Raw genomic sequence first — 61,691 nt, forward strand, 5'->3', positions numbered from 1 at the left:
GGTTCTTTTAAGAATTGCTTATGCATTCGGTTCTTTCTTAATGACTTGCTCAGTTGCTTGACTGAGGTATCAGTATTAGCAGAGGCTATAAAGCCCGTTTGGTTAATTGATGCGAGACTCGTATTGTAGGTTTTTTCTTGCCTGAATTTTGACTCTGATATTGAACTAATGCCTGTATAGGATGAACTAAGGGATGTAGTGCTGCTTGTATTTGCAAACAAACAAGATCTTCCAAATGATATGAGTGCTGCTGAGATTACTGACAAGCTTGGACTTCACTCCCTCCGTCAATGGCATTGGTCTCTCTCTCTCATAACTATTTAAAAAATACGAGAAGTTTATGGCAACTTGATCTGCATATACATCCACATGGTTTATTTCAATTTTCAACTACTGAGGCCCGAAGGCTACCCTTTCTCACTGTTATATCCAGAGCACGCGTGCAACTTCAGGGGAGGGGCTTTATGAGGGTCTAGACTGGCTTTCCAACAACATTGCTAACAAGGTAGGCCAGTCGGATTTCCCTGAAAGAGCTTATTCCGTTAGCTTAGTTCTTATTAAGCTGATTGCTAGCCTTTATGATCTATTTTTTCCCCCTAATGCAGGCCTAAGCAAGGCATTTTCTCCAGTGATTTTGATAGCCAAATCCTTGTTTGAAGTGGAAATTCTTTCCCGTTCTGAGGGCTTTGTGTCATTTTCATCTTGCTTTACTAGAGCAATCTGCTTTCTGTGCTTAATTTTGCTTCTCATAGAGATCGCCATTATCGTGAAGTAGATTTGTATGGACTCCTGTAATATCTGTTCCCTGTTTATGCTATAATACCAGCACTTTTCTTTGTTCTTTTTCGATGTTAATACCTTTTACCTGGCTTGGTGTATAAATTGGAGATTGACAAATAGAAAATATTGATATTGTTGGCTTGCTTAATCCAAGATCACCATAATGGTGGCTAAGGTGACATTTTTTAGTGAGTGATGCTATGCTTACAAAGTAGATTTACAAAAAAGGTTGACAAAGTGTTTGTTGGCAAAATCAAGACCACTCAATTCAAAAACAATTTTTGAAAGCAACAAAATCCATTGGTCTTGATCTTGTCAACACACACTTTGTCAGCTATTTTTGTCAAACTACTTTATACAAGTAGTTTAATTGTTTTTTTGAGTACATACAAAGAGTTGTCTTATCACGAGGACACTTCAGAATGGGCTCCCTTGGAAGCCTTGTTTTCGAATAGCAGTTACTTCATTGGTATCTTCAACAATAGAAGCACCTAGAGATGTAAGAGCTTTCTTGGCTCGCAAGATTCTTTTTTAGGTATCTTGGCACGGTCTAATTAAGGGGGCCAAGTGTTGAGCTTTTAGAGGGCTGGAATGCTCCGACCTGGATGGTCTAGCTTATTTTGATGTCCCTATTCATCTATTGGACTTGAGTTTTATCGTCTTAGTCATGTTAAGTTACACCGTCTGATTTAGATTCGTATGCCACCACCTATTTTGAAGAGATTTGATTGGATGGAGGGTTCAATTGCAATGAATCATCGTGATACCTTAAGACCATCATAACTTTTTTCTTGATTGACCACAGTGGATGGTGCTGCCACTCAAGGAGAACACTTTTTTTAGTCATATCATAATGATGTATTCAATGATGTCTCATGGTGGTCAAAATATCGATATGGAGTCTTGAATTGACCACATGTACTAACCTATTTAGTCTCAGATAAAAAGGCTAGTTTGACCAAGTCATGGTGAACCCTCAAATGATTCGATGTGAATTTTCGGATAGGGTCAAACAAAATCAATTGCTTAATAGTTTAAAGCAAAATGTTGGCAAAGCAATTAAAAAGAACCAAATGCTTATGAGTATTATCTAAGGGTGTGTTTGATTACATTTATGTTTTATGAAAAATATTAGTTTTCCACCTAAATTTCTACTTAAGGTGTTTGATAGCTATTTTTTTTCATGAAAAACTTCCAACTTTTGAAAATATACCTAATTTTCCTTATTTTTAAGGAAAATATTTTCCTTCTTGGGTGGAGATGGTTTTTGTTTTCCTCAAAAGAAGGAAAATATTTTCCTTGGGTGGAGATGATTTTTGTTTTCCTCAAAAGAAGGAAAATAATTTTTTTTCTAAGTAATATTTTTCATACCAATCAAACACACTCTAGGAATTGCACTTACTGAAAACCATCTGCCGAATGCTTTTATATCTCTACAAAATTGCAAAAGAAAACTCCAAATCACCACTTATAATGATCTAAATGAAAGTAGCATTTCTCAAAGACTCTCAATGCAGTTTTCGTCTTCCTCCGGCTATCTGTACACACATTCAAGTAAATGCTGATTGTATGGTAGAAGAGAACCTAGAAGCAAGGGTCTGGGTGGCAAATGCTTGAAGCTGTTTCTTAGCATCTGGAATCAACGGAATGAAAAATATTAGTGCTCAAGGAGATACATATACACACATAAATATATATCTAGGAGTCTGTAAACTTACTCCACGTACACATTTTTCAATGACAAAATTGCCACGAGGCTGAGGTGTAATATAATGGCATGATAAATAAATAAAGCTCAGGAACTTGGAAAAATTCTTAATTCCCACTAGTAGTTAGAGCGTCACCAAAAATTTTGTATGAACACATTTTGCATTCATCGATTTACTCAAATTTTCCACTAGAAGAGAGACTTGGCATCTTTCCACAGAAAGAGTTCGACTTTTGTGCCAATGCGTTCTTGTGCAATACAATGAAGATAGAAAGACGACTGTAATGGAAGAAAAGAGAAAAACAAGTACACAGATTGTGCCGTGAAATCTGCAATCTGCCTACTAAATGGCTTGATTCCATCACAAGATTACAAATGTTATGGTGGGCGCCATGCCGTGTGAATCAATAACAATTTGTTAGCTCCAATCTTAACTAATATTAAAGTTCTACACCTCTCATTAATTCATAGATAAGAAAAAATGACGTTGAGTATTTTACTATTTATTCACAATGCATATGGTGATTCTGTGGCAGGTGAGAGAGCAGATAGATTGATGAAAATGTTACCGGTGCTAGGCTGGCCAACTGGGGTTTGGTCAGCCAAGATGTTGGGTTTCATAGCCTAGACTTAACTTGAACCACAACAGAAAAAAATGATCGATATCACAGAGAAAAAAATGATCGATATCACAGGTTGATTATTAGAAAACTTAACCCCTGACGAGAGATAGATGTCCAATGAAGAGTGCAGATGCCTAGTAGGATATAGAAAGATTCCTTTCTTACTATATTAACTCCCTCAACGATGCTCTGTAAGGTACTAAGATAAGTTTAACCAGAGGCAAAATATGTCAGGCAAAATCAGTAACTTGCTAACTTACTCCTCACTAGAGTAAGTCAAGAATATATAAACACGCATGCGCATATATACGCGTGCGCGCGCATGCTCGTATGATCTCCTTATAATTTGAAGTCAAAGTCAACCATTAATTTACTAACCACTTAATACAATAATACTCACATTTCATAGGGCCCATCACTCCTCTTCATTATAGTAAACCCAAAAATTCTCTTAAATGTATTTACAGGTTTGAAACCTACCCAGGAATCCCTTCTTGCATGAATAGAAAGATAAATGGACCAAATATGCAGTAGCAGCAGTGGGTGTCAAAATGTGATTGGGTGCTATTGATGGAACTGACAAGCCATAATTTGCAGCCATCGCTATATAACTCCTCAAATGGTCACAAGTATATGAAAAATTATGTCTGGAAGAAACATGTCAAAAACTGATGAAATTTAAAGGTTTAGATCATTAAGTCTACATACCTTTTCGGCATTTAGTAAAGCCAACAATATTTGCAATGCTGAGGGTCAAACAAACACCAACAACAAGAAGATAGTCAGCTTGAAACCTTATGAGGGAAAATATCCCAAGAAAGAGCCACAATACAGCCTACAAGCACAAGCAAGATCATTTAGCTATGATAGAGAATATATAAAACATTTCTCAAATTCATCTTTACAGAAACAACTGGGTTTAGTCTATCTGTATTGAAACCACAAGATATGATAACGTAGGGTCCAAATCTAAGAAATGCTTTAACCAAATCTGAGATAGCCATATGCTAGTCATAGAAGCTACTTCTCTAGTTGACAAAGATGACTATCAGGCAAGCATCTTTCCAGAGAAATTGCACATCTATAACGTGCATTGGCATAACATTTTTTAAAATTTCTACGAATTAATTATGGGGTCCTATGATATGCTTTCATACAGATCTATACTTACAGTAAGGTATAAGGTCCACCAGAACAGCCACGAATCCTTCTTATTAATCCGAGCCAATGACTGAACAGGGGAGAGCAGGAAATTGGGTAAAATATACATCAGAAGATTCAGAACAAGTCAAATTAGCAACATCTGAATTCATGATGTAGAGACTGAAAATATCTACAACATTCAAATATATTGAAGGCATCACCAAAATTAAATATGCAAATTAAGGTAGTGGGAGACATGATTACCCACCTCTTGATCAAGACATTCAAATTTCCACACACTCTCACCCTCTTCGTTTATTTCATTCCACCATCTTAATCCTACCAAGATGCGTCCACTCACATTCTTGACTACCCAAAAATCAAGAGCAGCTAGAAGCACGGTAACGACAAAAATAATGACAAAGCTATCAAAAAATAGAGCTGAAAGTATGTAAAATGCCAAAGCTGCAGCCTGCCAAATGGAAGAATTTAATGTTATCCAGTAATAAAATTTGCATATAGAAATAACATCACAAAATAAGATATAAATGACCTTGAAAAGCACATGGAAGAAACATATGTTTGGATGAGCATAATTCTCCCCTGCAGGCTGAGAACAGAAAGAGAGAAACTTATGATGAGCAATCAAGCAATGTTACTATTCATTTATTTTCAGGGTGTTGGGAAGATAAACCACTAGTGGGTCTATTAGATAATGTGACAGTATTTCCTCAACCAGATGCAACAGAAAATCCAGAGTTCTGATTTTTAGCCATATTGTACATTCCAAATAATAGAACTCCATAATTCTAATTCTTTATTAGCCTCTTCTTCTACCTACACTTATGTTTTCCTACCTATCTCGTGATTATCTAATTATTTGTTTATTTTATGCATGGCAAAAGGGGGCAGTTGAAAGTTTTCTTCAAGCAAATATAGAGTTCAGAAAATGACAATTTTATATATAAACCAGTTCTAATGATTTCTGCTTGTAATGTCGAAGTGGTAAAACTAAGTATGTATAAGTTACTATCTATGCATTCTTTTTCCTGCGGTACTCCCCCAGCCTACAATAGGTTTCATTTTATTTAGTGGTGGGAGTAATTGGTCGCACTTCTCAGCATAATGACCCAAAGCATCCTATGGCTGGTAGCACCGGTATTTACCATAATGAACCAGAAAACTAAACCAAAAATAGGTTGTGACAAAGATACCAACAAATTGGTAAGGACAGGTCCAGTGTTACCAATATTAGTTAAGTACATCAAGATATATCAAAAAAAATCCACAACTCATGGAGCAGGTTTGAAGGTTGTAACAACCTAGGTCTCTGTACCCAAACCGTTAACTTACGTACTGTTCACTTTGGATGGGCTTTGCGCCCACTTACCCATAACGGCTTTCTGTCGCGTCCCCCAAAATTCGAACTCATAGCATTTCCCTTAAGTAAAACTTAAGTTGAATCCTGGTACCAATTAGGTACAGAGACCTAAGTCGTTACAAAAAAACGCGCAGAGACCCGGGTCGCTACAAAAAAATGCCAGTTGTTAATTTAAAATTTATGAATCATATGTGGTTTCTAATAAATTTGGTAGTGACTTAAATTATGAAGATTTGGGTCGTTACAATTTGGTATCAGAGCGTAGGTTTATTTTCCTGTAGACCCACATGTAAGTTGATAGTATGAGTATAAAAAATTTAAAGTTGGAAAAATATATATATATTTGAAGAAGTAAACAGTGCCGCACTGTTCACATGAACAATTAAAATAATAATAATAATAATAAATAAATAAAAATGAAATGAGTATAGTATGTGAAAATTTTTTCCAGCCTCCATTATATGGAACCTTTAAATTGCGAAATTGCAAAGTAGTCCTTTAGCTTTGTACGTGTATGTATACATGCACATATATAACTTTTAGAAATGTCCTTATATATATATTAAAATGAAATGAAATAAATAAAATAAAAAATTCGATGATATATATATATATATATAAACATTGGACTTTACATGTTTTAAATGTTACATATAATAAAATGTTTAATTGTTTACCAGTTTCTTTGTGTAATGTTTGTTAAAGGTTAATATTATTCTAAAGGTTTATGAATTTAAAGATAAAGTCAATTTAAAGTTATTAAATATGTGAATGATCTTTGGCACTCAACGATCACTAATCGGCCACCCTCCGACAACCCTAAGGTATGTAAAGGAGTAAGAAGATAAATGTACTTAGACATTTTGCATAATTTTAAATATTTTAAATTACATATCTTTAAATTTTTAAGGCTATTTTTCTCGTTAAATTTATGATATACATACGATAAAATAAGTATAACTTATTAGACTTAGTACTTGAATGTGACTAGTAACTTCAAATTAAATTTTAGGAAATGGCACCACCTACTCACACGAACTTGATGCGCAATTTATTACGAGCGGTACAAGAATTGAGCAGATAGAGCTAAGCACCGCTGCCACAAAATGCACCTCCATTTGTCCCGGGAGCCGTCTCAGTGGTTGAGCACTTTTGTAGGTACAAGCCTCCGACTTTTGACGGTGGTTCCGACCCATTGGCTGTTGAGGAGTGGATAAGAGGTCTTGAGCGCATCTTTCGACACATCGCTTGAACGGATGCACAGAAAGTACTATGCGCAGAATTCATGTTTGTTAGAGCAGCTAGCCACTGGTGGGAATCCGTCTCACGCACTAAGACGGAAGAGCAGCAACATAACTTGACTTGGGAGCAGTTTAAGGATGAAGTAATGGCAAAATATTTTCCACAGGCTTTGAGAGACTTCAAGGAATCAGAGTTTCTGCAGCTCAGGCGGAGAGACCTATCGCTTATTGATTACGAGAGGCAGTTTGAGCAGCTCTCAAGATATGCTTCACATTTGGTGGACACTGAAGTTAAGAAGATTAGGAGGTTCGAAAATGGACTGCGCCCAGAAATCGGCATGATCATTATGTCCCATCGTTTCACCTCATATCGTGAGATGTTGAAGAGAGCCCATGCAATTTTATACCAGAGAACCACATTTGGACAGTATGCCTAGCAGAGCAAGGAGTCGTTGGGAAAAAGAAAGTGGAGTGATCAAAACAAGAACGGACGTAACTAGCAAAATAAAAGGCCAAACACAAGAATTCGTATTGGTGGGACGAGTAGAAGTATTACATCATGTCCTAAGTGTAATAAACTCCACAGGAGTGAATGTTTACTTAGGAAGAACATGTGTTTTCGGTGTGGTAAGCCGGAACACATTGCCCTCAATTGCACGGAACCTCCAAGGAAGAAGAATGATGATCAAGATAAGAATAAGAAAGCAAAGACTCGAATCAGAAAATATGTCTATGATCCCAATTATGTGGTAAGTTACCAAACTTTAGAGGTACAAAAAGACTTGTCGTATGAAGAAATCTCGACAATGATTTTGGACAGAAAAGTGCATCAACTCAAAAACAGGGAAGTTCCCCTAGTCAAGGTCCAATGGCAAAATCATGGACTTGATGAGTCAACTTGGGAGAAAGAAGAGAAGCTTAAAACCAAATATCCAAAGCTCTTCGATTAACCAAGGTAAATTTTCGAGGACGAAAATATATTAAGGAAGGGAGATTGTAATATCCCGAAATTTCATAGAACAGAATTTAATTCTTGTATGCTATATTTTAATATTTTGAAAGTTTAGGGACTAAAGTGCATAAAAAGTAAATTTTAATTTAATTCGAGTTAAAAGGTAGATATTGACGGAGTGATAATAAGTATATGAATATTGGCCTCGTTGGATAGATCGTAATTAAAGATGCATATTAGGCTCAAGAAAAAGTTAATTTGGACTAGCGGAGCCCAAGTTATCGAGGTTGAAAGATATAGCCTTAAATTATTATTGTTGTTGTTATTACTCTTATTATTATTTTATTGAGTATGTATTGAATTGGAAAGTTTCACACGTACGATACTAAGATTCTTGGTAGGTGGTAGGTTAGTAATTGATTTGTTTATTAAATATATAAAGAAAAATAGGGAGAAAAGAAAGAGATATAGAGAAAGATATGGGGAGCCGCAACAACTTAGTAGTTGTTGAGAAACAAATTTTTATTATTATTTAATTAGAACTTTGAATTAAATGGCTGCCACCACGTGTACGGTAATGGGTTGCTTTTGGGTGATTGGTTTGTTGACAAGTACGTGATCCAATATTGATAAGGATTGGTCTCCTATTTTCTTTCAAAACAGTTTCCTCAACTTTATCTAAATACCCACTATCTCCCACACGTTTTTCTATGAATATTACTGCATATGTGTATGGAATGAACCGCATGAGAATCGAGACACAAAAATATATTGGTGCACGCACACATTGTCAATAGAGACAGAAAAAAGAAAGGAGAAAAGAACGTGATTTTTCATTTGTCTTCATATTAAAGCAATTTAACAATGTAGGATATGAGGTTCAGTGTTTTTATATCTCGTTTAATTATTTTTTTCAAATATTGATGAATTTTATACTCATGAAAGTTAAAGTTATGATATAAAATGTTATGATATGAATGATATGGCCATTCCGGTACAATGAAATAATATGATATGATGTGAGCTCTTATCGAATTTTAAAGATATGCGACGATATGATATTCTGACACATGTTTCTAAATTATTATTCGGGATCGCAACATTAAAATCTGATATCCTATCGAGTATTTCCATGTACTCACCCTTTCCCTACACGTTACAGGTTAGATCGGGTCGTGTCGGAGCGTGATAGTTCGATGGTGTAGTTGTGCCTTATATGGCTGGACGAAGATCTAAAAATAACACGTAATTTATTTCTTTTAAGTTAATTGCTGTAGACATTTATTTATAATGACTTGATCCGTAGAGTCTTAAATTCTTGTGAAAAACTAATCTTTGCCTTTATATTAGACAAGTTTCGTTTAGTGAATAAAGCAACCTTGAAAATTTTGATTTATAGTTCCCATGCAAGCGTAATTAATGCAATCTACATAAAAAATAATTATAATAAAAGTGGGATATGTCCTTTCTGCCAATTCATGTTAAATAATAATTGTTTGACTGGAAGCATAATGAGACGTAAAATGGGTTTGGATGTCTTAATAAAAAGGAGCTTTTGTTAGTATTCTTGTCTTTTGACTCCTACCAGGTTCACTTATTTTATTTAAATGTTTAGTTAGCGGTTGAACATGTTGAAATGCACTTATTTATTTCTAGTGAATTATATTTCAAGAAAAAAAAATGCGCCAGTTGTTAATTTAAAATTTATGAATCATATGTGGTTTCTAATAAATTTGACCATTTAATAAATAAATTTGGTAGCGACTTAAATTATGAAGATTTGGATCGTTACAGTTTGGTATCAGAGCGTAGGTTTATTTTCTGTAGACCCACATTTAAGTTGATAGTATGAGTATAAAAAATGTAAGTTGTGAAAAAGAATAATTAAACGAGACATAAAAACACTGCACCTCATATCCTACCTTTTTAAACTGCTTTAATATGAAGACAAAAGAAAAATCACATTCCTTTCTCCTTTCTTTTTCTGCCTCTATTAACAATGTGTGCGTGCACCAATATATTTTTGTGTCTCAATTCTCGTGCGGTTCATTCCATACACATGCAGTAATATTCATAGTAAAACGTGTGGGAGATAGTGGGTATTTAGATAAAGTTGAGAAAACTGTTTTGAAACAAAATAGGAGACCAAGCCTTATCAATATTGGATCACGTACTTGTCAACTAACCAATCACCCAAAAGCAACCCTAGTACACGTGGTGGCAGCCATTTAATTCAAAGTTCTAATTAAATAATAATAAAAATTTGTTTCTCAACAACTACTCACGTGGTTGCTGCTCCCCATATCTTTCTCTATCTCTCTTTCATTTCTCTTCTCTTTTTTTTTTTTTTTATTTAATAAACAAATCAATCACTAACCTACCACCTACCAAGAATCTCCAATTGGTACCAGGATTCAATTTAAAGCTTATTTAAGGGAAATTTTATGAGTTCGAATTCTGAGGGACGCGACAGAAAGTATTGAAGAGTAAGTAGGCACAAGACCCACCCAAAGCGGATAATACGTAAGCTAACGGTTTGAGTACAGATACCCGGATCGTGACAAAGGCACTATTCGTGATTATGTATCACAGGATCTTGATAGCATTGTATTCTTCCAGCTGTACCCATAAAGCAAAAACAAGATTCTACTTCTCACTTTACAAAATTTTGAATATTACAATAGAGAACCATTAAAGCAAGTTATGAATCAGAAATTGAGGTTATGGTGAATAATTACATAATTTGCATTAGTATTGGCAATTTTTTTTCCATTGCAAGTAATCCAATAGGCTACTTTATTTAAAATGCACAACTACAAGGCATGTAACAAGTGAACAATTACGTGTGCATTCTGACAAAATGTTACATCAAAGAACTGCAGTCCAGTATACACGTATAGAAAGATTATGACATTTCATAATATGATCCTGCACAGATTTGGCGTTTCCAGCAACATTTTGAAATTATACTCTCAATGAGTTCTCGCAATCAATTAAGTAAAATCAGTGGTTGAGCCTACTGGTACATAGGAGATAGTGATGCTGGACCTTTTAAATTTCCATACTATGTGATTTAGCTGCAAAAGATTGAGGAAATAATACAGAAACTGGTGTACTTAAAAGGGAAGACTTTATGGTGCATTGACAAAAATTTATTAGTTGAAAAAGAGAATATTAGAAAGTGTCTGGCTTACAGGGCTGAATAAGAGTCCAAAACAAAATACAAGCAGAGGCTAATTATATGCAGGAAACAGAACCATGGAAGAGTAAACTAGGGGACAAAAAACTAGGTAGCACACCTGGGATTTTACCAAAAGAAAAGAAAAAGTGTTAACAGGGATCAAAAATCAAACAAGAAACCTGGAAATACCTTGTATTGCATATGCTACTGCTTCTTATCCAAGTGAAGAATAGCCTTAAACTCAAGTGATTTAGCTTGGGTCAATAAAAATTGAATTATAATAGCAACCACTGGCATAAACCCAACCTATCCTCAACCTAGGACAACACTGATTGCGTGCCTTTCCAACTCTCAAGTTAATCTCCCTCGACACGAAGAACCTCAAACCCATATGGTTTCCCTTCATAAATATTTTCAACCATCATAAATAACCTTTTTCCAGTTTTGAACCCCCACCTCAGAAAAATTAAAGAAGTCTACTATGTTCTTAATCATAATAGATTTCCACCTCAAACTATAATTTTACAGTCCAATGTTCATATAAATCGTGTTAACTCGTAAAGACAGAGACGGGTAAGTTTCAAGAAGAAAACTAAAGAATCGCCTTAAAAATGAAAGCAAGACTTCAGTAAGACTAAAACCAATTGCTCGTGACTGATTTGTAAATTTTGTTCTTGGATAACTTATCCTCAGCACAATGTCATCAATATAACTATGTGTTTTTCTTTTAGCAATTTCAGTGAATGCTTTTGATTGAATATGAGCACCATATTATCGAATGATCCCAAAAAATAAATTTATGGCTAAGTCCATTGAACCAAAGTACTTATCGAGATTGTGAACCCACACCATGTCATTATTTTTACCCCCATATCACCCCAAGAATAAGAAATAAATGGAGGGAAAAAGTCTTGATCTTCTGAACAAATACACAGGTATATGAAGCACGAGATTTTCTCCTAGTAAGCATTAAAATCACCTCGAATCTAATTGCTTAAACAGATATTCACTCAAATGTCTTCCAATCCCACTATTCAAATACCATAATAGGAGAAAATTTGCGCATCAGAATCTCAGCAACTTCATATCTTCACAAATCGGAATTCTTAGCCATGAACCCAATAACTCCAACCTTTTATTAATTCTGAATTCGAAACCTAAGAATATGAAGTACCCAAGAACTATTCGCGTCCAGAAATTAGATTTAATATCTAAAAATTGATTCAAATAACAGATCTACGACATGAACCCAAGTAAATGACATTCTATACTACGTTTCAAAGTGATTATAATGATTGATGAGTTTTAACATGCTGGTAGATATAAAGAAACCATTGTACTATGAATTTTATCTTGAAAATCTGTTCCGTGAGTATCAGTGGAGAAAGCAATGAATGCTGAAACTTACAGGGTTCAGATCCATTTCTGGAAATTTACGCTGCCACTCTCTTTTTCCAGCTCTCTATGTATGTATTGTCTCAAGTTCTACGCAGAGGACCATTTCAACAAACCGGTTATATATAGATTATTGAACCGTGTAGATCGCGTTTGGTTGTCCATTTGTCCTTAAAAATAATTTTACAGTCAATAGTACAAAACATTTTTATCTTTTTGATGATATTGTGCATAATATTCATACTTTTTATTTTTTAACATTTTCACCTTTATTTTCATATTTTATAGTGCAAGAGATTATATTCGTCCAATTTTTGAATAAAAAGACGATTTTATCCTCTTATTCAAATAAAACAACATAAAAAGAGAAAAGATAAATAGCTAATTGCAACAATAATCCCAAATTTTCAAAAAATTACAAATTAATCATAAATATATAATTAAAAAACAAAAATCATTGCAGAGCTCTCGTTTCAGAGAGAAGAATTTCCCTTCTGGTATCTGGTTATCGTCGAATCCTCCAAACTTAGACCTGCGTTTGAAGGATATGCTTTTTTGGATAATAATGGAGCTCAAACCGGCCCTTAATCTTTACAATTTGTTACTAATCCACGGTCAATCATCCTTATTATTATTATTTTTTTATTATTATTATTATATTTTTTAGGTCAGGCATCATTGTCCTTTTGGTTTAATTACAAAATTCGTCTTTCCATCCACTTTTTGCCATTAAATCTACTTAAAATGATGAAGATTAAGGATGTTTGATTCTATACAAAATTAAAGATAATTAGTAAAAAAGTACAAAAGTTGGAGATTGAAAGTGCAAAATTTTCTAAATAATATTTGTAACATATATTTCTAACTAATGAAATTAACGTTAGGGTTTGGACATCCAGCAATTATTATATTATGACGCTCCATATGCCTCGTTATAACCTTAATAGAAAAGTCTCGAAAAAATTATAATTAATAAAAATGTACATTATTCTTTCAGGTATGCAATGATAGTTACCTTATTAAAAACGTTGTAAGAAAATTTAAATGGGACAAAATTTCAACAAAGGAAAAATGGATACATTGCATAGTTGCTGTCGTAGGACATTTTCTATACAAAAGCAATGAAACAACAATTCTAAGTAGTTTGATACCTCTTCATGAGTTTCAATAATTTTTAGAGTTATTAACATAAACGGTAGGTATTGCAATCGGGCTCGTCGGTTCGATAGAACTCGGGCCAAGTCTGTGTGACTCGGCTCGCGAGCCTTTATATTTATAAAAAATTAATAATAATAATAATAAAGGCAGTAACTTGTTGCCTATATATTATTTATAATAATAATAATAATTGAGCTTATCTGATTTGGCTTGATAAGGATTGAGCCGAAAGTTGGGAGCAAGTCTTATTTTTTGGTCGAGCAAAAGCTCGGATCATTTTACTCGAACCGAACCCAAGCCTAGAATTTCAGTTCACAAGTGGCTCGACTCGTCGACACTGATAAACATCAATGATTGAAATTCATATCCCACAAAAAAAAAAAATATTCTTGTACCATTTTTTAACCAAATATTTACAAATGTAATCATATCACGTGTGCAGTTTGCAGTCTATATACATTGATCCAATAAGTTCTCTGAAAATTTAAATTACATGCTTTAAAGATATTTACGTATCATTGTTAAACACCATATTAAAAAGTTATAACTATATCTATTAGACATATATTAAGAATACTATTCAAGACTCATTTTCTCTCCAATTAAAGGGAATCAAACAGGTGCTTAATGTTACAATTCATCCTAATCAGTTAAAAAATAAAAATAAAAATAAAAATAAAAATAAAAAAATCAAATCAAAAGTTGACTTGTCAAAATCAAAGTCAAAGTCAAATATGGACAAATTGAAGTAAATCATTCTATTGGGGCTCATTTTATTATGAAAAATATTTTGAGGGTTTAAGATGGATAAAATTTAAAGTTTGGATTTATTTTTCTAATTTGGAATTTAAGGATTTAATGTGGTTTTATATGAAATTGGAGGGCTTCCTTTGGAATTATTCGCAAGTGGTATACAAGTGACACATGTTTAACCATTCTTTTCATTTTGAATTAATCTACTCAGTGAGGAAATGGAACAAGAAAAATTGACAGGGATGATATGGTAGATTCTGATCTGTCTATTTTTTTTTTTAATAAAAAAAATTCAATCTTCCAATGAATGAATGACAAGTGTTGTTGGTCACTAAACTCTGTCAACTTTCCCTGTCAATGTAGCATGGTTGTTTTCATTTTTCATGAACATATACACTGGGAGGAAACTGAGGGCAGAAGCGGGCAGAGAGAAAGAAAGAAAAACTGGGAAAGAAAGGAAGAAAAAGAAAAGAAGATGAAAAGAAAGAGGAAAGCAAGTTTTCAAGTTTGGGTTCTTTGTTCTCCAATATCTTCTTGAAGGTAAGGAAAATATTTATTTATTAGCAGATGATATTTGATTTTAGAGATTGTGAACAATTTCCTATGGTGGCAAAAATCAAAGGTTGTTAAGATGTATTTGAGGTATTTAAAAACATTATTGCAAAAGGAAATGTCTATTGGAAGATTCTTGTTGAAATCAATGAATATGAAATGAGTTTGTAAATTATAGCTTCAATCTTTAAAATTGTTGTAGTTACATGATATCAATTACTTGATTAAGGATTTGAGGTTTAATTTCTCTATTATTTAAAAAAATTTAGGCTATTTTCGAGCAAGGTAATGCATTGGTGCTACTTTCGAAATTTTGCCCAGAAGGTGATATTTTTGTCATTGGGTGACACTTGTCAATATAGAGAAAATGGTGCCAATAGTCTGGAAATATGGTGTTGTTTTTGGTAATCTTTTGATTCTCTTGTTTTATACCAATTTAAACTATGAAATTTTGGGGATTATGTGTTAAAATAACTTATATAAATGTGGATATGTTGTTAGTGACCCTAATTGGGATTATGACATTACATTGAAAATAAAAGACTTCGGGTTCTTATTGGTAAATTATCATTTCTAATTATAGGAAAAATGTTTAAAGCATCTTAGTGATGAGATATGATTTATTGGGACGAGTGAAAAATGTCATACTTGGTATTTAAATGTGAAGAGGTGACGAGAAGATTGAAGTCACAATCAATTTACAATTTGGTGAGTGAAAAAGCTTATTTTTCAGAAATAAGTATTTATTAAATTTATATTATATTAGAAAGTTAATTATTTTATATAGTTGTTTTGACAACATGATTTTCAAAATAAATGGATCTTATTGTCAGTTCTTTTTAAGTTAAATTCAGAACAATTAAATCAAATTTTTAGCATGTTATATTCGCATTACATATTTTAGTTTATTTAAAGTTATTTTTAAAAGCACCAGAAAGTTTTCAGACGATTTTACCTTAGTCTGCACTGGTGTGAATGCGTTTCCACAGTATATGATCACATATAGTTATTTTACCAACTCTGCATTGGTGTGAATGTGTTTCCACAGTGTATGACCAATTATGATGATTTTACTTGTGTTTGCACTATTGTGAATATACTTCCATAGTGTTGGATCAGATTATAGCATTTGGGCAGCTTTGCGCGCATATGACCATAATTTCAAAATCTCAGAACTACATAATTTCAGAATTAAATAACTTTGTCATGTACATTGTGATTAATCGATACATGAGTATGATTATTTCGGGTACCTTTTTTATGTGATTTTTCAGTATTATACAACTTATCAGATTACAAAATTTAGCTTATTTAATTTAGAGAATAAATATTTCAGCCTATAGTACTGTAAAATGATATTTTTCCTTATATTATGGATGTCGGATTTATTACAATTGTTATACCTTACAGTGATTTATTCAGAATGAATAGTAAAGAATTTTACGATTCCAAAATATTTTAATCTTAATAGTATTATTAGATTTTAGACTTCCTTAAATTTTTAATAGCATAAGTATTTAAAAAAAAATGTATAAAATAGAAAAAGTATACTTATTTGTAAAATATCCACTTACTGAGTTACAAGTTTATATATTTTGTCATCCATTTTCTTGTCAGACAGTAGCTGAGTTGAGTAGCGTTGGAGTCTGTTGATCTACCAAATTGAGCCATACATTATCATTAGCTGTATAACTTGTTTTGTTAGGTTATATAGTTCATATATTGGAATATATATTTCTCTTGTCAAAAAATATATCCATATCATGGGATTGTTACATTTATGTAAATGTTGTGCATTTAGAGTCTGTTTGATTACAAAGATGAAATTTGGGTGGAAAGAAAACGAATTGAAAGGAATTGAATTGTCTAGAATTTGTTTTAATGAGAATTGCCAATTAGTAGTTTTATTGATTTGTTAATTTTTCACATGAAAAATGTTAAAATAAAAGTGTCTTTTAGTGTTCGTTTGATTTTATTTTTCATGAAAATTGTCAATTTTAGAGATATTCACTTCTACAATTGTTCCTAAAATTTGTTTCCATTGCAAAAAAGAAAAAAAAAGAAAAGATCCCAAAATCATCTATATTTTGGTTTTTGTTTGATTTTATTTTACATAAAAATTGTCAATTTAAGAGATATTTTCTTTTACAATTTTTCCTAAAATTTGTTCCCATTGCCCAAAAAAATAAAAAAAGGTGAAAATTGATTTTCCACCAAAATAAGGAAATGGCGCATGTGTGAGGAAAACAAAGAAAATGAATTCCATTTAAAAGAAATGCAATCAAACACAAAAAAAGTTTTAAAAAAATAGGACATGAAATTCAACCCCCATCAAACAAGGCCTTAGAGTCTTTTGACTTGTAAATGAACTTAAATTTGATTCCAATATATTTTATTTTGAATAGTTATATTTCGAGGGGCCAGTGTACCCTATTTTAAATTATATGTACGGATTGATTATTGTTTAAGTGGTTTTAGTCTATATTTCAAAAAGAATTCTCTCAAAATTATTTTAAAAATATGTCACAATCAAAGTTGCGTTGATGGTGTGTCCAACACTGAGCTGGTATCTATCATGGACGCAGACACGTATCGAATCCATTAGGGTGATTCAGGATGGGTCGTGTCACTTGGCCCCCGTTTGGCCTCATTTCTTTCAAATTTTAATATTTAAAATAGTGTTTTTTTAGAGAATGTGTGGTTAAAAAAGAAGAAAAAAATTTCAATTTACGTGTACTATTATCTTATAGAAAATTGTGTGATTTAGAGTAAGAGTGAGAAGAAAAAAGTGGCCAAATGGGAGCTTAATGTTAAGAAGGTTACTATGTTAGGAACAATTTTTTCTTGGCTTAAAAGTACTGATTTTCTTTTGAGCACTGGTGTCATGGCGCCGTACAAAATTCTTTGCTGAGTAACTTAAGTAACTAATGTTGCGTAGTCAGTAAGCTTAATTTTCAGCTCTTTTTGCAGTTAAAACCTTTCTCAAGTTAGTGGTAACATGAAATAAAGTAAGCTTGTTAAGTATTTATCTAAAGTTGTGAGTTTTCTTTCCTGTCCCTCTATTTTTTTGATACTTTAAAATCCTACGAGATGTTATATAAGGTCAATTATAATAGATTACACAAGATTTGGTGAAATTGTGGTTCTCCCTTCAATCGAGCCTGTCGCATCGGGTTTGTCTAGTATGATTTATCTGGTTGGCATGGTTTGTAAGCTATTGTGTCAGCCCGAAGGTTTACCCAATGTGCACCCGAAGGGTAGCGGCTGTAGATTCCTCCGTCATAAAAAAATATAAAATCCAATATTCTTCTAACCTTGCTCCATAAAGTTTACATATAGATTACGACAAGTGATGAGGTTGATAATCAAGGGAAAGAGGGTAATGTAGATATTACATTTCTTCAATTGCAAGAGATTTTCACTTCATTGTTCTCTTCAACTCTCTTAGCCGCTTCGTTTACATCTTTCACCTCTTCAATCTCAAAAGCCGACTTTTAGCTGCTTCGTTTACATCTTTCACCTCTTCAATCTCAAAAGCCGACTCTTAGCTGCCTCGTCTACATCTTCGCGTAGTTTTATAGTACCAAAGACTAACAATGCATTCCGAATGCTTCAGGGTCCTACCTAGAAGCCATTCGCCCAATTATGAGATAAACAATAATATGACATTTTGAAATAAAACGTGCAACTTCACCCATCGTTCATGACTTCAAATCCAATTCGTGAATTTGTCGGTGCGAGAACTCAAGATAAGATGATCGAATTGACTTTTTTTCAACTTCGATAAATATTAGTTGATTATATATTTACTAATGTTCTATGATCCATAGTATCCTTTCCTATTTGATTCATTTAAATTCTTGAACGAACAATTATTTAGATTACGAGCTATATATTTTATATTTTGCCTTTATTTAGTTTAGTTAAAAATCATACTTTTATTAAATTTTGATAAATTGATGGAATGGGTGGTCAAAGGTGGCCAGGGGCGGACCCACATGGGGTCATGTGGGGTCAAATGACCCCACAGTTTTTTTTTCTTCTGAAACGGTTATTTGGGTTTGGGGTTTCAAATTCCAATTAATTATCCACTCCAATCCATTAATCCTATGAATTTATTTTCGTTAATGATATGTTGTTCGAAAAAAATTTCATTTTTGACCCCACGGTCCGAAGTCTCTGGGTCCGCCCCTGAAGGTGACAATGGACCGAGCCGACTCATCACTTACAACCACAAGCTCGGCTTATGCCCAAAGCTCGTGAGCTTAACGAGCCAAGTGGAGTTTTCGATGAGTTGGGCTCGATTTAAAAAAAAAAAATTTAACAAAACACATTCAAAAACAAGCATTTTTAAAAATATATATATAGCCCCTGTTTGAGCCCCATTTTTACCTCATTAAAATGAAAAATATAACCGTTATCCATCACATCAAACCACTATTTTTGAATTTCTATCTCTGGTATGGGGCCCATAACGATTCTATTTTCTCATTCTTATTCTCATTCTCATTATAATGTGGCTCAAACGACCTCTATATAAAAAAAAAATGTTCGAAAATGAGATATAAAACGAGTTGGCTCATAAAAAATAATTTGAGCTCAGTTTGGAACATTGCCCGTCTCAAAACGAGTTCGAGCCACGTATGAGTCAAATCGCTCGACTCAATTGTCACTCATATGTGTAGTTGAGAAGTTGATAAAAATTGTGAATTTCATAAAATAATAGTTAAAAATGAGTTCGTGAAAAATGAATTTTATAAAGTGGGGGCGGACGTCATATGTGTGATTCGTAATGTCACATTGTTTCCTGAATGTTATATTGTTTGTTTTCATGTTATTTGGCTACATATCCATATAAAGGTATTTGATTTTTTAAATATAAAAAATTATGCATATTCTTTTTTAGAGTTAGATAGATGTTACTTTTAAAAAATAAATTACTTATAGTGTAGGGTTTAGGGTTATTTGTACAAAATAATAATTAATATATGAACTAAATATTGAAATAATGTTTATTAAATATAAAAATAATAATCATAATATAAGGCTTTGAGTTATCCCTCTTATTAAAGTTAACATTTTAAGACTTGTTTGGGCCACATTATTTTCAAAAAAAAATACATTATTCAACAGTGATTTGACATAATTTCAATCACACATTTTTCAATAAAATAATATTACATGTAAATCTAAATTTTTTTCTTATTTTTTAATTACACGTTTCTCATTGATTTGATATGAATAATGCATTTTTTCCATAGAATGTGGCTCAAATATGGGCTTAATATGCTACTTCAAAACTCAGCCCTTGTTTGATTTTCATTACCTTAAAAATACATTTTTCTTTTTTATTCTTAACAACGTATTTTTAAGTAAAATAATATTACAATCAAACTCAAAACTTTTTCCTATATTTTTACAACACATTCTGAATCAACCTACTATTCGTAAATGCATTTTTAGAAAATAATTGGGTTCAAACAAGTCCTTAGTATATTATGTGTGTCAAAAACCTTAAACAAGTAATTTGATCCTTCTAAAAATCCGAAAAAAGTAATTTAGATTCTAATGATGATGTTTTCAAATGAGCAACTATCTAATATAGGCACCATAAGTGTAAAATCTATTATTTGGTATTCATTAAGCGAGCCCATTAAATGTAAACCCCCCCTCCCCCCCTACACCATTGTTTTAAATATAAAAGCAATAATGAACGCATAAGTGTTTAAATTGCTCTTTTGAGAACTAGTTTGCAACTTCCAGAAAGTATAGGGACCAATATGTACCATAGTTCAGGAATGAATCCACATCAAACAGAAAGAACATGGACTAAAATATTTTGAAACTTTAGGGACAAATTAGTGCAATCCGAAATATTTAGGGGCATAGTTGCAATTTATTAGAAATGTAGGGGCCAATGTGCGAATTGCTTAAAATCCAGAGATTGTTCCTCAATTGTAGATAAGAAGTCGTGTTTGGCAACTGGGACAAAGTCTCAATTAAACGGGGAATCATCTGTTGGAAATTATGTTGGTGGAATGATACCGAATTTACGGGTACTGTATATGCATTTTAGATATCAAAATTGCACTTACCATATATGCACAGATTGTATACCGAATTTGCACAAACTTGATTTTACGCATATAATAAGATTAAATACCGAATTTTCTCATACCGGTTTATAATATTAATTAATTACACAATAAATTAAATTATCATAAACCACAATATATTAATCTAATTTAGAACTAAATTATATTAAGTTATGTAAAACACGTTAATTTAATAAATATAAACGGGAAAGCTGAAAATTAACAGAAATTTCAGAGAAAAAAATTAACGACGTGCTTATAACTTCATATAAACTTTTAACCCGAGGTCTGTGTAAACACAGTGTCCTTAAAACAGATTCGCTCTCTCACCATACGTGCTTGAGTTTTAATCCGAGCGTCTGTTTCCCAGAATACAACGGTATATAGTAGAATCTGAGTACCGCAGATACTATTCTAGCGAACTGATCTAGTATCCGAATAATATCACCACAAGAACAAGACATTACTGGACAAGGAATGCAGAAAAGAAGAAACTGTGTATGCAGGAACGTATGTGAGATTTTCGAGTGTGTTAGATTGCTGGAGAATGAGCCTTTTTATAGGCATACTGCCCATTAACATTGTGACCATTGTGAGTCCATTGGAGTTACTGCCCATTAACACTGTGATCATTGGGAGTCCATTGGAATTTTTGCAGTTTCAGAAACTCAAAAGTTATTGGAGAAAACAAAAAAATTTGCAAAAGATGGGCTCTCCGAAGGACTGAATTTTGCCTTGTTCGGTTCGACATTCGTGTGCACATGTCGCATCTGCACCCAAATTCAAGGTCCGAAAGTTATTTCGGTTCGAGATTTGCACCCCCCTGCGCGCGCATGAAGAGAGCCTCTATGCTACACATGATTACACCATTTCAAAGTGTAGGCATATATAAAGTGGTTTGTGCTTTCTTCATTTTCCTATATGGGACAAATGTCACTTTTCTCACATAAACTATCTTCCAATGGCCAACTTTGAGCTCCAATTTTTCATTCATCCGTTAATCAATTTTGGCAAGTAAATATATGGTTTCGATGCGCTCACAGAGGAGAACACATACAACTTTGATCTTCAAAATCGGACCAACGGATCTCACTCAAACTTATGCCAAAAGTGACAAATTTACTCATTTTTCTAACATCATCAACCCCTTCAAGAGCCACCTGATCAATTTTCGTGATGCAATTGAGAACCTGTTGACAAAGTATTTTAGGTGGGTTCCAAAACTCAGCGATCGAGAAAGCTACATCTTTGTAAAGTTCATCCGCGGGGTGTTCGAGCAGTGAGGCAGCATGAGCACAGTTAGCAATATATGAATATAATCTTAACGACAACCTTTCTATTCTCGATCTAATGAGTACTTAGGCAATGGTTTTGGCTATGTAAATGGGAGATCAATGAAATGAGAGATTTTCCAATTGAATATAATCAGTTTGAATATTCTCACTCAATTCATGGGTTAGATTCAAACGAAAACTCTTACAAGTATATCATGAGACACGTGAAATTTCAGGTTGGGATTAATTCACATGAGATATACCCGTCTATTAGTCTTCTTATACACGGTGTATTTGAACGAAGTAACTTCTACTTTCTTCTGGGGGAGTGGGGCCTAGCGCCCTTTTAAGTTTCTTATCTTTTATTTGTATTATTAATAAAATACTTCACAACATGTGGTTTTATGTAAAAGTAATACAAATATTAACAAATTGACATAATTGAATTTTTTATTATTAAAGAGAAAAGTGAGTTCCACTTGTGAGTTGAGAAGCAAAAAATGATAATTAAAATAGTGAAATAATAATAAAAAAAAAAATTTTTTTTGAGTAAAAATTGCTATCAAATGAGGGTTTAGTGTTGTGGAAAGTTCAATGATGGTAGTAAAGAGCTGCAGTTTGAATTAGCCCCCTTTTGAGCCCCATTATTTCTCATTATATTAAATTAAATTTCTCTCTCTCCTACTTTTAACCACACAATTTTCAATAAAATAATATTACACGTAAATATAAAACTTTTTAACCACTAATTTCTCAAAAAAATACTATTCATATCATTATAATCTACAAATAATGGGGCTCAAATAGCCCCTTAGTCTCGTCGTCTATCCATATAGTGATGTGCATGTAGGATATTTTTCTAACAAAATAATTTAATAATTAAAAGAATATTGATAGGCTCGATCACAGTTATATTAAATAAAGAAGCTTATTTATGTCAATTTTATTGATCAAATTTCAAAATAAGTTACATATTTTTTATTTTAAGTACATCTTGATATAAGCAACTTTCATTAAATTGGGAGATAGCTAGTGACAATTTTTGTAGCCTCTGTTTGAACTCCATTATTTTTAAAACACATTATTTCAAAACTTATTTTCAATCACACATTTTTCCATAAAATAATATTGCACGTAAAATCAAAATTTTTCTTTATTTTTTAATCACACATTTTCAAAAAAAATAAAAATTTCACAATATATTTTATTCCAAAATCACATTAAAATGGAGCCCAAACAAGGGCATAGTTAGTGTGTCAATTTGTCTTTGAAGTTTGGATATTTAAATTAATCGAACCGGACTGGTACCAATAGAACCAACGTCTATTCTTATATTCACAATTAAAATCAATACAGTTTTGAATTTTCAGAAATGTATGGATAACACGTACCGCTAATTAAAATAAAAAATCTTGAGTTAAATACACGTTAGAAAATGAGAATTATGATGGGAAGATGACATCGTAGAAATTAGCAGGGTTTTGCTACACTAAAATCGGGGATAACATAAGGGATGATTGAACATACACATACGGAATCAGAATTTTTTAATCCATGTCGAACCCACGCACAAAAATGTGAGGATCTATAATCATCTCTGTTAAGCAATTCGATCACTTCAACTTTATCCAAATTAGAATCATACTAGAAGCGTTCACATTTAAGATAACATGAATAGCCAAGCCCATTAAAGAGATAAAACTCCGAAAGAACTATACGATAAACTTTGTTTATTGTAACTATACTTTCATTTTATTTAATTAAATAATTGTACCTCAATTTTGTTCCACCGAATAATTACACCTTTAATTTCATCAATCATGCTTGTTTACATTCATCCACATGCCAAACTATGATTTGACAATTTATAGAAAATAAAAAAAAACACTAATTTTTCATCCAATCAATTTGTGACAGTCATTCAAGTGTTAAGCATGATATACATATTCAATCGAGTAGCTCAATCTAATTCCGTCACCGAGACCGACATAAATGCATGACAGAGGAGGCAAATTAGCCATTTATTTCAATGAAGATGTATTTATCTCTCGTAATTTGATTGTCACGTCATCGATTTTTATTTGTGAAATTGAACAAAGTTATCCTTAATTGATTGAAATCAAACTAAAGCATGATTATCCAATCAAAAAAATTTACAGAAGACGTCTCACATGCCCCAAACCCAAAAAATAAATATAATAAAATATATAAGAAGATTAAGCCCTTGTTTGATCCCCATTTTGGGAGAAAATGAATTTTTCAACAATGTTTTGATATAATTTCAACCACACATTTTTCAATAAAATAATATTACATTCAAATCCAAAAAATTTCCTTATTTTTTAATCACACATTTCACATCAATACACTATTTAAAAATTCATTTTTCCCATCAAAATGGAGCTCAAACAAGGGCTAAACTTTAAAGAGAATGCATACAGGTAGGCTAACGAAGGGCAAATATACATACAATAATGTAATAAATAATTAATTATTAACAAAGTTTATAAAAATATCAAAAGGAAGAAATTCACAAAAAAAAAGAAAAAAAAAATTGAAAGAAAAGGAACCATAAGCGTACTAGTTACTGGTAGTGGTAACCACATCTGAGCCGAGATGATCTGACGAACCGGCTAATGTGTCGTATCCGGCAAGAAGCTCGGTGAGTAAAGTCATGGCTTGGACTTGCATTTTAAGAGCCTCGATATAATCAGTTGTTTCTTCTAGAAGGTTCGGAAATGAAAGGCTCCGGCAGCCGGGAACTAAACGGCCCAAACTTCTTACCTTCCTCTGCAAAGACGGCGGCTTGTTCTTGGCAACTGGTTTCTTCAACCGATTATCGGAAGAAACTTTTGCTTTCTTGTGTTTCTTATTGATCTGGTTGAGTCGTACGCGGAGTCGTTTCGTAAGAATGGCTCTGCTCCAGCGAGTCCTGCGCTTGGCAGACACTGCCAGGACTCTATCGGCTGACTCGTGGATGGAACCGCTGGAAGAGGAGTCGCGGCGGCGGATGCGGCGGAGGGCTTTGACGAGTTTGATTGAGTAGTTTTTTGCTTCTGCTTCGGTTCTCCATCTGGATCGTTCTGTATCGGCGGTAAGAATTCCGGTTTCCGATTCATGGCCGATTTTTTTTCGCATTTTAGGCGATGAGTTGGAGTTTGTATCGGGATTACTAATAGATGATGATGCCATCATCAAATTGAGATTACTCTCTTTTATTCAATCGCTGTGGGGGGTGAGGGAGGACGGAGAAGGAGGAGGAGGGGGCGGCGGAGAAAAGGATTTATGGGAGGAGTGGAGTTGGATTGTCTATGGATGATTAAAATCGGACGTTGCAGTGAAAAAGTGGAGTAGAGCGGAGATGATCCCGCGTAGGACAACCCACGCGTCTATATATATCATTGCCATCATTGGATTAAGAATAATGTTATTTAATATAAATTCTAGCACGCCGTATGATAGAGACTCAATGAGATATAGAATTAAATGACCCATTTAATTAGACGAATAATGTTCTTTGCGATCACTCATTATCGTAGTCGCTCTATGTGACACGTATGTGAAGATTGGTGATTCGATGAGGAATGCTGTATGTACACTAGAGTTACATGTGAGGCGGCTCACAAATTTTTTAATCAATGTGGGCTCTCTCTTATGTGAGAGGGGTGCTCTAGCGTACAAGAGGCATCAATGGTGATTTGATAAATGAACCAAGAAAAAATTATCACATTAATATATCAAATTACAAATCGCTATGTATGATATTATATAAGACGACTATCACAGTGAGCGATTATAAATAGCAATACTCTAATTTTAGACATTTCATTTGACGTTACATTATAGTGTCATTTAACATTAGTGTTTCTCTTGAATTTATCATTTATTATTATTTAAATGCTATAGTCAATAGTGATATAACAAATATCATTGCTCTTAATTTTTTGGGTTGTTGTAAGAAATGTTTCTATCAATCTTCATAGGAAATAGCATTGACCTACATGACAACATTGTCCAATAAGCGACTTATTTTATTTTTTTTTAAAATTATGATAAGGTAAGATATTACACGCAATGATATCTCTATCTATTATCATGGTATAATAGAGATTAACCCTTTTCTACGTTACAACATTGGACAATAAACGAATTGAATGCCAAATTTTAGGATAAATTTTATTCTGGATTCCCAATCTTTTCGATTTTTGAAAATTGTCTTCAATCAAATTTTATCCAATATTCCATTCCCAACTTTTCATTTATAGTCAAATTCTGTTGTTGAGGTTCATGCTGCACACGTAGTTTATGCCGAAGAGCAATTTTGTCAAGCCACTTAAACCACCAATTTTTCGAAATGTCAAAGTTTGCTTTTTCACCAAACACAACTTGATCGTTCATTTTCTTGATTTCTAACCTTGCTGTTGTATTGTTGAATTTCTCTACTAAAAAATCGACATGCTTGCGAAATAGAGAAGATGCCATTGAGTAAATCTTCTGTATTCATATTCAGTAGACATTTCATTTGACGTTACATTATAGTGTCATTTAACATTAGTGTTTCTCTTGAATTTATCATTTATTATTATTTAAATGCGATAGTCAATAGTGATATAACAAATATCATTGCTCTTAATTTTTTGGGTTGTTGTAAGAAATGTTTCTATCAATCTTCATAGGAAATAGCACTGACCTACATGACAACATTGTCCAATAAGCGACTTATTTTATTTTTTTGAAAAATTATGATAAGGTAAGATATTACACGCAATGATATCTCTATCTATTATCATGGTATAATAGAGATTAGCCCTTTTCTACGTTACAACATTGCACAATAAACGAATTGAATGCCAAAATTTAGGATAAATTTTATTCTGGATTCCCAATCTTTTCGATTTTTGAAAATTGTCTTCAATCAAATTTTATCCAATATTCCATTCCCAACTTTTCATTTATCGTCAAATTCTGTTGTTGAGGTTCATGTTGCATGCGTAGTTTATGTCCGAGGGCAATTTTGTCAAGCCACTTAAAACACCAATTTTTCGAAATGTCAAAGTTTGCTTTTTCATCAAACACATCCTGATCATTCATTTTCTTGATTTCTAACCTTGCTCTTGTATTGTTGAAATTTCTCTACCGAAAAATCGACATATTTGCTTGCGAAAGAGAGAAGATGCCATTGAGGGACTCTTCTGTATTCATATTCAATTGCGTTATCTAAATTTTGGAAAAACAAAATGTCGTTTGAACTTCGTGAGGAGTCTCAAATTACCAATCGAAAAAACTTCATTAATATATAAATAATACTTATATTTACTTTAGAGGTAGCATGTCTTACTTGGTACAAGTTAAATCATGCCTAGGTTACATTAGATGTGTTAAACTTACCATAAGAGTATTTAAAATAAAAGGGGTCTAAAAAAAAGTAATTGCGTTATCTAAATTTTGGAAAAACAAAATGTCGTTTGAACTTCGTGAGGAGTCTCAAATTACCAATCGAAAAAACTTCATTAATATATAAATAATACTTATATTTACTTTAGAGGTAGCATGTCTTACTTGGTACAAGTTAAATCATGGCTAGGTTACATTAGATGTGTTAAACTTAGAATAAGAGTATTTAAAATAGAAGGGTTCTAAAAAAAAAAGGCATTTTTCATTGTAGCATGATGGGATTTCAAAAGGTGTTAATTCTTGATTATCAATTATTTTTAGCTCACAAGGTGCTCAAGTATGTGAAATGATGCCACTAAACTAATTGACAACTCAACAAGATGGAAAAGATAAGATCAATTATAAACAAAACATAATGATTTGGTCTTGGTGCTTTGCTCCCTGAAATGGGTTTCTTGATTTATTAATTTTAATTGTACAACATGCATACATTCTTATCCAAATCAACAATAATTTAATTAATTATAATTACTATAATGTGACAGCCAAACAATTCCTTTATTATTATTATTATTATTATTTTTTGTTATTAACAGTTCGTTTCTGGTAATTAGGTCAATGACTTGCTAACAACATCTTATTTGTATGTTATGACAGAACTGCTCAACTTTTGGCCTTTTCCTGTTGGAAATTATTGAGAAGAATGTTTTTCGGTTGAATCCAAGATTAAGAATAATCCATCAACCCAGAATATTTTTTTTTTTTTTTTTTTTTTTTTTTTTTTTTTGGNNACACTAGCATTAGATAATATAATAAGTTATAGAATTGTTCTTTTATTTACTGTGGGTAAAATAAAATGTGCCGTCAATAAGTTAAACCGTCATTGTTGACAATTCTCAACAATGACATTGAGTTGTCAACAATGACGTTTTGACTTGCTGACATGTCATTGTCACATTGATTGTGAGTACAATAAGCTCTTGTTCATCGTTGACAGGAGATCATCCTTTTAACAAATTATAAGGTAGAAAAGAAATTAATACCTACCTTGCTGTAAAGAAAAATAAATCATGATTAATCTTGATGCACTTGAGCTCTATCGTGCTTTTACAGCTTTAAAAAGTAGATATAACTGAAAGTGAAAGGACATTTCTAATTTTATAAGATGATGATGTCCAACCAAACTTGAACACCTGAAATACAGAAATAGAATATCGACCAATGGAGGACCACAAAATTATCATTTCTATTGTTTGTTCTTTCATAAGGAAAAAGCAAGCTATCCTCAACTTTTAATTGAGTAACATGATTGATAAATGGACCAGAAAATCATGTATTGAAAAACAACAATAAATTAGAATTCTGCTTAGTGTTTTGCTCATCTTGTTACAAACTAAATATACCTTAGTGGCGTTTTTGATGTTTTCTTTTTAATACGAAACACAAAATACGTTAGGGAGTGAATCAAAGTGCTTCCTTCTACGGATATTACATTAATTGTAGGTTGAACTTCCACTTGAGCATTGATCGGTTTAGGAGTAACCTTGCCGATTCAAATTCAGTTTCTCTATATGTTTCAAAAATGATATAAGTACTTTAAAATAACATATAGTAGTACCAATAAACATATCCTCATTTTATAACAATTTCTTACTCTGTTAATAGTAGACAATATATTATTACAAATAATCATGCCAAACAAGAATTCAAAATTCATATTATAAAAAGATAAACTTTTAACATATCTAAATGTCTTAGTATCATCACATGTTTTCTCTAAGTGTATTAAAGCGATTTTTATTTTCAACGATCGAAATTTTATTACTTTAACACTTTTAACTTGACACACACACACACACACACACACATATATAATTTTTGAGGCACTCAACAATTGGGGCTTAAGCGCTTATCCTGCCTATAGTCAAAGGTTGCACGGATTGAAAATATGATTTTTAGCAAAATCATGTGGTCTAGATTGAACAACACTGACATACTTCAATAAAGAAAAAAGAAAAAAATGTTAAAATCTTGTCCCGTGTTTGATGAAGTATTATGTATCAAACATACCTTATATGCTTCTATAATGGTTTTGCATGTCCAAGTTGAAGCATGATTTTAACAAATGTAAACTTGATAACTTGTTTTAACCTTTGTTAGAAAGCTAAAAAAGTTGGATAAAACAGTTAATATCAAAGTCAACAATTAATTTTAATCACGCATTTCCTCAAGTTTTATCAAAGTCTATTAATAAAATTTTATAAAAAGTGTTGTCAAACAACACGCACCTCAAGGTTTCAAATATTTACAAATTCAAAGCAAAAATATGCAGATTCAATGGTGTTTAAAAGAGTTCTTATCAATTTTGTGATCGGGAATTAAAACACAATAACACGAGTTTGTTTAACAATAGGATATCTCATTAAATGTTCATCTCGAATTACACTGTGCGAAGCATGCACGATTCTAGTGTATTATCTATTAACTATACCAATGGATACATATATACATAAATGTGTTTGTATGTGCGTGCCTGTACAAGTACAAAGCTAAAACAATGTGACATCCTCAATATCACAAAAATCTAATCCATCATTTTGTATATACTACTGTAATATGAATCAGAAGCTTTTTGGCGAAAATTTATGCACTTACAATCAACGAGCGGCCATAGCAGTTAAGCTGTCTGTGGAAGTTTTAGGTTTCACGACATATGGAAGCATTATCTCAACAGGGGCAGCATCTGGAATGACCTCTTGAAAAGGTACTTCGAAGGTCAAAGATTGGTATAAACAAACTTCATCTTCCTTGCAGTAGTATACCTGTAAACCATGCAAAATATTTCATAGCATCCTTATTTACCATCTCATCTAAAACCTTAAACTGTTATAAAGAAGGGGACAACACGTATTCATTGAAATCTTGATCAAAGATTCATCCTTTATGTGCAGACAAGATTCATTTTTTGATAAAAGATTTGACACGTGCACAATTTTCACAAATGGGTATAGGAATATTTAAACCGCGTCTTTTACCTGGCTGTGATATCGTGTTTACTATCCAATAAAAAGCTTACAATGTTAGGAAAGGACCACGTTTATTCATATAAATCTATGTCTTTCTAATGTCTATGTTTGCTCATTTTTCTCCCTCCATGACCCTCTCTTCTCCTTTCAATCCCACAGATATGCATATACAAGTAGAAACACAGAGAACAAGCAGTGTAGATTTATCAAAACTTACATTCAAAATTCGAATGGGTATGCCGAGGCCAAATTGAGTGGAAACCTGATCCATTTCTTTAACAAGGAACTAAGGCTCACTTCCTATTGATTTGGGATCGGCTACATGATTCATCATTTTCACTACGTTCAGTTTATTCTTATCTAATGCAAGAGCATACTTGAAACGGGGTGGGCCTATGGTCTCAATTTGGGAATGGCCCAATGGCGCCTTCGTAAGGTGTACTTGAAGGCTTGAGGTGGATTCCTGGCCTGATTTTGGGTAATATAGGATGGATTGCACCTCCCACATTAGTTATAGCTTTTGGGCAAAGTAATTGCATTTTCCTACATCAACAGAAACTCTCATTTAGAAGTGACGCGATGTAGGTAAATCTAGTAGCAAAAGGGAGGCTACATCAAGTCTAACATGATTTGAAAGTGGTAATAATTAAGCAGGTAATTTTAGATAAGAGCAACCTCAAAAATTTATTTACTGAAGGGATTATTGCTGATTATAGTCTAAACCTCTTTGACATCAAGATTTAATTGCAGTGGTTCTTTGGAAAGATCACTCTGCACATCATTTGTTTGTTCACAAAGCCTCATGCTTATCCCAAGCAATATCAATGACCAGAAAGATACTTCACCTTGCAATAAATTCTACTCATGGAAGATGATGGGGAGGATCTTTTGAATTGTACAACTGCAGATCCTTCAGTGCTGATGTTCCCATCCACCGGATTAAGAACAGCTGAATTTTCCGGTTCAACTTCTACACTGAATTTACTGCGTGCTTCCTGCATATGATACTAGACACTGTTACTAACCTATGAAGAAAAAACAGTGCACAAGATTCATCCCACGATAATGCAAGAAATTCAGAGAGGAAAACCCCAGGACCAAACCCAAAAATGCAGATAGAGAAAGACAGAACCTTCGAGAAGTGGTAACCCTCTGGCACTGATATCTTAAGACATAATTTGCCCTCATTGGATGAAACGCCATTAACTTTGACAGTCTCTGTGTCAGCTGTAGATCTCCTTCTAAGGCGCCTCAAAGATTTGGATTTTGATGCCGGAGCCTGGACTCCTTTCAACTCCAAAGTAAGAAGTACGGGTTCTTCCTTCCTCAGGTCTAAGTACCTGATTACGCTGTTGTTCGTATCGGCTATAAATAATCTACCTAAATTATGTCAAGAGACAATATAAGTATGAAGTTCTCTTAGTTCTTCATATAGCATTTACTATCTCAAATGTTAGAGAGGGGTCACATATATTCATTAAATAGTGTCTTACAACACAGCCCCGCATGTGCACACCAGGTTAATTTTTCCCATCAAAGATATGAAATGTACACAATTTTTAATAAATAAGTAGCAATGAGACTTGAATCTGAATATTTTGCCCATCTCTAAAACCATGTTAGCTATCTCATTTAAAAGCTTAACTTGTTATAAAAGGGCCACATGTATTCGTTTCAATTGTGTCCTCAACATATAAATTAAAAAGGAAGGGGTGAAAAAGCTTGGATATACAATTGGAACATTGATAGCTTAAAAGTCCACTGGTAATGAATTTTATGCAATTTATAGAAGTGCGTATATGAAATACCATATTATGTGGGATTATGCATCTATGACTTAGGCCCCATTTGTTTCCCATTTTTAGAAGAATGAGAATGAAAAATATAGTCGTTACGGGCCCTCACACAAGAGATAAAAATTCAAATTTGGTGACTTGATGTGATGAATAATGGTCATATTTTTCATTTTAATTAGAAAAGAATGGAAAACAAACGGGGGCTTAATCTATAGGGGATAACTGAAATTTACCAGATAGAATTTGAATGATATAGAAAGAAAAGTATACCATTTTGGGCTTCAACAATTCCAGAAGGCTCTGAAAGCTACAAAAGCAATAGTGTCACAATTGGTATTCCAAGGTAGTAGGTCAAAACAAGCCACAGCAATATACTTTAATGGGTGAATGTTATATATAAATACATCCATCTCATACTATATCAATCATCAAACAACGGCTTTGTATGAATGAAAATATGAGCACGTTTTCAAGATCGTCATGATTTGAAACTAATGAGTAGTCTTGATTCTTGAACAGTAAATAGTTCAAATACACTATGCTTCTGATTATTGACATAAGCGTGCATGTCAATATTCTTTGTGGAATCATATTGATAAGAGAAAAGCTTTCTAATTTGAATTGTAAAGAAAAAATCTAATGGTTTATATCTGGGTGATCAATTATGCATTTTGAAAAATACCTAGGTGATCTATCATGGATATTGATATTACCGCCTTTTCTGCATGTATTAAAACCATCGAGCGTCGGGTATTTGGGGTTACCAAGTAGCCAATATTGGCTTAAGAATGCAAGATAGGAGGACCAATATTGTGTAACATCACTGCGTACAGATATATCTAAAATAGTTTACTTGAACATGCTAGTTGGAGTAGTACCAGTTTGTTGAGAAGGAATGGAGAAGGAAGAAGCAGTAAGATTAAAAGAGATTGCCTACTGTAAGACAACTTTGAAACATTTTAATCATCTGAACATAGATTGAATCCAATCAGAACATTCACAGACCAAGTCGCTAGGCTGAATTTTATAGAATGTTTGGTTGTATATGGTTAGGGTGGTAGGGAAATACAATCATTTGGCACGAATGACCATAAAACAACATGCTATACCATAAGGACAGGTTTGGTTCTCAGTGATGGACAACACTGCACACAACCATGAAGAAGAAGCACCTTTATTTCATTTTTTTTAATCTTATCCAATCCTATCCAATTTTGCATACCAAACATGCATAAATATCCTATAACCAAGCAACCTTCTAGTCACAGCACCCCCAAAATGTACTGTTAACTATTGCCTCTCAAAACTGTTTACAGATATTTTTGTCCGCATAGCTTATTTTAAAATTTAAAATGACAACAGGCAACATTTTAATGCATGTTACAATACGTAATATTCTTTTCGTTGTTGAATGTTTTACATTAACTCTGCACAATTATTAGCTAGGAACTGATATCTTATTTACACATAAATCTACAATAATTACTATCTATCCTGTATTGAATTTCACATCTGTGCACAATTGGCCAACTACAAATCGAGAACAAGTGTATTTACTTATGTTTCCCGTTTCATATGTGACATGAGACTTTAGCATGGGACCATGTGTCTAATTTTGAATAGGTGAAAAACAAAATCAAGATTAAGGATTTCACGAGTGGAGAGTCTTGTTTAGATAGTAAATAGTAATTTGAAGGAAAAAAATGCAAGGAAATGAAGACATTCAATTTGGGAAGGGTTAATAAAGTAAAGCATAAGGATCGCTTCCAGAAAGTTTGTTTGACCCAATCAGCAGATATCCGGCGATAAGGTTATCTCAACCATTTCAGGAACCATAATCAAAAGAAGGTTTTTACTATACGACCTCACTCTCCCTTCATAGTTTAATAAACCTAATAGATATTGAGGGGACGTTTGTTTTCCATTTTTGTAAAAAAGAGAATGAAAAATATAGTTGTTATGAACTCCACACAAGAGATAGAAATTCAAATTTAGTAGCTTGATGTGATGAATAATGGTCATATTTTTTATTTTAATGAGAAAAGAACGGGAAACAAACAGGGGCTGAAATTCAGACATGTATTAAGGCTTCTTCAACTACTCGGGATCAATCTAAATTTTTACACAATCCAAATAAGCAATTTCAGTTTTGTTATTCAAAATAGAACTTCAAAAACGATAATTTATTTTTCTAAATAAAACTGAAGCATGTATCACATCTTTTCCCTAAATTATTGAATTTGTTGCATCAGAATATTCTGTGTGTATACTTCATCTGTATCCACCATTTATGTAACATCTTAGGATTACACAGAGTTGTACTCTAACCTTCAGCAGCATTTTATGGAAGGATTCTGCCATTGAGAAATTTGGAACCATGATAAGTGTCTACGTACTCAAAACCCAGACAATCATAGACGACAGGACTCCAAGATAGCACAAAAAAATTGACGACAAAGAACTAAAAATTATGCAAACGTAGGTAAAAAGTTGGAAAAGCATTTTCCAACCTGTGCTGATAGGGCTCTTCCATCCTTGAACCCAGCTTTTCCAGTTCCTGCTAAGGTACTCACTCTGTTACTAGCTGGATCCAACTTCTTAATCTGGTATTCCAAGTAAGCATCAGCAAGTAAACTCACTTGGAAGTAAATTATTTTAGTTGGCTTGTGTACTGTTCCGAATTAGAATTAAATTATAAGAGGTTACATTTCCATTGATGCCTTAAAACTATGATAGCTCTGTAGCAATATGGTACTTTTGGACCCACATGTGTAGAAGCTATCATATTTTCATTTCACCATATAACCACAATACCTTGTGATTGTAAGAATCTGCTAGATAAATTTGACCATCCTTTCCACAAAAGACACCTAATGGATGTTGAAGAAGAACTTCAGAGCCTACTCCATCATGGTCTCCAAACTGTAAACAAGCACAATTATGTAAGAGACGATGTTTTATTTCCACTGGGTTAAATGATGAATCTAATTTTTATTTAGGAGCATAAATACCCTAAACAAGTTGTCTGAGAAAACCGGATCACCCCCAGCAAGTAATCTCGATCCCCCTGTTCTTAGATCAAGTGCTCGAATGGAACTACTCTCACTATCAGCAATATATGCTTCCTTTGAATCTATTGAAACTCAAATGGCCAGGAATTAACATATGAACTGGAAGTAATTCAAAGTACATTGCAGCTAGTGACTGGCCTGGTAACTTCAAATTTTTCAATATGTTACTACTTACCAGGAGATAATGAAATTCCAGAAGGTTGTGCAAATGAAGTGCTTCCGGAACTGTATTAAAAGAGGTTAGAGAAGCCCAAAATGAAAAGAAGCATGAGAATTGGGAATGAAAAAAGGTTACAGGATGGTCTCAGAAAGTCCTTTCATCCCCACCACATATACACTAGTATAGTGTGCACACGACATTTTCACCAATCAAATATAAAGAAGAGTAAAGACTAAGAACTACACTTCCCAATACTCAATTATCCCTTTCAGCTTCTATAGTCGGCCACATAGTACCAGTGATTTTGGAGTTAGCAATCTATTGTAGTATGGATAAGTTCATGTAATATCAAGGTTATAAAATATATGGTTCACCTGATAACATGTATAGCTACACATGTAAAATCAAGGTTATAAAATATATGGTTCACCTGATAACATGTATAGCTACACATATCTACTCATGTATAGTTACACATCTCTCTCATTTTGGACCGTGTCTAATTTTTACATGCAGCAAGTCTATTAATCGGTAACCTATCCTGTAATACAAACTTTAGCCAATTAATGAAAAAGCCAGTCATCAGTTTAGTTTAATATATAAATATCTCAAGATGTGCTATCTTTATCACGAGCTTGTCAATAGATAAAAAACAATGGTGAATTATCAAAGTGCATCTCTTTCAGGATTTTCCTGCTTATTGTTGTTTGGTGGGTATAAAATGCAGTAGGTCTACATATTCATTTCTTATGAACAAGTACAAGATTAAGGCCATTAGCATGGTAAATACACTTGGGAAATGTTTGTTATGAGCATTGGCCTCTAAAATGGAGATGCACTCTTAGCTTGGAACCAGAATGACTCGTATATTTCAGGTTTCTAAACTAACTTCATTATGGGAAGTGCCTACATGCACCTCTGCATTAGTAATATTGCGTCAGACCTTGCCCTTGACCAAGGGTTTTAGACAAAATATTACTAATAGTGTCTTTCTAGACAGTAATGAGTAAATTCCTAGATGCATGCCAGTTGCTGAAATCATCCTACTTTAAACATTAAGAACAGAGGGTATAGGGTTCAAATACACTAATTGCAAAGAAGTGTAACCCACCAAAGGAAACAAGCTTTAAGTATTTAAAGTTAGTTTATGAAGCTAAAACTGCTCAAGCACACGTGAAGGATAAATCTAATTCAAAACAAACAAAACTGAAACTGGAGCATACTTGGTTATGATTCACTTGCAAGAAAGTCACAGACAAGTGCATAAATGGGAAGTTCTGTTACCTTGAACCGTTCAAATTTCTTTCATAACCATCACCACTAAAAGCTCTTGTAATACCATCTAAAGTATTATGTTCCCAGATCTGATGCTGGCCAGCCATGGCCAGGTAAATAACTTCATTCACAGGATCAAAGCAAAGATCCCAGGGCGAATTGAGGAGCTGAAATATCACAAGGAAGTGTAAAGATATTTACGTATTTTTTCCACAGCCTAATCAATTTGCTTAGATGGAAAGATTCTGCTTATTCTAATTTCTAACTACATAATAAGCATGCTATCCTCCATTGAGAAGTTTCCCATATATTTAGAACATTTGATGCCATGGGTCTATTCTTAAACTTTTTACGCTCTAAATCTTGCCTGAGTGGATCCTGATCTGCCACCTTTGTAGTCAGAACCTTTGGTTCCATTTCCAGAGAGTGTTTGCACCATCTCGTTAACAAAATCAATCATCCTACAGTCATAGAAATTTAATACATTAACAAGATACGACTATATTATTGTCCCATAATAAAGCTAATTCTATCTATTCTTTTGACTACTTTGACCTTCTCAAGATTACTCAAGTTGGAAACTAATGCAATGAAGGACGGAAAACACTATCACGATGGTTCTCTTAATGTTATAAAGGAAGGAAGAAAATATTTTGATATATATATATATATATATATGCAGTTAGTTAACATCTTAAACTTTTAGATCACGAGGTCAACGTAGTATAAAAGCAAATTAGCTAACTAAAGTCCCGAGTTCAAGTCTCTCCAACGCTCATTTATGAAAATTCAACTTGTTAGGCCTTTGATTAACAAATAATCCAGCTTACACATAAGAGGGTGTATTGAAGTGTAGATTCGTTTCTCTGACAACTTAAGTGTTTACATGAGGTGGTTCAACAATATTAAATGGGCAGAAAACAAATAAATAATAACATTAACAGATCACTCAAAAAATGCCTTGCACTGAACTACTAAAATGTTGGTAATCACTATAAAGCGTGTTCTTTAATAAGGTGAAATTTCTAGTACAAAATAGAAGTATTTGAAACGAGTAATAGAAAATCAATTACGCATACATTTTTCTTTTAATCAAGTATCCAATCCATTTTTTTCAATCCAATCTAGATAATTGTTACCTCAAAGCATGGTTTTCAGTGTCTGCTACATACAGGAGATTTTTTTTCGCATTGTAAGCGAGACCCTACAAAAACATAAATACGCTAATTTATTTTGTTTTATAAGTAGCAGACCATGAATAATTGAATGCACCAAGGGGGAAAAAAATATAATAGGCACACTCTTCCGAGAAAATGGTCATAAGCCATGAAAAAGTATTAAGAAGAAAAATATTACCTGTGGCCGATTGAACATGGCATCATCAAAACTACCATCACGAAAACCCTCTTCTCCAGTGCTCCCAATTTGCATTATGAAGTTCCCATCAAGGTCAGTGACAACCTGGGCTCCATAAATAACAAAATTAGTTATCCATATCTGCTTAACCTTAAAAAACCAAGACAACATACTTTTACTAACACTAAACGGGTAAAACATGTGCAAATGTACCATACTAATCAAGACACAACACTTGTTTAAAGATAGCTTTGGAAATTGAAAGGATTCTGTGAAATATCAACTTAGTAATATAATAATTAGAAATTTGATGGAATTTTCCACTAAAAATTTAGAAGTTGGAAAGACTTTACAGAAAGACGGTCTGAAAATTTTCTTAGATAGCTACTGGAAGAGGATTGAGATAATCCAATATTTGGATGGAAATTGGCATAACTCCTTAATCAGGCTGAGTCCTAAATATATTTATATCCCAAAATAAATGCAGCAAAACATATCTCAACAACGTGTTGCGGGGGAAGGGGGGGGGGGTGAATAGGGAGAGGGGACCTACTATTCGGTTATGGTTGCTATCTGAAATGAACAGCCGGTTGTTGAGGATGTCGACCTCCAGCTTACCAGGAAATTTCAAAGGGGATGTCAGCAAGCGAAGATCATTCTCTTTTTCCAACCGCAAGGGAATAGGTCTGCTATCCAATAAGGGGGGGGGGGGGGGGTGAATAGGGAGAGGGGACCTACTATTCGGTTATGGTTGCTATCTGAAATGAACAGCCGGTTGTTGAGGATGTCGACCTCCAGCTTACCAGGAAATTTCAAAGGGGATGTCAGCAAGCGAAGATCATTCTCTTTTTCCAACCGCAAGGGAATAGGTCTGCTATCCAATAATTTCTTTCTACCATAGAAGAGAAGAGCTGCTTCGATCAAATTGTCAAGATCCTTGGAAAAAATCACACAAATTATTCGAAACAATTTTTCAGTTCTTGACCACATGATAAGAATTTTAGTAATTTCAAGCTCTGTAAGTAAGATGCAATAGGCCATTGACAATGGGAAGAAAGAAGGAAATTTTTCTTCCAAAAAGCACAAAAATGAGACAATGAGAATGTTAGTCTAAATTTAATGCTAACAAGAAAACATACTTTCATCAGAGAAGTCCTCTTAGACATCTTATAGTTTCACATTTGAATATGTATAAATTGGCTGCGAGGTAGGTATACACAAATTTTTATTTGTCAAGGGTTTGACAAAGCCCCACTCAGGCCAGGGGTTGGAAATGAGTTGGAATGGTCTGGTCAAGCCCGAAAACCACAGATATTTTTCTGTTAACAGACTGTTCTGATTCTCTAGCTGATGCGGTCCATTTCATGTGCTGAAGAAACGTGAAACCAGACCCTTTCATTGAACTGTGATTAGGTGGGGCAGTTTTAGCCGAACCAGCAAATGAAACTTCCTTTGATTTTTTGGAAATTAACCCAAAAATTCTGAGGAAAAAAAGAGTCAGCCTAAAACAACATGATTCAGTCTTTCTCAAAACCTCTTTGGAAACCCTTAGGGCTAAATGGTTGATACAAAACTAAAATAGTTTAAAAGTTGTATACATCAATTGAAGGGGTAATGAAAAAGCATTATAATGGACTACGTACACACATGCACAACATGTAATACGCACATGTGGGCAGAAACAATTGTCCTTTACGTTACATTGTACCCCCTCCTCAAGACAACCACCATCACCAATTATCCTTACTGATGTCGACAGTGTCAGTCATCTGCTTTTACACGGCCTGCTCTGATACTATGTGAATTCAAAGAAATTCTTTATTCTCTTTTTTTGAATAATTACATTCTAACTACATCCTTTTATAGCATACACATAAAGGTTAAATAAGGAAAAACAATATTCCTAAATCAATCCAAATTTCTCCTAAAATTTTCCTAATTACAAGAATTATAATTTTCCTAAATTGAAAATGCTAATAAGAAAAGTTGGAATATTACACATAATCGGGATTTCAACAGTTGATTATGTGATTATCACACAATCTTTCCTTTTAAAGTTATTTATAGCCTATAAATAGGATCTTTTACTTTGTAATAGAAATACAAGCTCATTATATACAATTTATAATAATGTAATATGGTATCAAAGCGGGTGTAACTTTATTTTGGGTTAAATTTGTAAGTTTTTGTTCTCCGGCTAGTGGCCTCATGCTGCTCGTCCGATCAAGTTTTCTTGTTTTGATTAAATACCCGAGTCTAGTAAAAAAACTTCTTTATTCTGTCCAGCCAAGTCTTTTTTGTTTTTGATTTAATATGAATTCTGAATTTAAATTAATTCAAATCCTGTTAAATGTTGGCTATTCTTGTTGCTTCCTTCTTGGAGAGTGGATTTTTGAGAAAATCGAGAATTATCATGCTACTTTATCGAATTTATTCCCCTCACATTTGTTGTTATAGCCTCCTCGTGTGCTAGGGTTCCTGTTTCATCAGTATTTCCTTTATCTACAAGTGTAGTATGGGTACTATCCATGAATTTTTGGAGTGCTATTATTAAACACGATCATCTTTGCTTATCTGATTATTAAAGCCATTTGAGGATCTTGTTTTGACCTTGTTCATTATACTTGTGGGCTTCTCCTTCAACTCTTGGTGATGGCTTGATAGACATACAAGCAATTTTGAAGTATCATTCGATTCTTGGAAGAGGAAGATCATTGGATCAATTTAATTTTCAAACTCAATTTGATTGTCACTATGCCATATTGAGTTTGAGGGAGGGTGTTGAAGATATGAAAAGATTATACGGAATAATCTCTATGATTATTTTCCCAATTGTATGAGATTATTTTCCTTAATAGTCGATTGTCTGATTTTCAAACAAATTTTCCTTTTAAAGTTATTTATAGCCCTATAAATAGGGTCTGTTACTTCATAAGAAATACAAGTTTATTATATACAATTTATAATATTCTAACAACCAACAATCCCAATTCATATTTTATCACATACAAAGCATCACCACAACCATAATTTATCTGTCTGAATATGGAAGAGATAGAAAAGAGGAAAAGAACGAAAAGGAGAAAAAGAGAAGGAAAAGGTGAAAAGAAATAGAAGCCAAACAGAGGTGTGGGTGAAAATTCTCCAAAAGGGAACCAAAAGAAAGGGGGGAACGGAAAAAAAGAAAATAAAAAGTAGGACAAGAATAGGGTGGCAGTTCAGGCCGCTAAGTTCAGTTGAAGCCCAAGTCCTGATTGGCTCTGACTGAGCCAGGACAGTTTGGTCCAGGGAATTGTACAGGCCTGATCCAGTAAATCCAACAACCCAGTTTGGACCATAACTGTTTATCAGTTAGTGATTGGTCTGGCCTCCTTGCTTGAGACCAGTTTTTTGTTCCCTACGACTGATCCAGGCAGTTGAGACTGAAAATGTCCTGTTTGCCACCCCTAACTTACATATCTGGCAAATTCTAATTAATTCATGTATATTCACTGGAATTTAGTTCAACTTGTACTAACTAAAAGATAAGTAGACCTATACACGCAATGCGAAAAAAGAAATAAGCTTGAAGACTTGGTAAATTCAATAGAACCAGAAAGCATCATGAAGTTTTAAGTATATAATCTGAGGTGAGGTTGACATCATATGAGGAGAACAATTAGTGATCTAGAAAATAAATCAAACAAAAAAGAGAGAAGAAATTCCACAGAACCTAACATATGATTAGTTTAACAAGGTAAGGGTTACAAGTTCAAAAAGTTGAAAAAGAAAGAAAAAGGAAAATCAATACAACTAGAGTACGAAAAAGGAAATCTATATAGAATTGAGTACCTTTCGGCGACCTTCACCAGATATTTGTGCAATCAGCTTTCCATTTGGCCCAACAACGGCAAATGTAGGCCATGAATTTATACCCAACTCTCGCCATAAATACATATCACCATCATTGACAACCTAGGAATAAGAAAGTTAGAAGCAGAATGACTAACAATAATTCTTCAAGAATTTATCCTTTTATTTTTAATGCAATTTTTTTGGTATGTGCATCTAGATGTATGTGTGTGTTTGTCAATACCCCTGCTGGTCATTCATATGATCAGCTTATCAGCAAAGACATCCATCTTAAAATGCTATCAGTTAAAATCTCCTAGATTGCCAACTTTATATTTTGAGGGGTGGGATCAGAGCCATCATTAGAAGTATGGTCCTTTTGACCTACCACGATGACTTCGAGCTCTTGTACAAATAGGATATGGACTACCCGGCATTATGGGTTGTTAGTTTGATTCTCACTTGCTCTTTTTGTATAGGATTTAGTACTTCCCCTCTTATTCCTTTCATTCATATGTTGCGTCTTTTTGCTCTAGGTAGGTCAGGTTTATACCCCCCTTCGTCTTGTTCTCGTGAGTTTGATCACGACTTTATAATATGTTTGGGGAATTCAAACCCCCATCAACCTTCCCTAGAGAAGCCTAAAAACCCACTCGTGTTGGTGTTTTGCTTAAAAAATAAAAATATTTTGTTAGAAGATTTTTCAAATAAATCTAATGATCAAGTCCAAAAGTATATTACAATTTCCATACAATACGTGTGAATAAAAGCGAGCAGAATGTAACATAGGTCCCAATATAGTTTTGGAGGTCAAATATTTGGGATGGATGGTGACTCAGGATTGAAAAGGAGGAAAACAACTATGGTAAAAATAAAAAATAAAAAATAAAATAAAATAAATTGTGTTAGAGAAGGCTGAACACATTGGTGTACATAAGTATATCAGTCACCGTACATGTTTCATGCAGCTAAACTAAAACATGCAATATAAAATAAACACCGACTGGGAAAAAATTGTATTAGAGAAGGCTGAACACATTGGTGTACATAATTATTTCAGTCACCATACAAGTTGTTTCATGCAGCTAAACTAAAACACGCAATATAAAATAATGATAATTATATGCAATATAAAATAATGATAATTATATAAACCATGATTCTCCAATTAATAATACTGAAGCTAAATCATATAAATCTATATCATTTGTTCATTCCATTTTAAATCAAGAGACCATTGCACCTCTAACTTGCAAGTCCATCATTAAAAAAATAATAAAAAAATATTTAAGAATTTTCTGAAGACACTTAGTGCATGCATAGGAATCAAGGTTACTTTAAATATCATGCAAAAAGAAGCAATTGTAAACTATTGAGCCATAGTCATTCAAGTACTGAAATTTCTTTCCGTGTTAAAATTAAAGCTTTAATAAATTAGATAAATTAGATATTCTACAAACTCTCGTCCACCGTTTTTATTTGTTCATAATTTAATTTGTTTTAGGGGCTTTTTTAATTTACTAGCTGAATATTATTTGGAAATTTAGCTGTCTTTTGAAGTAGGGAGCTAAATGGGAATATATTAGCTTTCATTTTCAATGTTGGAGGTTCTTGAAGAACTAACTATATTGCAATTTTTTATTTTTTTATTTTATTTTTTTTGGATACTTGCTATTGATCTATGATATATTGGAATGTTTGTGATGCATAGTGGCAGGAACTCATTCTTGAGTTATTCAGTCAACAGGTATGCATCTCAGGAAAGCGGTCATTACTTCCTCTAGGCACCCAACCTTTGATGTGTCAAACGCTGATTCACATACCCATCCAATAGTATCAAAATTGACAGTCACATTCTCAAGATTAATAAAGTTTTGGCATGAACTGACACCAACATATATGACTGATGGACTTCCTTTGCATATTCCTTTACCATTCTTTCCCTCTCTGTCACCAACTGCACCAACTTGGGCAAAGCTGATCTTATATCAGCATATTATATGTTAAAGAAAAGGTTCTGCAATTTACTTACCGGATGAGAGATGCCATATCGTAGTACTGCATTGCGAATGGCTTCCAAGTCTTTCTCATTGTCAAACTTTGCAGAATGCACCCCTATAACAACAAACTGGGCAAAATAGCCACATATTAATTCATTGCAATGTCAGGTAAATTTTACATATATGGGCACCCAAATAAATGACTATCATATGGTAGAGTTCCATGTTATCACAAAGCAATGTGTATGACGAGAACCGATAAGTACATTTTACACACTTATTTAGGCTACTATTCCCGCTCTAGTGGAGATTGCTTGCTTTCTCGATGGGAATTGGTAATACCGCCCTTTGAAAGGGGTTTCCATGAATATTAATGATTTAAAAGCTCTTCCCGAAAGAGCCACAAAACATGGATAATTGTTGACAAATATATTGGAATATGGCTTAATTCTATATAAATTATGTTTCACAGGACAACATTAATGAATATGGTGGAATTTAGTAATAAAAATAATAATAAATAAAACTAAAATGGAAGAAAATCAAAGCTCAGGGACCAAAGTGCAAATAGCCGAAAGATGACCTTGGAGAAGAAACAAAGATGTGGAAGAGTCGAAAATCAATTGAGCGAAGGAATGAAGTATAGGAAGAAATGAGAAAACGGAGTTTGGGGACTAAATTTTCTTCTATCATAGTCGAAAACCAATTGAGCGAAGCAATGAAGTATAGGAAGAAGCGAGAAAAGGGATCAAAAAATGAGAAAACGGAGTCTGGGGACTAAAAAGCAAAATTTGAATTTTCTTCTATCATATGCGATTGCATTGTATAGTTATCCATGCAGTCGCATGGTTAGCTTCCGGGAATTCCAGGTTTAAATTAATTGAACTATGTTATAGCATGAGATTGTACTATGATATAACATAGTACATTTTCAGAGGAAAAATTATGGTTTCCTTGTTGACCCTAACTTTTATGGAAATGATATTTGGGAAATCTTTTAAAGACCTAGGGCCTTTCCAAAAGTAGTTATCACGCATTACAACACACTGAAGAGCATAGAAGATGGCAAGGAACAAGATGAGAGATTCTACAACATCAAGATCCAATCAAGATTCATAATTTGGGTGGTGTCTACTCAATATTTTTTTTTTGGACATTGAATGATTTATATGATTATCTTTCCTCCACATTTATTGTGCACAGTAGTTGTGTAAAGATGGTGGCTTATTTTATGCATTTGAAAGAAGTGAAATAGGCTCGACATCTTATAAATCATCATAAGGTCCGATAGAGGATACAATATACCGCTATGCTTTATGTGAATTTTTAAATGTTCATAAAAATTTATGCAATTATGTATGTTCGCATCCGTCATAGAAATATAGTTGGGTCATATGTAAGAGTAAGTTTGACATTACTCGAGAGAGATTATTGAATAAAAAAGGAACATTGATTCGTCAAAATTCAATCGTATTGTCAAAGTGTAAAACTAAGGTTATAAAGGATTATTGAATGGGAATTCGCGATCCTAGTGCGTTTTTCATTTATTAGAACACATCAATTTGCATTAGGCATAGTTTACATTTAGATTAGTTAATTTAAGCATATTGCATAAATAGATTATTTTAAGTATAATTTCGTCACAAACAAACACATCACATTATTATTATTTTGGTTTAAGATCGCGATAATTAAAATCGAACTAAATCAATTTCTGTGGGATGATATTTGGACTGAAATCCACTTAATTACTTGTTAACGAACCATACACTTGCGAAAGTTTCAAATCGAAAGACCATGAACAAGAACTCCAATATTTACACTATTTTGTGTGAGCTTATATAATACTGCTCCTCATGATATGACTGTGGTTCTCATTTGTTTTCATTTGATTTTTCAAACACAAATAATGAGAGATTTGTCCAAAGAGCCAATAACTTTGAAACTGAGTTTTCATTTATCTGTTGGGGGCAACATAGTAGCATTAAAAAACAAAAAAGTAAAGAATGGTGGTGGTTGGATTGGTGATGCAGAATTAGGCAAATAGCCATGGATTACATGTTGAGGTTTGGATAAATGTTGAGGTTTGGATAAAGATCAAGAGAATTAAGATTACCACAACCCAGTTCAACTTCTCCATACCTTGTGTTACATTGAAACACTAGCAAATATTCAAAAACAGAAACTATAGAATAAACCTTGATTATCTAGTTGGCAATGCTTAATGTTTTCTCATGACGATAAGGAAGAGTGTTGGAACCATTAATATTAAAATTAGATTAGACCAGTCGATTCAACCAGATAATTGGGAATTAGACCGAAATCAAGTCAAATCATAGAGTATTAACTGCTTATTAGAAAAAAGAATAAAATAACTAGTAAGCCTGACGATTAAACCTTAAACCGCTGAACTGGCCACTATTTTTCAGTTCTTAATTAAAAAGGGACAAAAGCTCAAATATTTTTTTTTTACTAAGTCCACGCGCACAGCTAATTTCACTGCCCATCTTCTTGACCTTTCAAACCATTTACCACAGCCATTTTATAAGGTTTTTTTTTTTCTCTCTCTCTCTCTCATCCTAACAATCAATATTTGCGCTATCGGTCAAGCAAGCTATTGGTCATGCATGAGTATTTAGCCTTTCAAGATGGTTCTTGCTGATTCACGCGGGACTCCACGTCCCATGCTACTTGGGTCAAAGTGTAAGTAAGTTGATGATGCTTTCGACTACTAGACTTTTGCCGGGCTCTACATTCGCTGTGCTTGTATTACTCTCCCCAATGTTCGAATTAATCACCCAGCAAGAAAGAACAAGCAGGTAATTAAAACCATTTTTTCAATATCTAGCAAATCCTTATATAAGAAACCCATGTGGACATGTTCCCCATCTACAGAAAGCAATACTAACATATCCCAAAGAGTAAAAAAATTTGACAACTATTTCTTCAGGTGTTTATAGGTTGAAATATTGTGAAAAAATGTTCACATGAAAAGATAAGGTCACAGCATTAATCAATTTGATAATGCATACACAGAAAATCTCACTTAAAGAATTCAAAAATTACATAATAGCAGCTTGATGATGTTTAGCATCAAAAGTTCCAAATAAGGAAATAGGAGCTTACTGGCATATCTTTATATTTTTTCTCCAAAAACTCTAGGTCTGGCAATACGTGCATACAATTTATGCAGCAGTAGGTCCAGAAGTCGAGAAGAACCACCTTTCCTTTCAAATCCTGTCCAATCAAAAGGTTATAACCATTAAGGAGTGTTAGCTAGCTGAAGCTTCTCTCCAATATATAATAACCACAAACAAACAATAAGCACACAAAGTAAACAGAAATGAGGATTTAATTTAGCGTTGAACACTCAATGGTCCCTTGGGTGTAATCCATCTTACCATATATGAAGCATGGGCTACGCAACTAAACCATTAAAGGGGAATACCTTAGAAACCTGAGCCATTTTTCCAATTTATTTGCTGGTATAACAAATTTGAAAGCTCAACATAATTCAAATAATAGTACATAATCATTAGTTCGCCTTGCATGCATAAGCTAATGAAAACCAAAAAGGACATACAAGATAACAGAAGTCAGTAAAATAGGAACATGGACCCATGTTAACAAACATTGTTTTTACCCGGCGTAATTGAAGGGGAGCTGTATTCAACCAGTCAAGTTTAGAAGGAAACTCTGGTACAATTGTCGCATTCCCCCTGCAACAAAGCATAATATCAATTATTAAATGCCCCCCGACAAAAAATATGTAAAAATAATAAAATGTCATTTATACGTGCATTTTGACATATGAGCTGAGCATTTTGATTTATATCTCAAATTTATATAGTAGGTATATTATTTTGCTGCTGAGAATGGATATCAAGCAAATATTTAATCAATTTCGTGGCATGCCATTCACTTAGTAATTTAACAGTTCTTTGGTTAAGTAAAGCCCCAAAAAAAATTCATAGAATAGAATTTAATTATTCTAGATGCTATATTTTATATTTTGGAAATTTTGGGGGACTAAAGTAACATAATTGTTAATTCAATTTTATTTGGGTCAAATATTTAGATTTCAACAAATCGTAGATAAGCATATCAATATTGAACCCGTTGGATAGCTTGTAATTAATCATACATTTTAGGCTCGAGAAAAAGTTTAGTTTGGATAAGCGAAGCTCAAGTTATTGAAGTTGAAAGACTCTACTTTGATATGTTAGTGCTTTAGGTTTAGATATTAATAAAATTTCCCATGGGCTCCATGTATTGCATTCTTAGGATTGAGGAAATATTTTAATATAAGTATTATATTATTTTTGTCGTGATTTAAAATAAAATTTATGTTTTAATAACTTATGGAGCCACGAGTAGGAGATGTTAAGATTTGTTACCATTTTATATTATTTTATTACTTTTTTCTTTGACTTATTTAAGTGTTGCAGCCACACGTAGTGATCACATTTTGATAAAATTTCATTGAAATTCTGTTTTGATTTGATATGCTCAATAGCAATTCTAATATTCAAAATCTATACATATCAAAATTCCTGGTCCTACACGTTCCCCACTTGACACCAACTCTTTATAGGCAAGGTTATTATTGCCCATAAATGGTATAAAAGCTTAGGTAGAAAATAAAGTTTGATACGCGACTTGTGGATTTTGTCTTTCAAAAATTTATTTTATCTAACGAGGTAGGATAATGAGATGCAGTTGTTTTTTATCCCGTTTAAATTATTTTTTCGTGTTGTCGAACTATTATACTTATGAAAGTTAAAGATATGATATAGTCATCCAATACCAAAGATATGATATGTATTAAACTCTTATTGGTCTCTAAAAATATGATGACGGTATGATAGTTTTTACACGTGATTTAAATATTTTTTTCTGGATTGCACTATTATTTTCGTGTTGAGTATTCTCATGTACTCATCCTTTACCCCTATTCCTCATAGGTTAGAACGAGTCGTTGGTTAGCGCATGAGAGGGTGCAGTCGTGGTGCCAGGATTTATGGGATTCAATTAAATAATCTGGTGTAACAAGACATTTTTATTTTAAGCATTATCTTAGTTTATTTCATAAGGATTTTGTTCTATTTGGAAATTTAAGACATGATTTATTGGGTTATAAATTTCAATCCGTGTTAAGCTATATTAGTGGAATTAACATTTTATTATTTATCTAATAAATGTGACATGCATGGTTTTTAGTATTTATTTGGAATATATTTTATTTGGTTACGAGTTTCTTCTATTAATTAATTTGTGCTCGTTAATTTCATGTGCTTACAATTGAAATAAATAAATTTGGTAGTGGTTTAAACTTTAGAATTTGGGTCGTTACAAGTTAAGTGATTATCCACCAACCAGTGTATTTGTGATATTTGGCATAAGTGTGAACCTCCACTACTAGGTTTCCATGGTGGAGATAATAATACAAGTTGGTGTACTTCATCATCTGGTATTTCACAAACAGCCCCTATCCCACTCAAAGATCACTTTCCCTTTTCAGCAAGTGCATAAAATCAAGACAGGAGAAATAAATTTACCTTTTCTCTAGATCAGCTATGTAGTTTGTAAATTGTTGAATTCTAATGAAACGAGAATCTTCTGCAACAACAAAAATATAACATATTGCATTAAAGAAAGTTGAATTGGTTCTACAGACATAAGTTATGGCAGTTATGATGAGTCAATATTCTAGTAGAACGAATATGTTATAGACCATAAAAATGGAAAAGAAAGATGCATTAATTGAAGTCATTTACAATAAAGAGCAACATGAGGCATCCTTGTAAATTTAAGACCTTTATCCTGTCCAAACGGAGGGCTGCTGGCTCCAAACAACAAATTCCAGATAGCTTTAGGAGATGCATATTGCATTACCTGCAAAGACAAAGCAGCATCCAGAGACATTTTATAGTTAAAATGAAGGAAGAAAGGGTGGATGTGATAATCAATTGTGAATATGCTTCTTTTCCAACATATATTTTCACCATATTCTTTATACCTTCCAGTTTGCTATGGTAAAAAGAAGGCAAGAGATAGCAATTCCCAAACTTCCATATCTCAAAATATCTCGCCGAGAACCCTGCAACCTGTCAATATATCACTTAAATGCAATTTCAAGCAAAGTTATTCCTGACAGCACTTAGTTGATCTTAAATTAGCACGGTTCAACAACAGTAAAGTTATTTCTGCTACATAATTATTTAATTAAATCTTCAAAATAAATGAAAGTATAACATTAAGAGAAAGAAATAGATAGAACAAATGAACAAATGAAAAAAGAAAAACTTTCAACTAGGTAGCATCACAAAGTCAAGTGCATAGCGGATGCAATAATAATATGCAATACCTACAGGCATGGAATCAGGAGAGTTGCTCCACTGTGTACAAAGCGAAAACTTCCAGTTATTAAACAATCATATATCCATGTCAATACTAATACTCTTGTTACATAAATATTTTGCATGCCAATTCTCCAAAATGACTGCAAATGTAGAAATTGCAAAAATTGCCATTACCGTTCACCAAACAAATTAGTCAACTATTTCAGGCAAGTGAAGGTTAACTTGCAGGAATAAAAAAATTTATGATCATGACACAAGTAAAACTGTGACTTAAAGAAATATAAACAAGATTGTGTTGAAGAAAATAGATCCAGGTTCTTTGATTTGTATGCTCTTGACCAATAAAAATAATATCGTACTATAAACAATAAAGCGATCAACTAATAGGACTTCATTTGGAATGCAGTTAAAATTGGAAATTTATGGATTAATCATGGTAAAAGATGCAATGTTGCAGCACAAAAAAGATAAGTATCAATAGTTGTCTCCGAGCCATAGGTAGGAGCGGTCTAAATATGGGTTCTATACGCTCCTGAAATGAAGGATTAACAACTATAAGCAATAATAATCTTGATGAAACAGAACTAATAAAGATTCAACAGAAGACAAAGTTCTCTCTCATAGATCGGCACTTCCCCGCTCAACAATAATAATAATAATATACAACAGTCGATATCTTTTGCTTGAAAGTAAGAATAGATAAGATTGAGAAAACAGTAGATATAAAAGAAAGTATTTGACAAAAAGTAATTCTTAGTTTTTTTCTGATCTATGCAGAATCCTCAATGTTAATCAGAAAATGAGGGAAAAGATTGCATTAGATGAAAAAAAATTGCTGTCAAACTTTATAGTGGTTAAGTCACCTGTATTGGATTGGATGGAAAAAAATATAGCTTACAAAAAGCAGAACATTATAAAATGCGACATATTAGGTTAATGGCGAAACATTTTGCTTAGATGAAATTCTGATTATGTAACAGATACAAAACAATTTTCCTGCCACTGGACGTGTTTTGCGATGAAAAGAACTAGTATCTGCATACAACAAAATCATCTGAAAGTAGCCACAAATCCATTCAATAGTATTTACCAGAGAGATTATTATTCCCAAAGTGCACAGAATCCAGATGACTAAAAGTTAAAAATTTAATCTTCTTAAAAAAGAAACAACTTGAGAATAATTTCTAAACAAAATAAAATTAATGAAACCTACAGAAATATAGAAAAGTAGGAAGTTCCTAGATATAATTAGAACATTAAACTGGAACATTCTGTAAATAAAGTCATTCTTACCCTCCAAAGGAGAAGTCTAAAGCTCTTGGAGAATTATCCTGCAATGAACTACTGTCTCTATAGTTGGAATTCAGGGAACCTTGTGCAGAATCACTGATAGACTGTGATAACTGCATCTTTGCATCTGCAATGGTTTGTTATTATTAGACCTTCATTGCAACAGAATACTACATATCAACCAGTATCCACTAAATAAAAAGGCCAGTTCACCACAACAAGATTTAGCCCTGCTTTCCTTAGGAAAGCCAGAGTCTATACTACAGAAAAAATAAAAGTACAAGGCAAACAATAAATCAGCACAATGAAACAAACCTTCAAATACATATAACATTCATTACAAGAGATGTCTTGGTTCCCAAAATAACATGAAGTGTAACTTCACAAACTACATTACTGATGATACAAAAAGGGATTATATTATAATTCCAGAGCTACATACTATGCCAACTAGAGCCACCATTGATGATATCATCTAGTGATATTTTGCCTATCTCTTTTCTGATAAGTGATGGACCAGCTTCCGTCAAAATATCTTCTGATAATGTTGTCGTTACAGCTATACATCTGCAAGCAGCGCAAAATGAGGAAGCTATTAAGTCAACTAAAACAGAATCATAAAAGACAAGACAGACGACAAAACAGGCAGTAGAATGTTTCCAGTTGTCGAAATTTTCAAAGAGAGAACAATCATGGAAAAAAAACAGCAGTGCATAGTTATTTGAAGAGAAAAAGGGAGAAAGGACAAAATGCAGTTCAAATAATATAAATCAGCTAACTAGTAGTAGAAGAAATGCAATTTATAAACAGATCAAAAATAGGACTTAGAGATTTAATAAATGCACTCAAAAATTTTATAAGATGAAACTTGATGAATTATACAAAGAGAAGTTTAGCAATGAAATGCTATTCAAAGAATATGAAATCCAGTAAAATCAAAAGGAGAGCTCAACCTAAGGAACACATGTCATTCACCAGAGTTGAGAGAGAGGACAAGGGTACGAAAGAGCAACTCACAATCATTGGAGAGAGAAAAGAAACGGAAGCTGTGCTATTAAAGTAAACAATAATATGAAAACAATTGAGTAATTGGTACTTAACAAAAAGAGTACAAAATCTGGACAAGAGGTAAGCAAAAATATAGAATTAACGAAGTAATCATACATCAAACAGAGAATTTCCAACTGAAGACAGCAAAATAGATTGTAGATATCCTAATAAACCTAATATGATTACAGTCATTACCTCATGTTTGCTGATTTGGCAGCTTCTACTCCAGCTAATGCATCTTCGATCACAATACACTGCAACTTATGCTGTAAATATACAAATCAACAGCAACAAAAAGAACAACACAAAACCTTCCAATAGCACACCTCACTAGGGGGAACATTCAAATTCATTGAAGCGGCTAAAAATATATCAGGAGCAGGTTTCAAGTTTTCAAATGCATCCGCAGACACAACTGCATCAAACCTGATGATGCGAGAAGAGAAATTTAACATCAATACAGAATAAAGTAAACTATCTTTTATAGGAGACATAGACCCCATCAATTTATTAAAAGAAATGCTAGCAGCTTCAACTTTATATGTAAAGAAATGTGAATTCATTAATTATAGAAGCAATTGCCAAGAGGATAAGGAATATTTTAATATTAATAAAATAACAAAAGTCAAGGATAACATATCTTTTCAACTAAAAATAATTAAAGAAAAGGGTAAGCCCTCGAACTTCTTGCTTCTAGAAATCCATATGATGCTCAAAAGCATAGCTCTATCCAATTACTTTGAAACTTATATTCTTTCTTTCATCAAAAATCTTGTTGCTTTTCTCTGTACAAATCACCCAAACCACCACCTTTCACATACTTACGCCCATCTTGCCCATACCAAAGTTAATTAGCTTTCAAGGAATAAATCAAAAAATACACTATAGTCTCTTTCAGCATCAAGATGTAAAAAATAAGCAAGCGGTAGAGTCTAGATCCTTGTACCCTTCTCACACCATGAATAGGGAGAGAGAAGTATCTATGATCCCTTTATAGACATAGCACTCCATAAGAAGGGTGAGGGGGTGGAAGAGAAATGACATATATTCACCCAATTTACAAGCACAACTTTTTCAATTAAGTACTAGTTATAGAATACTTGGAAGGGACACAAGACTTTAAAATAAAACTGATGGGAGAAAGATAGGGTAGTTTGACAAATCAGAAAAGTATAGAAGAATGAGTTACAGCAAAGGAAACAAGGAATTCAAGGATGGCCATCCAAGAGGGCAAAGGTAAACTATCCCTCTAATTATGTTAGTGAAAATTCCCATTGTTTAATTGCAGCTAGAGGTTTCAGAATATTCCTTGCGCTAAGCGTCACTGTCCCATTTTCAGAGAGTGAACCAAAAAATCTTAATGATTTCAGACCATTTCATTCAATAACTGCAGTACGGAATGTTGTCCTGTGTCTACCATCTCATCTAAAATATTCAGTTGTTAAAGAAGGACTATTAATGTTCAATTAAATCTTCTCCTCAACACATCTAATTTCATCTTTTTTATCAAATGTCTGATGCATGCAAAACATCGGTAATGGCAAGACTTGAACTTAGCTCATTTGCCTGGATTGATACTATAACACCCCATACCCCGATGCCTGTACTTAATTGTAAGAGTTTAGAAGTTTAGGGGACCTATTTGCAATTTCCAAAATTTGAGCTTCGGACCATCTACGGTATCCGATTTTTCTTGTCCAAGTAGAAAAGGAAATATTTTGTTATTTTATGCAGTTCCTTAAGTTTTGCATAAATTATTAATCCATTCACTAATATGCTTATTAGGAGTTATTCTCACCCCCTTTACGTTTCCTCCTTTTAGGTAACTAAGGTTTGAGTAGATTGGAATGTGGATGCCGCAAGAGGTAGTGGAATATGATTGAGACTTATTTTAATTAAGTTTATTTTTATGTTCATTAAGGGATATAATGATTTCTTTCAAGTTAACACTATTTTCTATTAAGTTATAAATATGGGTGAACTTTAATTTAATCCTTCAAATTTATTATTTTATGATTATTACTCAATTAGTTATACATTTTTCTCACCCCAAGTAATTACGGTATAGGCATCACAAATACTATGTCAATCATCTCATCTGAAATCTTAAGTTGTTAGCGAGGGACAACATGTATCCTAAAAAATGTCTTCCACATCCTGCATCAAAAAAATGTTGCATTCATGATTTATTATAATTTTGCATATGCACATGCATATATACATGTAGACACATGCATGTGCTTTAAGGAATAAATTATGGGTGAGATTTCCATCTGCAAAAGTGCAAAATTGTCAAAGGGAGCTTCAGAAAAAAACTATAACTGATACAACCTATACTCGTCGAACTTAGCTAACACGGTCAGTTTTTCATCAGAGATGTTAATTATTAGGAGAAATATTTATTGAAATTTCAGTTCCCGGACTCATCCATCACAGAAATGCCGATTCAACACATGTAAAGGTCAATCCATGGTAGTAATCCTTCATATTAAGATTTTGATTATATTTTTTTTCACAATACAGTATAGTGAATGAAAATGCAAACATTTTTTAGTGTATTTTAACACTAAGTGAGCTTCTACCAACTTTATAAATTATACTGGAAAGCAGCACTGGAAACCAATTAAAAGTAGGAATTATAGCAATGTGGGTAGTTATTATCATTCCCACCTTAATATCTCAGTCACAAGGCCTGCTTGTGAAGCAACCGAAGTTGATGAATGCTTCAAGTATAAATTGATAAATATGCAAACAGAAATTATAGGCTTCTATGGCTGGCTGGCAAATTTGGTATACACAAATATTAAGAAGAAATGAAGGATTACTGAAATATTCGAAACTATTTTTTTATAAGATGACAACAACAAATGTAACACTAGCTTACATTGATAAAGGCAAACCAGCAGCTGCTAAATTTGCTTCAACCTTGATGCGATCAGCACTGGATGCAACAGCAACTTTGAGACCATTACTCTTACACTGTTCATTATAAATAGATAAAACTATTAATCTAGCAGAAAAATGAAATTTTAAGTCTTTATTTTGCCTGTATACCTCTGTTACAAGTTCCAAGGCACCAGGGAAACCTATGCCAGAATTTGGTTTCGCATACTGCAAAATGAAAATTGAACAACTTTAAGGTTCAATTATCTAACGGAGAAATTAGCAATTGGAATACACAGTGGACGTTATTAAGAAACAGATAAATGGATACAACAAAAAAGACATAACCTTATCCAAGTATATCTCAAAAAATCTCTTCTTTGCCTCCTCAGGATTGAATTCCTTAACACCCTTCACAGAAGCAACCCCTCCTAAAAAATTGGCTTCTCCTGTTCCATTTTTAGGATAATTATGCATGCAGATAAGAAAGAGGATAAAAGAAAAACAGAGGTTAGTAGTAGGAAGGAAAAAGAAAAGGAAAAAAAGGAATGATACATCCCAATGTTTGCCTCCGATTAATATGTATGAACGACAATTTAAGGGAGTCGAAATTTAAATGTATAAGCTGCCTCTGAGATGGACTGGATTTTAAACTGTAAGCTTCAGAGAGCAGTAAACTTAAAAGATACACTATGGATTCTGATAAAAGAAACAATATTAAGACTAAGAAACAAGTAAAGACTTCTTTAAAATGTCCAGAACCATTTTAGCCTAAGGCTGTACCTTACATAGGATAGATTATGGAACTTTGGATGGATTGAGAAACTGGCTGAAGCTAGCTTTAAAGCACACTTGTTGTCTCAGTTTACAGGGGACTAATGAGAGATCTTTCTTAAGGTCACCAAGTGGCAAGGGCTCTACTAGCTATGGAGTTTCTGCAACACATCCAGATTTACTGGTGGGAAGTTTCTTAAACATATTATCTTAATAATAAATAAGGTCTCTAATGACTGAGCAATACAGCATTATACGACAAGAAAGTTGTTAGCAGATTGCCTCTTCAAAGGAATCCTGAAAACGGGAAAATATCAGCTATCGCATGCTGATTTAACCATCTTCAAGTCTGGAGTAAATGAGATGAAGAAGATAGAATTTAAGAGAAACTCGCAAAACACTTTTCATTAGGCATTCAATGTCAATGAAAAGCATTACAGATAATGAAGGAAGCAATGGAAAAGTAAATTCCATATTGGCCGTTGACCTTGTTAGGTTCATTGTAGACTGAATGCATCCAGGACCAAAAAACAAAATCCCACAGGAAGCCCCGTATAGGGATTTGTGGTGTTTGGTGTCTTCCATGTGCATAAAGAAGCACCATCTTTCCTCAACCTTTGCTGAAAATTTTTAGGAACCATGACCGTCAACGAAAATGCTGGCCTTAGAGTTTGTGTGTAGTGATTCGGATAGAAAGGCTTTCAGTTGGATTTGGAGAAATCACAACACTGCTATCTGATTTTGCTGGTGTATATATTGTGGTCCGAATTCTAAGAAGACCATCAGTGATGGCTGGAATGTATTAGTAATGAAGGCTAAGAACTGTAGAAAAGGGCACCCATAGAACAATAGAGTAGGCTAACACCATCACACAAGTTGCAATATATTCTTTGGTTATATTAATTATAGACATTGAACTGTATATATAGGAAACAAATATGAAAATAGTTTCTGCTTATATTCTTCAGAGACAATGCAATGTGAATATAGAAAACAATCAGCAGGCTACATTAAATTTGTGCTGATAAAGTTATCAAACGGGGAAAAAACTTCGAGAAATTCTACATACAATTTTAGGATATAATTCCAATTTATGGAATCAAGACTATATTCATCAATAATTTGAAATCTTCAACAGATGAAAATGATAAGTAGTACCAAATTGAAAAATTTATATCTTAAATTATCTAAATTAAAATTGTCGCAAAAGATAAGGAAAGTCATTTCATTTTGGAATTATTATCTGCATTGCCAGTGTATCTTTACAAAAGCATATTTGACATATTGCCACATCAGACAAAATCCCATTCCATCCTGAAATAGTCACTGATAAGCAGAAATTGGATTACAATGCAAAATAATGAGGTTCTGGTAAAATATTCGTATTTTTAGTGTATGAAATTCACTCTTTCTTTTGTGAAAAAACAAAAATCTTTTGTAATACAGATTCACACACCCCCTCCCCGTCCCGCTCCCCCCAATCAAAAAAACAAAATTTCAAGATTGTTAGAGGTCTCAATCCCCGCTTGTTTGCATATGTGGTTCAGGAACATGGATTTGCAAGTAAACCAGTCCCAATCTCAGAATTTTGTTCATGCCTCTATGTATCCAATCTGTGTAAAGTATGCAAACATATACTTGCCTACTATCATAAACAACCAAACAGGTGACGATTTTAACATCAACAAATTAATGAACCTCTAAAGATGAAATAATCGAGAATAATGGATAATTTTACCTGTGCCCATGAAAGGCACAAAGTCCTCAACAGTTACTTGTACTCCCATTTCAGCAAACACGTCAACGGCAGCCATTCTAGAAAGCTCTTCACTGTTGCACAGCACTCCATCCATGTCGAATAACACTGCCGAAACCTTCCCCCACTCGCTGCAAGTTTCTGGGACATTCTTTTCCTCCAATTTAACGCACGCCTTTGTTGTAACTCCCCTTCGAGAAAACACACTGTTACCATTCGATGGCCATTGAAAACACAGATAACTTGAATTTGCGTTCGAGAAAAACAATTTTTTTAGCTGGGTTTTTGAAAAGCAAGTGGAACATGGTGGCGATAACAGTCTCAAGGACATTCTCTGAGAGTTGGAGGGGAGGGGAGGACGGAGGTCACCAAATCTATTCTTGCTTTGTGTTCGAGTGGCGGGGAAGGAGTTTCAGTTATTATTGGATCTTATATGACAATAGTACCCTTTTTATGTGTTGATAAATTGGGAGAATGGATATTGGTGGGTCCACATTTGTGGAATTGAGAGAGGGAGAAAAAGTTGCTTCTTCTGGTCATTACTTTTCTTTTTTTCTATTTTTGTGGAGGATATTAATCAGACAGCCAATAAGTAATTGGATGATAATTTTGGCCTTTTATGTTAAAAATATAGTTTATTTTTTTCCCATTTTCACTTGCATTATAATGATCAAATTTTTCTAAATACCAATAAAAACTGACCCGGGCATCAGAAAGGGTCGAACCGAAATTGGACCAAATGACAAATTAAATAAATAAATACACAAATAAACTATAAAATATCAAAACTGTAATAGATTTTTAAATTTCAGTTTTCTCATTGAAAGTAAACATAATACATTTGTTAATTTTATTTATTATAGTAATTTATTTTATAGCCTCAAAAACTAACAATTAAAATGTCCAAAATATTTTTGCTTTGTTCAAATTGAAAATTATAATCTTATTGGGTTAATGATTTGTTAATGAAAATAATGAAGAAAATTAGTAAACACTTAGAATTGACAATTGATTAGTATCTCACATTCGAAAATTACTACAACACTAGAAAAAGAGTCTCCTTTAAAAATGAGTTGGTATCCCACATTGGAATGTTACTAAAACATTGAAAGAAGTATCTCCTTTAAAAAGGAGCCAAAGGAGAATCATCTGTATAAAAAAGTTATTTGGATCTTCAATTGTGATGAGTGACCAATTAAGATAGTTAAAAAATTTTGTGGAAAAAACTAGAAAAATTTTGGTTGGTTTTTCAGTTCAAGATTAAATCTGCGAGGTTGATGGTTTATTTGTTAGTTCTTTATTTTTCAGTTAATGACCGAGTGTCGAACCGAATTAAAGGTCGAATCACGATTTTTTCAGTTGAATTCCGATCGGAAGCATCTCCAAGAGACTTAATAAATATGAGGTATTTTCTAGTTTAAAGAGGCAACCCTTATAATCATTCTCCAAATTTTTTTTAAAATTTAGAGAGGAGGTTTGATTCTAGAGATTTGGAACACTAGACTCACTCTCTATAATTAAATGTATTCAAAATATCAGTATTTTCAATATAAAAAAATAATATAATAATCTAGAGAAAAAGTTAATTAAAAATAAAAGTAAAGAAAAATAATAAATATTTTTCAAGAGTGACAAAAGTATGTGTTAAATATAATAAATTATAGAATATGCTATTTAAAAATAGAAAGTCTTTTGGAGATTTTCTTACGTTAGATATGTTAATGGAGAAATTTTACATTATTTTAATATAAAAGTACGAAATAACCTACAAAGGCTTTTATTTTTCATTTTGATTATTTATTTAGAACTTATTTGCACTTTTTCGAAAAATTCAAAACTATAAAAGGCACTAGGCACTCCCATGGTTCACAAGAAGGAAAATGATTCATCCTTTGTTGCACCTAGCACCAGAGAGAGAGAGCTTTTTTTATCGATGAATAATGGATTAACAAAGCTCTTGACATTGCTTTTTTTTTTCCCCTCTCATTTCTTATCAGTGAGCTTGTACTCTTTTACTCTGAATCTATTCGTTTGTATCAAATTGCTTATAGAATCAAATCACGTTCCATAAGATCATATATCAGCTATACATCCTCCTTGCATTTACGACGGAGAAGTCGCCAATACCATATGTTGGGACCAGGTGGAAACGTAATGCAAGAATTGAGATTTAATGGACACCAATTTAAAATATAAATACAAGATCGTAAAATACCACGAACAAGATTCAAGTAAAGAAATAAATTGGCAAAGGAACAATGTTATTTTATTCCATCAATGAGAGAAGAGAATTACAACAATTGGCTTCAACAATACTGAAAGAGGAGACTCATATTTATACCACAAAAGTTTAGCGCTGAAAGAGTCATAAAAATGTAAGAATTCTATGTTAAACGTGAAAAGGAAAAAAAACGAGACAAGGACTTTGTTTCCTTATTTTACGGATACTATTTGATTCTCCAAATCATCACGCATCTTCAAGATTTCCTTTCCAATTTGAGTCATGCATCTTCAAAAATGAGAGCAAATAGTGAGTTGAAAAAAAAGAGAGAAAATATTGAGATAGCCAGTAGAGAGAAAAAGAGAGTAATCACAAGAGAGAAAAGAAAAAGAATGCCCCGAGAGAATAGAGAAAACACGAGCAAATTTCTTTGCAAAAGAGAGTGATTTGAGGAGAGCGGTAGTTGAGAGAAAATAGATGATCTTGTTCTTTTATAAGGAATCACTCCTCAATTTTGAAGAAATTAACCCACCCCTCCCTAATTTGGCGAAGTTTTTGTTGCAGGAATTCGACGATATATTTTCGGAGGATGCACCAAGTGGATTGTCGCCTATTCGAGGCATTGAACATCAAATTGACTTCATACCCGGAGCTGTCATTCCAAATCGATCGGCTTATCGAAGTAATCCCGAGGAGACTAAGGAGTTTCAAAGGCAAGTGGAGGAGTTAATGAGCAAAGGATACGTGAGGGAAAGCATGAGTTCTTGTGCGGTACCGATTTTGCTTGTGTCAAAAAATGATAGAACATGGCGAATGTGCGTGGATTGTAGGGCTATCAACAACATAACGGTAAAGTATCATCACCCTATACCTAGGTTAGATGACATGCTTGATGAATTACATGGTGCTTGCATATTTTCTAAAATTGATTTAAAAAGCGGATATCATCAAATTCGTATGCGGGAGGGTGATGAATGGAAAACGACTTTTAAAACTAAATATGGTTTATATGAATGGTTGGTTATGCCGTTTGGACTCACAAATGCACCTAACACTTTTATGCGTTTAATGAATCATGTTTTACGTACTTTTATAAGAAAATTTGTTGTGGTTTGTTTTGACGACATCTTAATCTCTAGCAAAGACCTAGGAGAACATTTAGAATATTTAAAGTGTGTGTTAATTGTTTTAAGGAAAGAACAACTATATG

General features: G+C 33.2%; 3 protein-coding genes and 1 pseudogene across 7 annotated transcripts; 1 reads left to right on the plus strand and 3 right to left on the minus strand.

Moving 5' to 3' along the window:
- The window catches only part of LOC111378009, a 4,899-nt pseudogene extending 4,124 nt beyond the window's left edge, over positions 1-775 (plus strand).
- Positions 776-2,144: 1,369 nt separating this feature from the next.
- Positions 2,145-12,541, minus strand: LOC111384915 (Golgi apparatus membrane protein-like protein ECHIDNA). The gene is made up of 6 exons (XM_023009264.1): positions 12,418-12,541; positions 4,808-4,864; positions 4,523-4,726; positions 4,283-4,342; positions 3,820-3,946; positions 2,145-2,413 (listed from the first exon to the last, which is right to left on the minus strand). The coding sequence occupies exons 1-6, from the start codon at positions 12,430-12,432 to the stop codon at positions 2,331-2,333; spliced, it is 546 nt and encodes a 181-aa protein (XP_022865032.1). The 5' UTR covers positions 12,433-12,541; the 3' UTR covers positions 2,145-2,330.
- A 12,113-nt stretch (positions 12,542-24,654) lies between these two features.
- LOC111384934 (transcription factor bHLH149-like) lies at positions 24,655-25,621 on the minus strand. The gene has a single exon (XM_023009284.1). The coding sequence runs from the start codon at positions 25,429-25,431 to the stop codon at positions 24,817-24,819; it is 615 nt and encodes a 204-aa protein (XP_022865052.1). The 5' UTR covers positions 25,432-25,621; the 3' UTR covers positions 24,655-24,816.
- A 4,407-nt stretch (positions 25,622-30,028) lies between these two features.
- Positions 30,029-58,696, minus strand: LOC111384942 (protein SUPPRESSOR OF QUENCHING 1, chloroplastic). 5 transcript variants are annotated; one of them, XR_002700982.1, is made up of 29 exons: positions 58,243-58,696; positions 56,079-56,179; positions 55,902-55,958; positions 55,732-55,826; positions 53,174-53,273; positions 53,043-53,101; positions 52,240-52,364; positions 51,801-51,924; positions 50,165-50,252; positions 49,923-50,040; positions 49,704-49,761; positions 47,789-47,864; positions 47,272-47,382; positions 44,178-44,273; positions 42,146-42,268; positions 39,053-39,250; positions 38,315-38,419; positions 38,098-38,162; positions 37,326-37,419; positions 36,968-37,125; positions 35,699-35,748; positions 35,464-35,585; positions 35,267-35,374; positions 34,963-35,055; positions 32,723-32,759; positions 31,789-32,036; positions 31,502-31,651; positions 30,874-31,199; positions 30,321-30,452 (listed from the first exon to the last, which is right to left on the minus strand). XR_002700982.1 is itself a non-coding variant. In XM_023009293.1 (28 exons), exons 1-28 carry the CDS (start codon positions 58,589-58,591, stop codon positions 30,288-30,290), a joined length of 3,273 nt encoding a protein of 1,090 aa, XP_022865061.1. In that variant the 5' UTR covers positions 58,592-58,696; the 3' UTR covers positions 30,029-30,287. The 5 variants fall into 5 exon arrangements, 3 of the variants coding, with proteins under 3 accessions (XP_022865061.1, XP_022865073.1, XP_022865066.1); XM_023009293.1 differs by lacking the exon at positions 30,874-31,199 and having other exon boundaries at positions 30,029-30,452; XM_023009305.1 differs by lacking the exon at positions 30,874-31,199 and having other exon boundaries at positions 30,029-30,452; positions 49,962-50,040; positions 58,243-58,695.
- Between the last annotated feature and the right edge of the window lie 2,995 nt (positions 58,697-61,691).

This window comes from Olea europaea, chromosome 3, assembly GCF_002742605.1.
Source record: "Olea europaea var. sylvestris chromosome 3, O_europaea_v1, whole genome shotgun sequence".
NCBI lineage: Eukaryota > Viridiplantae > Streptophyta > Magnoliopsida > Lamiales > Oleaceae > Olea > Olea europaea.

Excerpts from the sequence above, each read along its gene's own strand:
- LOC111384915 (XM_023009264.1), bottom strand. Across the intron at positions 4,727-4,807 it reads TCTTCCATGTGCTTTTCAAG|GCTGCAGCTTTGGCATTTTA; the intron begins GTCATTTATATC and ends TCCATTTGGCAG. Across the intron at positions 3,947-4,282 it reads GGTGGACCTTATACCTTACT|GCTGTATTGTGGCTCTTTCT; the intron begins GTAAGTATAGAT and ends TTGTGCTTGTAG.
- LOC111384934 (XM_023009284.1), bottom strand. The coding sequence starts at position 25,431 with ATGATGGCATCATCATCTATTAGTAATCCCGATACAAACTCCAACTCA.
- LOC111384942 (XM_023009293.1), bottom strand. The coding sequence starts at position 58,591 with ATGTCCTTGAGACTGTTATCGCCACCATGTTCCACTTGCTTTTCAAAA. Across the intron at positions 55,959-56,078 it reads TTGAGATATACTTGGATAAG|TATGCGAAACCAAATTCTGG; the intron begins GTTATGTCTTTT and ends TTCATTTTGCAG. Across the intron at positions 35,375-35,463 it reads TCTCAGACAACTTGTTTAGG|TTTGGAGACCATGATGGAGT; the intron begins GTATTTATGCTC and ends GCTTGTTTACAG.